The 72,089-nt window shown below is 42.7% G+C and overlaps 1 protein-coding gene and 1 pseudogene across 1 annotated transcript; both read left to right on the top strand.

Annotated features, from left to right (window-relative positions):
- Positions 1-44,063: 44,063 nt before the first annotated feature.
- On the top strand, positions 44,064-45,258 carry LOC133914341 (transcription factor WRKY45-2-like). Its single transcript, XM_062357461.1, has 3 exons — positions 44,064-44,257; positions 44,355-44,459; positions 44,728-45,258. The coding sequence occupies exons 1-3, from the start codon at positions 44,214-44,216 to the stop codon at positions 45,206-45,208; spliced, it is 630 nt and encodes a 209-aa protein (XP_062213445.1). The 5' UTR covers positions 44,064-44,213; the 3' UTR covers positions 45,209-45,258.
- Positions 45,259-57,113: 11,855 nt separating this feature from the next.
- Positions 57,114-61,993, top strand: LOC133914741 (carboxylesterase 15-like; annotated as a pseudogene).
- Positions 61,994-72,089: the final 10,096 nt, after the last annotated feature.

Raw genomic sequence — 72,089 nt, 5'->3', positions numbered from 1 at the left:
GAAATGATAGCCATTGGGCATTCATATGAGTTGGTGGTCAGACTGCAGCTAGGCTCGGTCAAACCGCGGCTTGATTAGGCTGAGAGCACGAGGGTTAAACAGGAATCTATACAAATAGTTTTGGGATCTAGCGATCGGTCAGATCGTCGACCAACGGTCAGACAGCGAGCCTAGGGTGGTCAGACTACCTGGGAATAGAGAGTTTTTGGTTTCTAAACGTCTCTGACGGTCAGACCGGTAGACCGACAGCGGTCAGACTGCCAGGAGTATGGTTCTTTTGGTTGGATAGTTTTTAAGTGCAATTCTTTTGGATAAACTCTCCATTCAACATGGTGATAACTATAGACATGCGAGATGCTCCAGTTATGTGGCTAATGATTTGTCACATTTGATAAAGGCTAATGTGGACAATGGAAGTATATCTCCTGTTTGTGTGCCGCAATGCGCCGGGTTTGTCTCATCTCCTGTTTGCAGATGATACTCTGTTATTCTTCAAAGCAAATGATTATTAATCTTAAATGTCAAAAGGATACTTAACCACTATGCGAGGGGCACATGACAATTAATCAATGTGGCCATATGTTCCATTTTGTTTGGTGATGCTTGTCCAGAAACCAATCAAGAATCAACCAAATCTATTCTTGGAGTTGAACAAGAATCTTTTGTGGATAAATATCTGGGGTTGCCAACGCCTGAGGGTACCATGAAAACAGGGAAATTTCAAAGCCTTCAAGTACAGTTAAGCAAAAGGTTCATTCAGTGGGGTGATAATTATCTATCCGGTGGGGGTAAGGAAATCATGATTAAGGTGGTGGCATAGGCTATTCTTGTATATGTCATATGGGTGTTCAAACTTCCTAAATCATTACTAGAAGATCTCACCAAGCTGACCCAGAATTTTTGGTGGGGTGTGAAGAATGGGAGATGAAAAACTCATTGATTGCTTGGAACAAATTAACTGACTCGAAGAGTAGAGGAGGGATGGGTTTTAGAGATATGAAGTTATTTAATCAAGCACTGCTAGCGCACTAAGTGCGTAGGCTCATCTAGAAGCCGATCAACCTTTGTGCAAGGGTGTTAAAGGCACACTACTATCCTAATAGCTGCCTAGGGGATACCATTTTTGCAGGTAATTTGTTGCCAAAATGGCGTGCGATTGAATATAGCCTAGAACTCCTAAATCAAGGGTTGATTTGGCATGTTGGGAATGGAAGTCTCATTAGAATATGGAGAGACCTTTGGATACCGAGAGACACCTCTAGTAGGGTCATCAACTTATAGGGTAATTGTATGATTAAGCGTGTTTTGGCTCTTCTGGATGCGCATGGTGCTTGGGACATTCGAAAATTAAATCATATGTTTTTTTTGTCGATTGATGTGGAAGATATTGTTAAAATCAAAACTTCAGGGTGGAATGATGAGGACCTATTGGCGTGGCATCCTGAGAAAAACTGTATTTTCACAGTGCAAAGCGCATACAAGTTGGTCGTGGATCTCTAGAAGTGTGTAGCTAGGAGTGAGGCTGCTAGCTCACACCTAGATGGATGCAATCCTCTGTGGAATCATCTTTGGAAATGCCCTATTCCGCAAAAGGTTCGTATTTTTGCGTGGAAAGCTACCATAAACATCTTGGCTACTCTAGATAATAAACGGTACACTAGCCTCTCACTAGATAATGTATGTTGTATTTGTCGAATGGCAAAAGAAGTTTTCCATGCATTGTGTCATTGCCCAAATGACAAAGCCCTTTGGAATGCTATGCAACAAGTTTAGCGCTTGCTGTCAAATGAGTAGCTACAAGTTGTAGGTACTCAATGGTTGTTAATTTTATTAGATAACATATATCATACATATCGTCTGATGATGCTTGTGTTGTTATTGCATGTTTGGCATGTGAGGAATGAGGTGGTACATCATAAGCCAGCACCCCCGGTGGAAGCCTCCCGGTGCTTCCTGAAGTGCTATGTCCAATCCTAACTATTGATCAAGCAACATCATAATCTGGACGTGACAAGAGGCAAGAAATCATTAGTGTTTCTTTAGAGGAGTTTTGGAAGCAACAACGTGTCACTATGTCATTACCCAAAGTGCCCAAATGTTAGTCACGTCCAGCTCATGAATGGCACAAATTAAGCATTGATGGTTCCTTTTCCTTACAGGATGGGAGGACGGGTATTGGTATGGTATTGCGGGACAGTCACGGGGAGGTGAGATGTTTTTTCACCGGACGAAGGGTATTAGAGACCCAAAAAGTAGACTGTAGCTAGAATATTGTTAGCCATGGCTTAGCGAAACATGCTTGTATCTATGGTACTACTGGGACCTAGATAGGGTAGGAAGCAAGTGTTGTAACTAGTATAATTCATGTCCACTGTATTTCTTCTTACTTCAATTAATATATTCACTTTTCCATGCAAAAAAATATGAACAGTTTCATAAAGCACTACTACATATTGTGTCATCCCATACGGCTCTAAAGAGTCATCTTAGACATTTTTGCTACCATCTCATAAAAAGTATCTGTGATATCCGCAAGGGATAAATTCATGATATGCTATTGTGAAGAACCATCCCAATAGTATTCTAATTCATCATTAAGTCGATTATTTAAACAATCTCGACTACAATGATTAACAAGAATACCATTTCGGTCATTCCAGTACGTGTTTTGTACCCAAGATTGAAACACAAGCCTTTCCAACAGGTAACATCACACCAAAGCTTAAAAAGGAGCGAGTAATTAAATTATATTACAAGCATTTAGAAGATTATCATTTACAACAATTTACAAAGATACTACGTAGCAGAAAGTAACATCTATGAACTACAACAACTAGGTGAAGCCATATGCCCTTAGGCTTTACCCAAAAGCACACCACTTGAGTAGACATCACTACTCTTGCCCTCCACCAGCGTCAGTGGATACGAAGTAGCCGGCAACTAACCTGTCCTCGCCTGTAAACCTGAAAGAGCAGCGTGAGTATGAAGGTACTCGCAATACTAAATCCATATTTGGTACATATAATAACCCGACTCCAAAGATTATGCAATTGAGCCATTAGCAAGGAGTAGGCCACAAAGTTAAGTAATTCGTATGTGTAAGCAACCTTAACACCTAGGTGTGAGCATCTATACTAAACCATAACTACCTTTCTACCCTGTAACCAACCACCTGCACATGAAACTAAGTGGAACCATCTCATGTAAATGCCTACCATCACCCATCATAACCAACATGCCATATAAAAACCCCAAAGTCGGAACTCTACGACTGGTGTAGATGGACAAAAGCTTGATCGATAACTAAGAGCGCAGCAATTAGAATTGATTTTACACCTTACAGGGGTACTCCTGGACCCATATGACATGAGACCACCACCCACACAGGCTGTCAGCTGCGAGTGATGATTCACGTACCAACCGTTCACGTACCCACCCCAAACCTTTGTTCCCACGCCCGATGTATGTGGAGGCCACAGAGACCCCGAACGTACTACGATTTACCGACGCTTCTCGGTGCCTCTACAAGACTTTGCTCACACCCCGGATGCATAGGTCAAATGAATGCGGTGACTTACAATACTTGGCTTACCCGTCCCATATCTAAGTATGTGGTAAGTACGGAAAAGTGCTAAAGCCAACAACACCAACGATTAGTGCTTAATCGATGCAAATGATCTATGGCATCTAGGCTCCTCTCTCGACCTACCCCTAGTGCCGCTCACATCTCGCCTCATACTCACATCTCATACCACACAATATCATAATCATAATCAATGTGAACATTAAGCGAGCCCTATGCTCACGAACAATGGCTGCACCGTCGCTTGACTCTTACCGAGGATCTAAGCATTGCTAAGCGTTTCGATTAACCTTTAAAGTTAGACATTAACAAAACCATACCTAGGTTACAAGGATAAGGAATCATCAATAATTCAAGGTAGAGGCAATACATCAACATAGGTTCTACCCATATCACCCGACATTGACTCACTAATCATGCAAACATACCTAATAAGTAACTCATCAATTTAGATTTCACTTGATTCAAATCAAAAGAGTGCAATATGCTTAGATACTTGCCTTACTACTCTAGGTACTTTGCTCACGTTCAGAACCAGTTCGGTGTCGATCTCGACCACAAAGAATGGCGGCGCATCACTCTCTAGACAAAATATGAATGCTTCAAATAAATAATCAAACGATGAAAACATGTTCATATGATCCATGCTTGAACAATAATAGAGTATAGTGTTTTGAAAACATTTGCAAAAGACCGCTAAAAGATTTGGGTTTCAAAGTTTGAAACCCCAGATAAGATAACCTAAGTACATACGACCTTAAATGGCTGGTGGTCAGATCGACGAGGAAGTGGCAGTCTGATTGGCAGCCAACAGAGAGCTTTGGCGCCTAGCGGTCTAACCAAAGGAACGATGGCAATCAGATCGCTGACCAATGGTCAGACTAGCCCTAGCGGTGGTCTGACTCTTGTATAGGGGTTTGAACTTGGATGTTTCGGTCCTAACTGACGGTCAGACCGGCTCTAGCGGCGATCAGACCGCCAAACCTTGCCGGCAGCGTCTTTAAGGGGTCATCAGTGAGGACTCCGGTGAAACCTTCGATGGCGAAGGACACTAAAGTACTCCATAAGACTAGGGGAACATTTTCTATGATTGTTCAGACGACATACATGGTCTAAACACGTAAAACTCCGAGAATGAGATCTAGATCTAGGTATACTCGTGAAGGGATCAGTGACGTCCTATCCGGTGGGTTGTTCCATTCTACCTTCTGGACAGAAACACTCCGGTGTTGCCATGCTTTGATCACCGGACTATCCGATGAGGCTTAGTCTTCATTTTTCAGCACGATACCCTTCTCTGGAAGAATTGCTCTGGTTAGCACACTTGCTAATCACCAGACCTTTTGGTGAGTCTTCAAGGTCTCTCTCCCCCTTTGTCAAATATGCTACGGCGCGATCAACACCCAGAGCACCGGACCATCCGGTGAGGCAAATCTTCCTGTGGCTTTTCCAGTTTAGTCCAACTTTGTTCTGACTACGGTGGGTTTTTCATGTATTGTATCCATGATACTTAATAATATATATTCTTGATAAACATGTTAGTATCATTGGCTATGTTGTTATTAATCACCAAAATCATAATCATGGCCTAATAGGGCTATTTTCGCTACAACTCGGGTTTCTTGGTTCAAATCCAATTGGCGGACGACTAGAGATGGGAAACGACGGAAAGATGGCATGAGAAGATTCACCTTGGTGTAGAGGATCTTTCTATTGGATTGGAATCTTCCGAGGGATCTCCGATCCACCGATTGGACTCCCTTAGAGGTTGAGGAGCTTGGGGAGGAAGAACGTGCCTCCGGTGAGTGAGAAAAAGGGAGAAGACCTCGGGAAAGTCTTCGGGAAGCACAGGGAAGGTTTCTCCGTCGATCTCCGGTCGTCGAAGCCTTCAAGGTGATCTCTTCTTCTCTCTCTAGGGCTTGAGTGAGGGAGAGAGTGAGAGAGCAAAAGAAAGAAAGATAGTGAGAGAGAGTGTGATCGGTCCCTAATACTCATGTGTACGTGGTTGGGGGAACGTGAAGGTTTAAAATGCATAACTTTTGAAATGTGCTTAAACTCAAATTGAAAATAAATTGCACAAAACATAATGCAATTCTGTTTATGAATGTCTAATTATGTAATTAACGTTTTGAGACCTGACAAACCTCTCCCTTAAAAAGAATCTCGACTCGAGATTTGTCGAATTCAGTGAAAAGTTGATGGTGATGAAGTGAAAGGGAATATCCTCAAACCTCACCAGATAGTCTGGTGATCTGCACTGGTTAACACCGGAACGTTTCCTGCAGAGAAGGTTATAGCTATTGAAAACTCAAGAGCAACCCACTGGATGGTTCATTTTGCTTGTGCACACCGGAGGATCACACCGGAGCATTTCTACCAGAGAGGCTGCAGCTGTTGAAGCAAATGGATGACCTCTCTGGATAGTCTGGTGATTTGCAAGAGTAAAGATCAACCCACCGAATGGTCCGGTGCTTGATTTGTGCACACCGGATTATAACACCAGAGCATTTCTTACAGAGACGATTGCAAGTGTTGAAGAATGAACATCCTACCGAAAGGTCCGGTGCTCTAAGGATGAATGCACCGGAGTATATTACATAGAGAGACTGCAAATGCTTGGATGACTCAAGATAACTCACCAAAAAGTCTGATGATAGATTTGAAGGTTCACAGGAATATCCGGTGTTCACAGAGGCATTGAGTGAAGTTTCAACGGCTCAGACATTTGAAGGTGTGACATACTGCTGGAGTCTAGAAAAACTCATATACACTTGAGAAGACATCCAAGCCACCAAAGTTCTTAAAGTGATCATTCAAGGAGATTAAGCACAATATTAGAGTGTTTAGTGCTTATATGCCTAGAATGAGTTGTAGCTAGGTGCAGCTTGAAGAATGTATCAGGGAGTGATCTTAACTTGTACCAAGAGGTACGCCGACATATTAGAGTCTTGGTGACTCACCGACAAACTTGTTGAACCTCTGACTTGGTTTGAGCGGCAGTAAGACACGTGTACGGGGACACAGAGACACTTGCCTTGGTGGCTCAAGTTTCGAAATGATCATGACGACAAGTAATCGGAAGAGAGGTTAGTGATAAGATCTTGTCTTAGTGGCTCATCCAGCTTGAGGCTTTGGCTTGGTAGCTCAAGAGTCATGATCGGGTGCCAATTGGCTGCATATCTTTGGTGTAGCTCTAACGTGGATTAGATGTGATATTAATTCCATCGATATTATAGGATAAAAATCCCTTATGTTAAATTTGTCTATCTACCTTATTTACATTTTCATATTTACTTTATTACAATTTAACTTATTAGAGTAGGTTATAATTCTCTTGAGCGGTAGAGTAGGCACTAGATAAATTTAGAGTACATTTAGATAAAAATTGAGATATATTTATCTCGTTAAGTTTTTAAAGTCAATTAGATTTTAAGTGTCCTAATTCATCCTCTTTTTAGGACGTCACCGTTCCTTGTAGCTAACCACCCTCTCAAAGGGCGGTAAGGGGAGGCGTTCAAGGGGCCTACCTGTTCTCTGAGTGGGCAGGTAGGGGCAATACGAGCTCTGCGTTCAGGGTGGGGCCTATCCACCCTTTGAGATTGTGGTAAAACCTAACCGCCCCTAAAAAAACGGTAAGAGATACCCATACTACGGTTGCACGTTAATTGCCCTTTAAAAAAGCTGCAGGAGTTTTTTACAAATCTTTCCGTAAAATCTATTTATTTAAATATTAATGTTAGAAAATATAAAAATAAAAAAGTCGGCTGGCGCACCGCCCGCGCGGACAAATCGGCCGCCGAAAGGGAATTCCGGACCGCGGCCCGGCCGGCGTACGGGGAAATTTGCGTCTTCGTTTCGATTGCCGTGCGAGATGTATATTTTGGGTTGTCCCGGGCTGGGAGGGCAGTGGCCTAGTTTTTTTTCCCGAGCCAGCAGCACTTGCATGGATCTGTGTGTGTTTGCGTTGTTGCACACGACGCGCATTCTTGTTGTTGGTGGGCTAGGAAGTGCCTCCGCGGATTGGGCTAGCCCGTTAGGCATTGGGCAGTGTAAAAGGATGGTTCATGGTCGTGCGAGTGACGTGTAGCAATTCTGTTTTCTTTTTTAAACGAAATGGAATGCAGCAGTAAAGTCTGTTTGCCACAGCTCTCTTTTTAAATTTTTGAAGCGGATTGGGCTAGCCTGTTATCTCGAGCTTAAAGAATTCATATAGTTAAAGCTACGGGTATACAATGAGTGTTTGAGTAAGACATATTGCTTTCATTTTAAGATTTTTTATGATCGTAAATGTAGATCGTTTTATCTCTTCAACTATTTTTTAAATATAAGTTATTCTTGAACTTCTATGCATTTTTTTCTCTTTATTCCCTTCTTGCTCTTATTCAATAAATGCTACCACTCACATAAATAAATGAGTTATCTTTTTCAATATAGAATTAATAAAGAGCAACAATATCATTTGATTTACTTTCTTAATCCTTGTGCACAAGTCTAAAACAACCTACATTTGCAATCGGAGGGAGTACTAGTTTTCTGCCCGTGCGTTGCAACGGGTGCTAAAAATTTGTTAAACAAAAATAGATTATTTAAACAAAAGTGATGTAATACACGTGGACCGCCCCCGACCTTGGGGAAGCCGGGTCTGGTGGGGCTGGAGACGAGCATTGCCGCGTGGACGTGAGCTAGCGCGCAAGGGGTGGCGCAGCAGTCAGCGAGGAGGGAAAGGTTCAGGCGGCGAGTTGCGCGGGCGGCAGCAGCAGGCATTTGGATTGGATTGGGTGCATGGGTTCGAGGTGTGCAGCTCGGGAGGGGGACGAACGGGTGTTGAGCCCATATGTCAGCGTGGGGAGCAGAATGGAGGCATACCGCAAGAAAGAAGCACTACGTACTTTTAAGTAGTAGAGATCAAGATTCAAGAGCATGTTTTATATCCTTACAAAGCATACATTCTGCTATATATATACTGGGAGCATGGGATTATTTCCATTAAACATAGAACTATTTTGAAGAGCAACTAAATCAACTTAAAGCATAAAATATTTCAGAAAGAAATTGTCTTATGCTGCTATAATTCTATTTTCATCAAAGGTTTCATACTCTTCTCGAATGAACAAAATATGAAATGGAGGCACTATATGTTAGTTGGTTACTCTTGATAGCAAACCACAGAGCATCTAAATGTTTGCTTAAATTGTTTTCTTGTTTTGCTTGAAAGATGTCAAATATTGATCAAGCTAGTTATATCTCTTGTTTGATTCTTGTTGATGACGAGTACATCATCATTGGGTCCGCAAACATCAACCAAAGGTCTATGGAGGATCTCATTGCAAATATCAAATCATGCTCAAAGTCAAACCTTTGATCGAGATTGATATAATTGGACGCGCCACCATCGAAGATCTCATTGCAATACCTGAACAGTGATCACTAAATATCAAGCATTCCAGCAAGCAATGAATTTAGCTACCAGTGTGGGATCGGACAAAATTATTCTCTTGCATACTACCAGCATCATGGCGAAGCTAAGCCTAATAGGAAATTGCTTCCTCTTGAATTGAAAATGGAACATTTCATCATCAGAGGGGCACATGGGGATCCGAGGCAGAAAAATTCTCTTTCCAGCATGTTGCCCTAGCACAATCTCTGCATCGATGGTATTTCTCTGGAATCCCTAGACCACCAGCCTCGTATCATTGCAAAGCCCGTTCGTAGGGTCAATGTTCCTGAGCAATATGACAAGACAGTTAATCTTGAGCTTCAATACGTGTGGAGGCAACCCGTTAGGGGTCAGCGAGTTACGGAACTCAGGGGGATAGTAGTTATGGGGATCGTCTTTTGCATGATAAAAACTATGATACACCATCTCATTCCCTCGGAAGCGACTCATCATCTTCATGTTAATCCTATCTGCACAATCATTCCGTGTGGACAAGATGGCTCTCGAGATGATGTAGTTAGGTAGTTAGGATCTGACATATTATAATTGAGCCTTGGAAAAATGTAGTCTATTAGTTTATCAAGGTCAGTGTCCTCCCATGTATACGACACGCATATCTCATCAGGAAGACGCACGTCGCCATCACCATTGGCATCCTCAGTGCCACCACCGATGCGCAGTAGGTATTCCGCAAACCACGGGTTGCTCTGTGCCCTCATGTTGCGTACAAACTTTAGGTGACGCATGCAATCCCATAGGTACGACCTACATAGCGACACTTCAATTATCTGAGCCCTTGCCCCTTTCGGACAACAGGGAGGACCTTCCTAAAATCTCCACCAAACACAACCGTCTTCCCACCGAACGACAGTTCTGGTTGGCTCATTATGTCACGCATGCTATTGTCCAGTGCCTCCACCTCCTCTCTCTTAGTCATGGAGGCTCTGTCCCAAATAATGAGTGAAGCCGTCCGCAGAAGCTTAGCAGTCCCACTCTGTTTTGTGAAGCTACATAACACACCATTGTCAATATTCAGTGGTATCTTGAACCACAAGTGCACAATTCTTCCTCTAGCCATTATGGAAGTTGCAACACTGGACGTAGCTGTTACCACAACAATCTTATTCTGCCCGTGTATCGTTGCGAGCAACGCCTTGTACAGAAAAGTCTTCCCGGTGTCTCCAGGTCCATCCACAAAGAACACACCGCCCTCATCGCTGTCAACAGCAGATAAAATCTCATCATAAGCGGCCCTCTGCTCGGTGTTGAGGGAGTCCAACAGAGTTGCGTCCTCAACATTGAGCTTAATGGTGGACTCCTTGAATATCTCCCTGGGCACACCGTTGGCTGTGTCATGTGCCTCATCAATCACGGGAAGAGGGAACGACCTTATGTCCTTCCCCATTGACTGTAGCATATTCCTGATATCTATCAAAACCATATGTTCTACAGCGACTGTGCATAGATTATTGTGGCGATAGTCCTTCGACATTGCCTCCAGGTGCTTTTGCCAGAGTCCTCGCACGTCGCGGGCTCACAGAATACTAATATTGTTGCAAAGAGCCATCGAAGCGATGGTGGCATCTGGAACAACTCAACTTCCGTAAGACACTCATCCAGTGTATTGTCTGCTTTGATCAAGTCCCTTCTCTCTGCAGCTTCACGAAAGGTCGATAGGATCTCACTTTCAACCATCCTTAGGTCATCGTAGGAGGTGGCACCAGGCACATGGTTTAGGAGAACCCAGAGATAGTAATGTTCCCCCTCGACTGGATGAGCTGACTCGATTCTACCAACCTGTCCACCTGTTTCTCATACCCTTCTTTGCCAGAATTTTTTTTCTTGCCTTTCTGCCAAGTATACCACTCGGAGAAATCTCGATACAAGATACCCGAGCATTCTCATGTAATCTGTTCGCCTCGAAGTACTCTGTCAGCATTGATTTCTCAGCACCTTCACGGTTTACCACCTGTCGTATATCTTGGCCCTCTTGAAATGAAACCATGTGCATGTTTGGGAGATGAAGGTATAGTTGCATCATAGGTGGCAAGTTCTTGCTCAATTCAAAGCCGTATATCCTCCACAAGGCTTCTAGAGGGGTCACCCACCTCGCGTCCCTATACTGCCTGATCTCATCGATGTTGCCATTGTTGTATGCCTTGTAAGCCTCACTCACAGTCACAAAGGCCTGGTTGTGGCCCTTGTATATGTACTTGAATAGATATTTAACAGCCTTTATGCTCGAGCATGCCTTAACATTGATGTGGTAGTTAAACAGTCGCAAAAGGTAAGGGTTGTAAGGGATGACACACCTGTTGTCCAGCAGGTGTTTTCGAACCATTGCACGGTGGCCATCTTCATGTCTCCTATACACCAAGTAGGAGTCCTTGCCCTATAAGGTAGTAGCATTGAAAGGACGCGGATAATGATTCTTGCATGACAGATGGTCCTTTGTACACGGGCAATCGTGATTTAGCACACTGCAAGGGCCATGCATCATATGCTTGACAACCATCTTGTACAGCTCTGGATACTTATGCTTGTCCAGGAGCTCGGCTGAGATGAGATAATCATATTGCTCGGGACACGTGAGCTTATATCGCCCCTGCATAATGAGCAGGAAGTGTGCATGTGGTAGGCCCCTCTTCTGGAACTCCACCACATAGACATAGACCCTCACCTTGCCTATAATGTCCTTTTCAAGCAACTGCTTTTTTAGTTCCTCTAGCTTTGCCCTGAAAACACGCACAACGATCCTGGGGTATCTGGCTAGGGTAGAGTTTGTGCATGATCTCATCCTAGTTTGGGTTGCATGTCATCGTGAGGAAGACATCTGGCTTTCCGTATTTCTGCACTAAAGCCATAGCATCCATGTACTGACGCCTCTTGTCTCAAGGTCCTCCAATAAATAACGTAGCCAACATAGTCCGTTTTCCAATAGCATATGCTCTTCCCTCACCGGCATGCAAGCTGTCCACCAAGCCTTGGTATAGGCCCGCCCTTAACTCCTTCTGATGAGCCCATATGTAGTCCAGCCGCGAGCTCTCGATCTTGATGTATGTGATGACCGCGAATTGCTGAAAAAGACGCTTGTCAAACAACATTGGGTTGAATATCCCTAGCCGAATTTGGAATTTGTAGCAGTAGTAATCCCGCACAGACACGCATAGCCTGCCACCAGAATCTACACAGAGCATATGAGGTTAGAAGTTAGTGTTGTACATAAAAGAGTACAGTGCCAGAATTTACAGTGCAAACACCATATGTTGAGAACACTAACCTGGGTTCTCATCACTATTACCACGAGCCTCACGAGCGGCTCGAGCCGTGTTCACCGCATCAATGGACACACCAACGTTTGGGATGTCGGTATGCTAGCCGAGTTTGCTTATAGGGAAGAAGAGAGGGTATGACAATGCATCGTAGCATCCATGATACGACTGAATGGTATATACTTCCTTGTTTTTCCCTTGCAAGATAATGCTATTCTCAAACTACCTTCAGCGTTCGCTCCCCTCAACCCAAACAGCGGCCACCTCTGAAGTGGCCGACGCGTTATATGTTCTCTGGTCCAACCTATGGTCAAGGTTCAGTGTCACACGATAGTCATCAAGATCCTCAACCTGTCCCATACTCTAGAGTTATTCAGAGTACGGGTTGCCATGCAATATGTCAACCAGCTTTCTGATGACATCGTTGTCTTACTGGTACTGTTCTTCACGGCAGTGGCGATACCGAAGCTCTAGATTGGGATCATCATAGAAGTAAAGCTCTACGTGCTTGGGTTCCAAACCATCTCTACTAAACGACCGTATGTTGTGGTACATTTGGTTGTGGGCACGAAACATGTAAATACCATGTTTCCTCATGTCAGTGATCTCACTGTCAAGGTGACAGTAAAGCGAGGTGAATGAGAAATGACCATTGAAAAATCTAATGTTGTCATGGAAGTGCCTAGCATCAGTGTCTGCACTCGACCAGAGCCTCATGAGCTCAGGTGGCATATCTGGGGGTGGATAGTTTAATCTTTCCATTATGGCAGCAGAACCCCTTTGTCTCGTGCTCGAACTTCTTCACATTGCAATATTGGCAGTTTTCAACAGGCTTCAACATGTGCTTGGCTGGGGGTATATTTCTATACACGTGGTCGTACGGATCAGGTATGCTAGAGATAAAAGCAGACGCGTCGTCAGCTTGATTGAATTCGACATCCTCGTCGTTGTCCCCATCTGAAGATATTTTTAGCATCGAGTAGTTAGATAAGGCTATACAAGATATGGACAGAAGGCGAAACAATGTCAAAAGTACCTTGACCATCGAACATGAGGTCCTCTTCATCTTCGGAGTCCTCCTCGAATATGACGTCATCATCATCACCTATCACGGTAATATCAATTTTTATGAGGGTCATGATTTCATTTGAAATATAAAATGAATACAATCAAGGAAATTACCATCATCGTTAACTGGTGGCCGTGTTGGAGGCGTGGCGGTGTTGTCAGTTTGAGGGGTTGGAGGGGTATTTTCTATCAATACAAAATGAGTACCGTACATCAGTACCTATATTGTATTGGGTTTTGAGGAAAGAACAACGCAGGTAAGAACATTACCATTATTAATGATGATTGATTGTGTTGGAGGTTCTAAACCATTGATGTCTTCCGCACTCACAATTGGACTTTCTTCTATCAAGGCAGACCATTTCTTGTCACGCCTTGTTGCAAAGTGCTCGTTACGACGGGCTAGCAATGATTGCCTTTCTCCAGGTGTTACACGTTTTCTACGTGATCTTAGATTGGTAGCAATATCAGGATCTCCATGTCTGGCATCTGCTCACAAGCTGACTGGATGTAAATAGGGGCACCTTCGACTGCAGGAATCGACCAATCACGTGTGACTATGGATCCATGTGGACTAGATGCATCCACAGTGAGTGGCACAACCTCAGGGACATACACTGGATTCTGCATGGCGATGGAATCCTGGCTTAGAGTGTTGCGGAGAAACTCTTTCCATGCTTTATCGCGATCTCTCTTTGCCTGTTTGTCTTCGGGTGTCATATTATGCACCCTTCGACGTTCGCGACTTGCTTCAATCTGCTCCTCACTAAGGGTGTTGCATCTCATTGCATAGGACACCTTTTGACGATCGAGTCTTGCTTGCCTACGTTCAGGTGTCATATTTGCATATCGTGCACAATCCCTCACTCATTTAGGTTCAACTTGCTTGTTTGTTAACTCTCCCATATGTGAATTATTAGCAGGTGGAGTATGGGTGCCACAATTATCAATGGTCATTGTCTGGATGATTTCAGGGGTACATTGTAGTGGTATTTGCTCTTCTAACATGGTACTATGTTGCTCTGCGATGCAAGCACGCTTCTTTCCTAAAATGGGATCAGGTGCCAACATCAGGAATGTAATAACGTGCATATGTGTGCGTCACAATTGTGGGATGCTTACACACTACAAATTACCATAAAACAAATGACAACAATTTCAATATAGTAGCATGCAAGAATAGGTCAATGTATATACCTGAGATATGGCAGTTTGTAGTCGTAGTGACGTCAATGATGCTTTCGTGTCCACCTGCTACTCCAGATGTATGTGTGTAGCCACCTACAACGTGTCCCACTTTTAATAGTCATGCAATTAACACTAAAGCAGATAGTATGTTGAAATTTATAACATGAGCATATAAATATTCACGGTACCTAGCAATTGACCAAAGTTGGTATTTGTTGTCTTCACACTGTCGACGATGTTTTCTTAGCCCTTATACGATGTACAAACTTGCTGCCAATTTGTACTTTCGCCAGGAGCCACATTTTCCTTGTTGATAATGTTGAGGTCAACTAAGAAAATACAACATGTATTTAGTTGCTTCAACTAATAAATACAATCTTCCATAACAATAACTACCGTTGATTACTTTTCAAAGTACCTGGCAAATGGATAGAGGTATTTGTTGTAGCATTTTGATGCTCTTGGGCATTTATAAGGGCCGCTTCAGCTTTCTTTCGATGGTATGCTTCACATTGCTTCTTTAGTATTTCATCTTTTTTCTACGCATACCGTTCCCGCTCCCGTTGCCTTTTACATTCTTTAGGATCTACGAGGGCCGCCTGTGAACTGGCTGTGATTGGTCCACCAACATTGATATTGTTAATAGTACCTATAAAGGCACAACATGTATTTAGTTGTGAAGTATCAAACGATACATAATGCACTTGAAGTAGACATAAGTTGTTTTGCAATACTTGTGCTAGTTGTGTTGGATATGTCTTTGAACGGTGTACGACACCCGGACTTCTTCGAAGACGACATAGGCGAGGAAGAACACCTGTGGTAACATCATCTCCGCTGATTAGATTAATATAAAACTAAGAAGCCGATCAAAGTTTCGTATCCAGAGGTGCTCAGAGTCAATTTCATTTGTTAGAGGTAAAATCTATTCAATATGGCACATGAAGTAAAATTGCATAATCATAGAATCACAATCATAGTATCAGATAGAGCCTTGTGCATATATTAAGATCTCTATTGTTCATTGCAGCAACATTGGCTTGTAAGCTACATGAGTACTTGACACAAGCAGCTGCACTGAAAATTTAGAAAGAATCTGGTGGTATTTTACATGAGTTCTAACATGGAGGTAGCTAAGGTTGCGAGTCTCGGCCTAACACGCACACATATATCATGTATTCGCAGCACTTATTAAAAAAGAAAGACACGCGTACATATAACAAATATAATGAAAAGTGGGTAAATATTCATGTGCAGTGTTTTACCTAATTGTTATATTCAATGTGCAAATTTGCAAATATCTCTAGGAGCAAATATCCATAGTGAAAGTACATGAATAAGAAAAGTGGGTTATGCATGCATAAGACTCCAATACGATAAATGGTGTGCACAATTTAATGCAAAATTTCTTGTTTGTGCTACAAATCTGCAAACAAGGTTAACCTTTTTTTTTTCCAAATGTTGTATGCTGTTGTCATCCATGATTATTCTTTTTTTGCAATAAATACTTAACTTAAAAAAAATCCTTTCTACACTGTTTTCACAGCCAACACAAAAGCAGCTTCTAAACCAGAAGATGATTCCGATTAGGTTGAAATAAAAAAGGTTTTAACTGGGAAAAGAGTTAATCAAATTTAGAAATCACAACAAAATAAACATCCATTTAAACAAATACAAATATCATGTCCGACTTCAAATTATAAATCATTAACATTATCTAGCATCATCTACTAAGAACTGCCTTCGAGTGGAACTTGTAGGAATTAGTCTCCAACATTAGCTCACACCACCGTTGCCAGGTACGCCCACCTTTTTTCTAAAAATTTGTTCACGAAACTGAGGTTGATGTTGCCCGTGACTAATGACGACCGAAAGGCTGCATTATCCAATCAGAGATGTTTCAATTAATATATTTGGTTTGGAATAAGTTTCTTAGTTTGTACTTGGGTTCATGTACAAATTTTTATAAATGGTGTTGGAACTACTAACCCTGTAGTTCACGGGTTGCAAAAATTGTGTGATCTGAAGTCTCCAAACACCCTGTTATAAAGTGAAATTTTTAATTACTAAGCAATTATATGTATAGAAATTTTATTAATTAGAGAGAATGGTGGAGATTCACTTATTGAATATCTTTTTCTTTTTTGGCATAGTTCCATAATGTGTTTATTATCAGCAACAATTGGCAAGCTTACCGCCTATCGCACCAAAAGATCACACCATATGCCAACAACTATAAGGTTGAACCTACACTTTTAAAATCGAAAACATATATTTTTAGATAAAATACTTAAATGGCATGAGATGCTTCGGATATAGTGGAAATTGAATAGCCACTATATACGGCTCAACTATAGTGTGATGGTTGAAGTAACACTCATAAGGGTGGGCAATATTACCAAATTCAATTTCCTCATAATTAGGTTTGAATTTCACTTCATGCATGGTATAACTACACCCTTCTGTGAGTAACTCAATGAATTTTTTGATGTTTCTGTACCACACAATCGCTTCAATTTTTGACCCCTTAAAATTAGTAGCAAACAATATCAGCTTGTTATGAAACTTGCTTGTACATATTGTTACCACTTCTATTATGCACAATGACTTACAATGATATCCCTAAGGATAAATTGTTGCATATCACCATGATCTATGACTGGGAATTTTACATCCACCTTAACAACAATATTGAATGCTCTATCTAAGTCCCAAAATTCTAGCTCGTCGAACTTCCTGAATCTGTAGTAAATAGCAGGTATTACATATATTTCTTTATGTTTTTTTTAATTTCATATTGCTAGGTGAATGTTAACGCACCTAGGCACCACCAGTCTATGAGAGAAGTATGCATATGCTCTCTTTCGACTAAGGTTAATTGGCACTATCTGTTCAAGTAGGAAGAATCATGCTCTAGGATATAATATCGTGTAATCTTTGCACTCTTTTTTCATACGACCAACAAAAAAAAGTCACCACTAAAAAAAATTCTACAAAAATTTGTAAGGGAAATTCATAAAAAAAAAATAACAACACAAAACCACTTATTATAGCAACCAAGCAAAAATTAATGCATCCAAGTCAAACTATCTCAAAAAGCAAGAAAACTCAAAGGCTACATGCAAAATATAAACTGTAGCAATCACATTTAACAATTCACAATATTTGGATTAAATTATACAAGTCTTTCCTAATAATTCTACAACAGTTTTCTCGATTGGTGCCAATGGTTTCAAGGAATTGCAGATTGCCTCCGTAAAAAATATCCACAACAAGCAGAGTGGGGCAAAGTTGTTCAAAGCCAGCTACCCTTTAGTTAGAGGAGCCAAAGTTGTTACCAACAGGCTCACTGGACGTTCTACATGATATTTTTTTGTGCATTTTGGAGATCTAAATGAGCAGACACATGCTATGATCGAGATCTACAAGGCAAATGATTACAAAGAAGAATATATATGGATGCTCAATGGGCATATAACAGGTTTGGGATGTACAATCTCAGTTCACTTGTACCAAAGCATGATCAAATATGTAACATTACCATCATCAATACAGGACATAAGCATACTATTTATAGTAGTTTTGTTATTGACAAAAGGATGAGTCACATATGATATCACCTTCCTAATTTCTCTGTCTCAAGACAAGCACCACACATGAGAGGGTGTAGGATGAAAACACACCTAAAACAAATCAGACCTCTAGAATATGCCAAATCCACTTATCCTTCCAAATTCCTTCTGCCAAATTACAATGAATTTAGCTGCTTCTGACAGGTCAATTAGACATTCAAAAATCTAGCAAATCATTTGTCTACAACAATTCCAAGCATATCCAAAGTTAAGGATGTACTAAGAAATGTCATAACAGCTTTTGCATGCGCTAATTACCAAGTCAAGAATAAACTTGCAAAATGAAATAACACAAGTTCAGCAAAAAGAGCTACAGAGCATGTAAGAAGGCAAGTTATTAATGCAATGGTAACTCAAGGCCATGGATAGTATGATCTCATGATCAAATAACCAAGCAAATATCTTGTGATAACGTTTTTGGATCCCAAAGTACACTGCAAACTGATACGTAGCCTCAAATTTATTGTATTCATGGGTATTTTTTTAATGAACTTGGGTAACTATTTTCACTCATAATAAAGAAATAGAGAGATATATTACTGTGCAATCTCTAAGTCACAATGGGTTAATCTAATCCTTTTAAGAAAATTACAGAACATTGAAGATTGTCATGAAAGTAATAAATGGAGTATGCATATGCTATCTTTGGACTAAGATTTATTGGCACTATCTGTTCAAGTAGGAAGAATCATGCTCTATAATATAATACCGTGTAATCTTTGCACTCTTTTTTCATACGACCAACAAAAAAAAAATTCTACAAAAATTCATAAGGGAAATTCAAAAAAAAATAACAACATTGCAGATTATCATGAAAGCAATAAACAGAGCATCAAGACATAATGCAGGTACAAAAAATGCATGCCACGGAGGAAAAAACACAAAGATGTAGTGATAAAAGTTAGATATTTCACAAGAATCTAGCTTAGGCTACTTAAACAAACTGTTTTGGTCCAAACCCAATGCCATGCCTTAAACAAGCATCTAGCTTAGAATGTTAATTTAATTTCAGAAGTCTAAATTGGAAGCTTGTCCAATTTGATTAATCAATTCCAAACTGGTCATGTGTGATCATAAACAAATATAATTACCCCTTATGAACAGCACATGTATATGGCATATTGATAAAAATGTGGTATGTATCAGCCTAGCTATCAACAATCTGCATAATTTTCTGCAAGCGACAATTCAAAATGTTGTATACACAGAGGTCGAAAATCCTTTTTAACTTGATGTTGTATACACACAAACAAAATTTTATTGTTGGTCTCCTATTTTAATCTCACAGGGAAGCACATAACTTATCTTCATACCATATGATGTTTTGAATAATTTAGCTGTTATGTTTTTCCTGCAAAATTTGAACTTCTATCTAGAATTGTATAAATCTTGGAAACAAGGAATTACATTAAAACAAAAACTGAACTGCAACTTGAAGTCATGGGCCCTCAGTTTAGTTTTAGTGTGTTCTATTGTTATTCTTTCAGGAAAAACCCTACATAGAGGATGGCTATGCTCTCACATGTTCTTTTTGGTTCTTGTAGATGCCCTGAATGCAATTTAAGCAGCATACATTCATCTAAGAATTTAAGAATCATATTTATCTTTTAGCTTAATGAATCATCATTTCAGCTGAAGTTATTCTTAAATTGAGTGTTATGCTAAAACAATGAAGTTGGCCAGAAAAAGAAGAAAATAATCATGTATATGCAAAAACTAAGTAAAGCTACCCAATGCAAGATTTGTTTTCCACTCTAAAAATTAGATATTTCACAAGCATCTAGCTTAGGCTACTTAAACAAACTGTTTTGATCCAAACCCAATGCCATACCTTAAACAAGCATCTAGCTTAGAATGTTACTTTAATTTCAGAAGTCCAAATTAGCAGCTTATCCAGTTTGATTAATCAATTCCAAACTGGTCATGTGTGATCATAAATAAATACAATTACCCCTTATGAACAACACATGTATATAGCGTATTGCTAAAAACGTGGTATCTATCAGCCTAGCTATCAACAACATGCATAATTTTCTACAAGCGACAATTGAAAATGTTGTATACACAAAGGTTGAAAATCCTTTTTAACTTGATGTTGTATACACACAAACAAAATCTTAACCTTGTTGGTCTCCTATTTTAATCTCACAGGGAAGCATGTAACTTATCTTCATACCATCTGATGTTTTGAATAATTTAGCTGCTATGTTTTTCCTGCAAAATTTGAACTTTTATCTAGAATTGTATAAATCTTGGAAACAAGGAATTGCATTAAAAAAATTGAACTACAACTTGAAGTCATGGGCCCTCAGTTTAGTTTTAGTGTGTTCTATTGTGATTCTTTCAGGGAAAACCCTACATGAGGATGGCCGACAATGGACAACTCGTGACATTGGTCTTGCTCACAGATCTTATCCACAGCATAACTTAGTATGCATATTTAGCACCTAAAATTAGGCATCCATACTTTCGTTTGTAGGCCCTGCTAAAGTCATATGGTCTAATAAGATTATTACATCCTACAATATCCTAAGGGCAGCCGAGAACCAAGTGAGAAATGTAATAAGCTAAGCAGTTTATCGAGAAATAAGATAGTGATTGGGAGTAAACACATTTCAAGGGACGACGGGCCAAAGCCACAATACAAGGATTGAATACTAAAATTAATGCAATATTATTCTGACCCCAATGTAATTTGCAGACAACGTGAAACTGAGAAATGGTTATGGTCCCACATGTTCTTCTTGGTTCTTGTAGGTGCCCTGAATGCAATTTAAGCAGCATACATTCATCTAAGAATTTAAGAATAATATTTATCTTTTAGCTCAATGAATCATCATTTCAGCTGAAGTTATTATTAAATTGAGTGTTATGCTAAAACAAGGAAGTTGGCCAGAAAAAGAAGAAAATAATCAAGTATATGCAAAAACTAAGTAAAGCTATCCAATGCAAGATTTGTTTTGCAATCATGTGTAATTGACTGAATTGAAGTTGTGCATTCTATTTTTTTGGTGTTGAGGGGGGGGGGGGTAAGCTTATGTGTGTTTTTTGAGATAAGGTTCTGTTTTGGCATCTCACGAATGTGCTACTAAATTAATTCTAGTTAAGCAACAATACAAATCTGAAAAAAATAACTCAGCTTGTTCACATAAAGTTAACTAAAGTGCACGATAACATCTGGAAAGATGCTTCAATATGCAGCAAAAAAATGTTTTGGCCACATCTTGTTTACCTTACAAATTCCTATTACATGATAACTAAAGTGCATGCTTCAATGTAATAAAATGCTTGGGGTGCACAAACAGACAAAAAAATATTGATATATCTATTATACTCAATTAACACAAAAATGCTGATATGAAAAAGTCCAGCCGTAGTGTTTGTATTCATGTGCATTTCTATTTATTTTTGTAATGGCACAAAAACAAGAGGTCAGTTGGCCAATCTCAATTGTTAAACTGTTGGCAAAGTGAAGGGAGAAAAAAAAAATCACAAATTTACGATTTAAATATATGTGCAGACATGCCCAAGCTAACTACAAAGGGAAAAAAGATAGAAATACTTCCATATCTAGCGAACAAGAGGAGCAACACTATGTAAAAAATGACTAAATTAACACTTAGCTTGGGATTAAACAACAGAGGCTTGGTGTTTAAGTTACCTCGTATAAATCACCTAAATGAATGAATACTTCAGTTAGCTACAGTGCTACACCAATACACTTAGCTTTTGTCCTGCATCAAATACACTTCATCACGAATCGTGTATCAACTATATAAGACTGAACAGTTAGATGGTACATAATTGACAATTCTTTATAGACATATGAAAACATGCACCATTGAAACAACTCAGCTTGTTCACATAAAATCGTTGAACCCATAAGAATGATTTTTTTTTTATCAAAATAACTCAGCTTGTTCACCGATAAGAATGATTTTTTTTAATCAAAATAACTCAGCTTGTTCACATAAAGTTAACTAAAGTATACGATGTCATCTGGAAAGATGCTTCAATATGCAGCAAAAAAATGTTTTTGCTGCATCTTATTTACCTTACAAATTCCTAATACATGATAACTAAAGTGCATGCTTCAATGTAATAAAATGCTTCAATCTGAAAGAAAAAAAATGCTTGGGATGAACAAACAGACACCAAAAATTGATGTATCTATTATACTTAATTAACACAGAAATGCTGACCTGAATAAGTTCAGCCATTTTACACTCTAAAAACCAAAACTGAAAAGTGACAATTACTGAACCTACATGAACATAACCCCCCTTATGCAACTCATTTGAGCATCTGATCAAAGAAAATGCTGCAGGCAGAACATCCTAACGGGATTGACATGAACAAACTTGGTTCTCCCAGAAAAATAGTAATTCTTATTTGCAAGAGAATGGGAAAGATTGCAAAAAACCTGAATGTAATCTACATCATGGAAACACTAATTTTGGCACATGAAAAATAAGAATGTCGTATTATAATGCTCAAATGAGATGCTAACTGCAGCATCAGATAAACCTGACATATCATTTTAATGTTTTCTAGCTCAACAACAAAGATTCAGACAAAAGAACAGCAGCATTAGCAATAGCACCACACTAATGAACCCTGAAATACCAGTCAGCCTCATAGATGCTATATTAGAAAATTTGAGCCCTCCCACATGTCTAAAATCCTAAAGTTTACATCTGTATGAAGATTCTATAACCTAAATGCTTATGCATGTGAGCACTACGTAATACTCTCCTACTTTCGGTACCAGAATTTACAAGTAAAGGCAATCCTAAAACTCACAATATACTCTTGCAGTGCACATAGACAAACTAAATACAAGCACTCAGCTTAAACTAAAATACATACTGTGGATCAGCTCCAGATAATGGTATATGCACCCATCCAACTGGCTTTGCAAGCTCCACAGCTCTATGATTCCTGGAATCATGAGAAAAATTATGGTACAATAATTAGATTAAGGAAATAATTTCATTCCGTAAACTCAAAATGCAGAAGCATAGAGGAATAGATCAGGTTTCCCTAAGAAAACCCCAGGTCCTATTAGCGTTTCTATCCCCAAGTCTGAAAACAATTTATTTACAATATAACATCAATTCCAATTAACATGAGATGAACTACAAATGAACGGAAGGCAAAAATGATCCTCGTGCAGGCTTTTCAAAGCAATCACTGTCACATGTGACGTGGTTTATCTTTACATTCACCCCCTTTCGGAATGCTCTCACCAGATATGAGAAATATGTATTCTCAGACACTCAGTTCTATGATCTAGAGGCGACAAGCTTCTTTGCATTTTTGAAACGAAGGAAGTTGGCCAGGAAAAGAAGAAATTAATTATGTATATGCAAAAACTAAGTAAAACTACCCAATGCAAGACTCACAATATGCCATATTGGATTGATGCAAGAAAGACAAGTGACACGAATTAGAAGGCAAATGGACTAATGTGGATTGCCAACGAGAGAGGACGGCGAGCTCACCTGAGCAGGACCTGGAAGGACTGGCGGTGCAGGTGCTCCGTCGGGGAGAAAAGGAGCTGTATGGATAAAGGAAGAGAATGAAAATTGTTGGCTTCTTTGAGAACATAAATTCAAGAACTAAGAAAACTAAGAAAAGCACCAGAAAATCGATCGAGACCACCTCGCGATTCTAGTGCGGAGAGCAAAGGAAAATGGATTCTAGTGCTACTCACCTCGCAAGGCGGCCAGAGGATGAGTACTCACCGAGGCCGCCGTGGTGCTGCCCTCGACGCAAGGGTACTTATAGGGGGGCGCAGAGAAGCTGGAGGGCAGAGCTGACGGCTGCGATTGGGGCGATATGTCATGCGGTGTTTCCGACAGTGATGGCGGCGGGGAAACCTCCATGGGCCCACGACGGTTCACCCAGGGGGGTGGCGAAGAAGGCAGTGGGCAGGACCGTGGAGAAGGCGGGGCTGACGGCAGCGGACTCTCATCCTTGGGACCACACGATAGCGGGGAAGCCGGCGTGGTGGGTTCGGATGGGGCAGGGGCGATGAGGATGGGATGGAGCGGCGATTTCGGGAGCGTGGCGCACTGTGCATCGCAATGGGCGCGGGCGGAAATGCCGGGGGTGGAGAATCAAGGAGAGAGGGATGGGACGGCCATGCGGCCGTGCAGAGCGTGGGCACGGATGTGTGGAGCCGAGGCCGGAGAAGCCGGGGTGGTCGCGCGGGCGAAGTGCTGACGACGGCAGAGGAATCGAAGGAGACAAAGGAATATTCAGCAGACGGAACATGTCTTTCTTTCTTTTTAGGTAGGAGAGATAAACAGATGTTTAATCCACTTTATATTGGCCAAAAAAAAAACCCTCAAGATTTGAAGTGGAGCCATCACTCCAAGTACACATTAAGAGTTTATTTTCCATTTCCGGGTACTATCACCTTTTTAAGACTAGCTGCTTTTCCAAGGGAAAATGTTGAAGGGTTCATGAGATCAATGTTCTTTTCAAAGGAACTAAACTCCAAACGTGGTGACGACTTGAGAATACAGCTGCTATTACTGACCGCCGGTCACGTAATTACGGGTAACTAATCCACTAACTGCAAAGCTACTATCAGCTGCCCGGTACACGTTTCCGGCTGATGAGCGGACTTCTATGGGCGCCCACAGGAACGGCATAGCGGTATTTCCATGTGTTCCAGTACAGTAGGCGGCAAATCTGTAGGAACCATTCAATTAAGTACTTCATAGCGGTACTTAGCACGATGTTATGTACTCCACCCATATAAATATATGCCGTTTTAAAAAAGATTTAATTAAATTTTAAAACTTTTACTGATAATAGTTTTCAAAATATTTAATTTGAAAATCTTAAAATCATATATATATATATATATTTGCCTCAATTTTTTTAATATCATAAATTTGATTGATTTTATAAATATATTTTAATAAAAATTAATGGTTAAAATTATGTATTGAAGAACATATCTTTCTAAAACAATACATATTTCTAATCAGATTATGGCTTTTTTCTAATACGGTGAGTTTTTCCTGGCTGATGGCCGTGTTAAGCTAAGATTGTGCCTAACTAGTATAGGGTCGAGTTCTGATTGGTGATCGGCCTAGGATGTCAAGGGACATCCGATTTTCGATTTTTCATGGAAATTTCCTTTATTAGTGGACGGGATAGGGAGATTCTGTCTATCATAAATTTATATGGTGATGAAGATGGGAATACGTTTTTTGTCCTCTCTCCTCATTATATCCCTAATATCATATATATATATATTATATTATATTATATGGAGTAAATAATAAATTACTCTTATTTTTTATCTAACATACTATATTTAATCAATCTTGTATTAATTACTCTTGTATATACTAATAAATTACTTATTTATACTATGTGTATATTATTAATATATAAAAATAATTAAATATAATTTAATTTTACATCCTATTAGGACTCGGTCCATACAAAATTCTATACGAAGATAAAGATAAGAGAAATCTTCTTTCGATAACTAAATAAGAACAAAGATAAAAAAAAACATATCCCTCAATAGGAATTAGCCCTATTACCATCCCTACATCGGCCTGACTCCGGTTCTCCCCACCTAATAACGTAGTGTATTCTGAGCGCAACAAGCCATCGTCGAGGTCAGTTTTAACAAAGACTAATGAATGGAAAGGTGCTTTTCAATCTTCTTTCAGATAAGTATTATTAAAACTGACTGAACCAACAAATGCGACTGAACCAACAAATGCGATATATTATTTTATGCTATGCTACAAAATCAAAAGTGGTTACGGCTCTAAAAACCATATTTTTCCACAGGCTATATTCCATCTGTAGGTTGGCGCTATCGTACGTACATCCAAATTTCGCCGTCTAAGTCATAGTTTGGCGTTTGGCTCTACCTAGCTAATGCTGGCGTCTCACATTATTTTTCCAGGAGTATTATTACTGGCACGCATAGGAAGTTCCCCCACTTCGTCTCTCGGGAGGCAACGACACGGGGGCATCACCGCCGTCACCACTTAGAGGGTATCAGTTGTTTAGTTAGCTAAGTACGTGAGTTGAGTTGAGCTGATCATGTTTGTTGTCAGGTTTGTGTTACTGATGTAAATTTCGCTTGCAGAGTTAGGATCATATTATTATCTCAAGGTTATCTACCGATTTTCTTTAAAACCACATAGTTATGCGATTTTTAGATCTAATTCTCTTCTTCTTTGAAAAGTTCCACAATACCCCCCATCCTTTCGAACATAACTTACTGGCACGCATACAAAGGCAACAAACTTTCATTATTTTTTCTGATGGGAGAGATAAAGAGCACTGGACATGAAATGTTTATTCCAGACTTTCTTTATGGATTCTAGAAATGTTAGGTTTCAGTGCCTCTCATGCCAGCGTAAAAAAAATTAGTCCCTACTTGCAGTTCTTCTTTCCCCCATTTCTCTCTACTAACCATTTCCATGAGCAGAAATATATTTATATCAGCAATTTTATTATGAAATTTGGTGAGATTTTCGTGTTTGAACAGGCAACGCCGGCAGCAGCTGTATGTTTATGTAAGCCGATGGCCCGGATCGCTCGTGAAGCCACGATTATACACTTTCCTATCCCTCGGTCTCTTGGCTCCCCGTTGTTAATCGTGTAGGTTCATTGTGGCCAGTGGCCACACTTATATGCTTATTTCCCCCTATTTTATCAGAACCGTGACAGCATATTTTAGTTGATGACTAACCAAATTAGACCGGCATGTACTAATGCATGTATGTGTGGAAGTCAATGAACAAGCCAAGATCTGGATTGATGCATCATACATCCATGCATCCAGCCCCTCTCTTTCCCTCCCCACTGATGATCAGCCAATCACGAGATGATAACTGCCCTCCTTCTAGAAAGGCCCATTATAAAACTGCACTAGTGTGGCCCAGTCTTCATGTAGTGTTTGTAAGTATAAAATTTATATTTCTATAAAATACATGAGTTATGATAGAAATATACGATCTATTATATATTAAGTTGATTAAATAATCACTATGTAAAGATTCTTTCTATTTCTCATTTAAAAATAAATTTAATCTCCTATTATTTATCTTTCATACCTAGATATTCAATATTTACCTTCCATAATTCATTATCGGGTTTATCCAAAGGGTACGCTACCTCCCGTACTTCACCTATAATACTGTTTTTTTGAGAGGGTGCGTCTACAGAGTTTATATAAATCTCTCTTTTGTTATGCTATATTATTTTACTATCTTCATTTTCGTTTATTTATCACCAACTTTTTATTGTAGCAATTTTAACTTTGCATTTTTTCTACGAAAAGTTTATAAATACCTAAAACTTGCGTATCATTAGATTCGTCATGAAATGTATTTTATTAGTATTGTATACTTGTAAGTATTCGTAAATTTTTTGAAAAAAATGCAAGATTAAAATTACTATAAAAAAAGCTGGTGAAAAGTAAAAAAAAAAATCGAGGTAGTACTTTTAGATTGCATAAGGGTGAAACACATATTCAGTTGCTATCTCTAGAAAGAGAAGAGTAGGACTAGCTACCGCTGATATTCAAATGCAGAGTTGTAGACTAGCATGTCTAAGATTTTCAGTAGCTTCTCTAAAACTTATCTCCTCACTACTTAAAAAACCTGTTTTATATATCAACCCATCACTATTAGTTTCTAATATGCCGGTAGTGATGGGTAGCACTATCGGTTCATATGTCAGTGGAAAGAATTAGTCATCATAGTTTATGAACCGGCAGTGATAAAGATCATCACTGCTGGCTGAAGACACCGACCGACAGTGATATAAGAGCATCACTGCTGGTTGGTGATTTGAGCAGGCAGTGATGTCTCAGCTATATAAAAGTGGTCATCTTCTTTCCTAAGTCTGAGCACAACAAAAAGGAGCTATGTTTTCTTGCTCGGTGGCAGCAATTTTTGCTCACCTAGTTCTTAGGGGTTTCAAAATTTTGAGGAATCATCATACCCTAGGTGTTCCAAGGTATGTAACTTCATTTCCAATCTATATATAGTTGAATTTTATTTGCTAAATTATTCTAGATTTTGAAATGATGGAAATGAACCTATGACCATGATGTTTGAAGACAATGTAGATGCAATTATACCTCATTTATGATATGTAAGTTTCAATTAGTAGCTTATGGTGGAAAGTGTCTTTACTATATATTAACTTATATTAGCTATATGTAGGAGCATTTTTTTAATGAATTAGAAAAGTTGGCCATAAAATTAAGGTATATATCAAACTTCAATTATATTTTTTATATTTTAATTAATTAGCAAGCTTCAATATAGAAACTTTAGACATGAACATATTTATTTTTGATTTTCAATGATTCATGATATTAAGGTATATAGCAAGCTCCAATTATATTTTTTATATTTTAATTAATTAGCAAGTCTAATATATAAACTTTAGGTATGAGCATATGTATGGTAGATTTTTAATGAATTAGAAAAATTAGCCATGATATTTAGGTATGTAGAAAACTCAAATTATATTTTTTATATTTTAATTAATTAGCATGCTCCAATATGAAAACTTAAGGTATGAGCGTGTTTATTTTGTTTTTTTAATGAATTAGAAAATTTCACCATGATATTTAGGTATGTAGCAAGATACAATTATATTTTTATATTTTATTTAATTAGCAAGCTTTAACATAGAAACTTTATGTACGGATATATTTATTTTTTATTCTTTCTTAATTAATCCTACATAAGGGTTGAATAATAATGAAATTTTTTAGGGATAACACCAACAAACACTCATCAGAAACAGACACGAAAGCATACAAAAGGCGTCTCCTCTAACCCGGGCCAATTGCCTGTAGGAGATGGCGAGGTAATTTATTTGTTGGTGATTGCAAAATCTTCTAGATGTTATGATTTTGATCTACATTAATGATATAATTGTAGATGGACATAAGATGGATGTACAATGCGAGCCGTGTGAGCGCAGAGTACAAAAATGGCGTGAAGTATTTTCTGGTAGCAGCCGCAACGCACAAGTCAAATACACAGTGTTAATACATATGTTGATCATGCGTCGATTGCGAGAATAAGAAGAAGTTTCCCACCACCCAAGAGATACATTCTCACTTGATGCCAAAGGGCTTTATGCTAGCTGTACCCGTTAGACTGAGCACCGTGAAGCTGAAATCATATAGGAAGCGCAATACATTGACAGAGAAGATGAAAACTTGTGCACCGATATGTCGGCTGACGAATACACTGATATACCACCTGCTAGAGATACGTTAGTCAATAATGATCTAGAGATGTTGGCCGACACCGACACCGATGATCTGGAGCAGATGTTGCGTGATTGGGAGGGAAACATCACCAATGAAGGTGGGTTTCAAAAGTTTCAGCATATGGTAGAGGACTCTAAAATACCGTTGTTCTTAGGCTGCGAGAAGGAGCACACAAAGTTATGTACTGTGCTTTCATTGCTACAATTGAAGGCAAGCAACGGGTGGTCTGATAAAGGCTTCACATAGTTGTTATTATTCTTGACAAAATTGCTTCCAAAGGGAAATGTGCTGCTAGAAAACACGTAACAGATGAAGAAGGTTGAGTGTCCATTGGGGTTGGAAGTGCAAAAAATACATGCATGTCCAAACGATTGCATATTGTATTGCAGAGAGCATGCAAACTTGGAAGCGTGTCTCGTCTGTGGTGCAAAACAGTATAAGCTTGACAATGATGATATCGATGGTGAAGGAAAGAAGAAAAGGTGTCCCGTTAAGGTGATGTTGTATTTTCCTATAGTCCCCCGTTTGGAGCGTTTATTCATGAACAAAAGACATACCAAACTGATGCGATGGCACGCCGAGGAGCACAAGGATGATGGAATGCTGAGACACCCCGCTGATTCTATGCAGTGGAGAAACATCGATAGGAAATACAAGGATCCCTTTGCGGAAGATATGAGGAATATAAGATTTGGGTTGATTACGGATGAGATGAATCCATTCAGTGACATGAGTAGTAGTCATAGCACTTGGCTTATGACTCTATGTATCTACAACCTTTCTCCTTGGTTGTGTATAAAACAGAAGTATATTATGATGCCGGTGCTAATACCAGGGTCAAGGCAATCTGGCAACGATATCGATGTCTACCTGAAACTATTAATGGAAGATCTTGTAATACTGTGGAACGATGGTGTGCAGGTTTGAGATGCATACAAAAGAGAGAACTTCACTCTATGTGTAATGCTATTCGTGACAATCTAGGATTAGCTAACCCTTGGCAACCTATCGCGCCAGACTGTCAAAGGCTACTGTGCATGTGTTCATTGCTTGGGTGAAACAAAGATCTTGTGGCTGAAGAACAGCCAAAAAATGGTGTACCTAAGTCATCATAAATTCTTCACAAGGATCACCCGTACTGTAACAATAGGAGACTCGATCATCTCCTGAGCATCACATTGGAAGATAGGTATATGAGATGGTAAAGGGACTTAGGATTATCCTTGGAAAGGGATGTGGGAGTATACTGGTTTTGAAATCTAATCTTAGAGCTCCTATGTTCAAAAAGAAATATGTTTTTATAACTTAGCTTATTGGCCGGATTTTGTGGTTCGACATGCAATCGATGTCATGCACATTGAGAAGAACATGCATGATAGCTTGATTGGTACGTTACTAGACATACCTGCCAAAACAAAGGATATGCTCCAAGCACGGAAGGACCTAAAACATTTGAAACTCAGACATGATCTACAACCTGAAGATATGCGGGAAGGTGACAAATATCTTGGTCCCGCTAGCTATAGTCTGAGCAAGACAGAGAAAATTGCAATGTGCAAGTGCTTGCGTGGAATCAAAGTTTCATCCGGTTATTCTGCCAGCATAAAGAGAATAGTAAATATGAAAGATTTGAAATTAACTGGCATGAAGTCTTATGATTGTCATGTTATGATGACACAGATACTTCCAATTGCAATTAGGGGTATTCTGTCATGGAATGTCTAAAACCCAATTATAAAGTTGTGTTCATTCTTCAACGCGATATCACAAAAGGTCAACAATCCGACCATGCCATATAAGCTGTAAGAAGATGTGGTCACGGTTTGAGGTATGTTTCTCTCCATCATTTTTTGATATCATGGTGCATCTCATTGTTCACATTATGAAAGAGATATGGATTCTTGGTCCCGTATTTCTGCATTAGATGTACCTTTTTGAGAAGTTCATGGGAGTTCTAAAGAAATATATTAATAACTGAAATCGGTTGGAAGGGTGCATAGTTGAATCCTAGGGAACCAATGAGGCCATTGATTTATGCGTCAACTACATGAATCTCAAATCGATTGGTGTGCATATATCTTGCCATGAGGGGAGGCTACAGGGGAAAGAGACAATAAGTGCAAAGTCATCCCACACTAATGACCCTGTTTCATTCACGCAAGCATATTTCGCAGTTCTGCAATAATCAGTTGCAGTGGACCCATATATCAAAGAACACCTGAAGATGCTACGCACCAAAAACCCATAGAAGTCCGATGTTTGGATCACACGAAAGCACTGAGATCATTTTAGCACCTGGTTACATGGATATGTGATGGATAAGCAGAGAGAGTGTGCTCAATTGAATGTGTTGCCTCACGGACCGTCAACTACAACCTTCACATTATAAGAATATGACATAAATGGCTATACATTTTGTACGAGAGCTCAGGATAATAAGAGTGCTAACCAAAATAGTGGCGTCTGTATAGATGTCTATAACTGCAATAAGAATAGGGAGACCTACTACGAATTCATATAGGAGATCTCGGAGCTTGACTATGGAGTGTTAAATGTTCCTCTTTTTTGGTGCCAATGGGTTAGAATCCAAGGGCATGAAGATTGACAAGTACGGTATGACTACAGTGGACTAAAAACTCCTTGGATACAACGAAGAACCATTCGTACTTGTGAATGATGTTATGCAAGTCTTCTATGTAAAGGACCTAGACCCGACTAACAAGGAGGAGCGCTACGTGGTTCTTCAAGGAAAAAAAGGATTGTCAGAGTAGAGAATATCGTTGATGAGGAATACTACAATCAATTCAACGCGCTACCTCCTTTCGGAGAGGACGTCAGCCTAGGTCCTATGGAAGATACCGATGAATCACCCTATGTACATTGTGATCATAATGAAGGATGAATCGTTAAGACAAAGTAGCTAAATTATATTAACTGTTATGTATTACTATGTATTAATAAATATGTCTTTACTATTGATTTACTTTAGCTATAGTTATGAGCATATTTCTTTTCAATTTTTAATGATTTAGAATATTTATCTATGAAATTAAGATATATAAGAAGTTCCAATTATATATTTAATTAATTAGCAAGCTCCAACAATATTTATTTTCCATTTTTATTGAATTACAAAAGTTAACCATGAAATTTAGGTATATAGAAAACTTAATTTTGATATATAGCAAGTTCAAATTAAAATAAATATATATTAGGATTGAAGGTCAAAAGAATGTTAATAAATGTAGATAGTACAATAACAATCTAATACACTTCAGTAGCGTAGTGGTTAGTTTGTTCATCCCAGCCGGGGCCAGACGTTGTAGGTTCAATGTTAGTGCTCAAAACCATTTTTTTTTTGCCTCGCAGCGCAGCCGGAGGGGGGTTCAAGGCCCGGTAGTGAATCCCCCCTTCACTGTCGGCACACATTTTGAACCGGCAGTGAAGGTGAGCCAGCAATGAAGGTGGTATTCACTACCAACTCAAATGTGTGCCGGCAATGAATGTGGACATTTCACTATTGGCTAATGTTGTGGGTCGGCAGTGAATCCCCCCTTCACTGCCGGCACACAGGGTATGCCGACAGTGAAGAGAACCCCTATATAACCGATGCACCGTGTTCTCCCTCCGGACTTAGAAATTTTTTTCCCTTCCGCTGAATTGTCTCCCACACCATCCTCAACCGCCGCCGCCTCTGCCTTGTCCTCGCCCATGCCACCGGAGGACCACGAGCCCACATCGATGACCCCGAGCCCATCGTCCCCACCCTTCTTGACATCATCGCCATCCTCCTCTCTGGTGCCATTCCTGTCCTCCTCCCTGTCTACATTCCCATCCTCCTCCCTGTCGTCGGCCCCATCCTCGTTCCCAACACAGTCGCCGTCCAACTCCCCAACATCGTTCCCGTCCTCCTCCCTATGTTGCCCCCATCCTCCTCCCCTCCGCTGCCCCTGTGCTCCACCCCGATGCCATCCCCATCCCTCTCCCCGAGGCCTTTGCTGAGGAGCAGCACCTAGTCACCGCCGTCTCCTCAACCTCCATCGTTGTCACCCGAGTCGACAACCCTACCATCCCGTCCCCCTCCATCTCCTCCCCCTTGACACTGGTATGCCACCATATCCTCCTAATCTGAGCTCGGGAATATATGCTATGCAAATTCATAAGAACAGATGCCGTGGGAGTACATAGATGCTATGTAAATTGATTTGATTTGATTTGATTTTCAAGTAAATCGAGAATTCTCGATGGTGAACTGATAGTTTGAGATGCTGGATGATGAACTGATAGTTTGATACACACTAAGATTAGGCATATTTTCTGATTGGTGTGTTGGTTCTCTAGTGGGCTGCTAGTCTTTTTGATCCTTGGTATATGTTAGTTTGAAATTGGACATATTTTGTGATTGTCAGTACTTGTTTTTACATCCTTCTATTTAGGACTTGTGCACTCTAATTTGGTATGGTAGTATTGTCCATGATGATGCTTTTAGAACTCTATTAGGTTCTAATTACTAGCTAAGAGCTTAGAAATTTGCCCAATCAATGATGTATCCAATAGAATAATTAAGGGGTAGGACTACTTTTATCTTGGAACCAATTGTTATACAATTTCTAAGTGCACTATTGCACATGTTTTGTTTATGTTGTCTACTTCTTGAAATACACATGATGCCAGGATCTATTTTTGATGTTTTGTCGTTGTTTTGTTCCAAGGTCATGTGTAATGAATTCTTATTTCGAGATGCTCGATGATAAACTGTTAGTTTGAGATGCTCGATGATGAACGATTAATTTGAGATGCTTGATGATGAACCGTTAGTTTGAGATGCTCGATGATGAACTACTAATTTGAGATGCTCGATGATGAACGATTAATTTGAGATGCTTGATGATGAACCGTTAGTTTGAGATGCTCGATGATGAACTACTAATTTGAGATGCTCGATGATGAACTATTAGTTTAAACCAGGCTCTGAGCTAGAAATGCAACAAAGATTGCACTATCTGCAGCCTTTGTCCGACCCATATGTTGTCTAAGATTTTACTATCTGCCTCTTTAGAGATGGCGTACATGCTATGAGCTAGTAACAAAGATCGCAAAGTAGTTCTTATATGTCTCCTCTATTGTTCTGCTTCCTTTACCGCACATTTGTCCTCTTCCCTATTGTATCGTGCTGTGCTCTCTATCCACTCGACTGCTTCTCCGGCCACTCCCTCTATTCTGATCTCCTCTATTATTCTGCTCCCTCTCTCTCATGTTTGCCCTCTTCCTTGTTGTACTGTGTTGTGCTATCTACCCACTCGGCTGCTTCTCCCTCTCCATCTGTTCAGATCTGTGTTGCTCCCTTGTGCCACCTCTCTGCTCCCCCTCTCCTACGTTACCTTAGCCAGGATCTACCAGTATCTGTGTATTTTTTTTCATAAGGCTCTACCAGTCTTTGAGGAAGTGATATATTGCGATCTTAGTTGAGAATTAATTCCATTGAAAACACGATGTTGGACAATATATAGGCTAGTTAGGTGACAGAGCGCACCCTAATTGTTGAATTTTATGCCTTTATCCGGTTAATGGTAATTTGAGCATATCCAGTTATGGTGCATGCCATAGTTTAGCCCTAGAGCCAACTAGATTTTCGGTTCTGAGGCTGTATTTCTTTTTTACTCATATTATATGTTGTATTAAAAATTACAATGTTTTCATACTTATTTTTCTTTTTGTAAATGATAAAATTAGAGATCATACGTATGATTGCAAAACTCGACTGGGATGGTTATTACACATGCATCTTTCTTATCTTTTCACTATCCTAATCGATCTTGTAGTCGTATATACTTATCTCCATAATTTGATGCTAATGCTATTTTTATACATGTTTTACTTTTTGCAAGAAATTTGAATAGTTTTGTATTATTTAATTCTGTACTATGAGTGTTGAATTATTTTTTATGTACTATGAGTTATAATTATGTAATCACAATAGTGTCCTCTTTTTTGGGCAAAGGGGTTGCATTATTTAATTATGTGCCTTTATCCGGTTAATGATAATTTGAATAGTTTTGTATTACAATTATGTATTACGAGTCATGTACATACACAAATGAATCACAATAATGTACTTTTTTTTATCAAATGTGGTCATATTGTATCTCTCTCTATTCTATCTATCGACTCTCTCCCAGTTAGTTACTATATTTTGGCAGCCTCTTTCCCTCCCTCGTCGGCTTTGTCTCTATCTCCTTCCTTCCTCAGCTCTCTATCCGTATAATACTCAACCACTTGTCGCCATCATATGCAGAACTTTCAGTAAGGGATGGCATCACCAATCGCTCGTTGTGATCATATGGAAAACACTTAGGAAGGTGGCTCCTCTGATCCGACCTAGGTGTAGGAAAGAGATGTGCCGTTGTCAAACATTAAAGAAGGTAGCCTGAGTATCTACCTCAACTTAGACCAAACAGACGCCAGTGGAGGCGATGAGGTATTTCATAAGTAGATAAATACATCTGTTGTACATATGATTGTATAGGTTCTCAATACTTTTTTTCGCTAATTTGTAGATGCCGAGAAATCGCAGGAGTGACATCGTGTCCGAGGTCTCTCAAAGATGCCTACGTGATGATTTGTGATCACATAGGTCTCACCATGAGGGGAGCCAACTGCACCAGAGAGAGTTCTTGGACCATACAAGTCAGTCTAAGGGATTGCTATTAAGGATCAGGTGCCCATCAGCTACAGATTGTGGACTGGCGAACGAGGTGATTCGCACATAGTTCTTGATTCGATCAAGAACAACATCTTGTGGCCCAAGATATTAGAGAAGTTCGACTTTTCTGAAGAGACAGATAAGGAAGTAGTAAAGTGTAAGATGCTAATTATCATGGACCTTTCATTTAAGAATCAGAAGAGCACACTGAACAGAACGTATGTGCAGAAAGGTACAACGCCAGATTTTTGCAAATGGCCGCAACTGGAAGATCATTTGCAAGCCTTTGCGGAGTACAAGTTGTCGGAAGAAACACAGAGATTGGGTGAGGTGAACAAAGTAAACTCAAAGAAGAATATCTACCCCCATAAAGTTGGCAGTTGTGGGTATGTGTGGAAAGAATGGCAGTGGCAATAACAACTAGATGAACTGCAAGAGAGAGATGTCACGTCTGAGATGGAAGGATAGAGCGAACGATTGATGTACTTCCTTGTTGGGAGGGGTGCTTCTTACTCATATGATGGAAGTTTATACTTTACGACCTCTAAAGACTAAAAAGTGACACAAACTTTTGCAAAAAAGCTCACGGAAGCCCATAAGAAGTCTGCATAAGGCTCTTTCAAGCTAGACAGGGATAGGGACGAGCTCACTTGACACTAGAAAACAAGGAGCACGATGGTCGCACAAGAGGTGTTGGGGTGATGGGTTGGAAATATGGATTCCTAGGTGATTTTGATAGTTACAAGAGTCAAATGAGATCCCAAGTAGAGCGAGATGTAGAACGAGAGGCAGAATGGATGATGAAAATTTTTGAACAAGCGCTACAAAAGGAGAGGGAATATATAGATGAAAAGATAGCACAAGCAGTACAAACAAGACCTCATGCATGAACGGGGCACCACTGTAACTGAAAGGAATGGCCAGTAGTGTCTCCTAATGTTGCACGCTCCAGCCCTGGTGGTCGTCGGAGTAGCTATTCGTCCATGAGAGTTCTGGGAGCTGACCCCATCACTTATCCTATATACCTCATCACATCACAAACACCGTGTGAATTACACATTTGTGCTAGGAATATTACCATCAAGGTTACTTCCGGTGTGGCTTATTCCTGTGGCTCCTATAAACATTTGCACGGATGTCAAATACTGGAGGGCTACGCTGTGGTTGAAGTAGACAAGGAAGTTGACCAATATCGTCATGTTGAGGTGGACTACCCCGTAGAGGAGGAGGTAAACACTATAGGGGAGAACGAGCACACATTCATCACGTGGGAGAAGGCCTACATAGTGTTTCCATCAGGGACAACTCTTGAAAACCTATACTCTCCGTGACACCCCGGGCCGCCATCGCCTCATAGATCTCCCTCTTGTTAGCCATCTCCTAGAAGAAGTCCACCTCCTCAGCCATTGCCTTGAAGAAGTTCATCGCTTAAGAAGTCAGCACCATCAAGAAGCCAACTATCAGCTTGAAAAACATGATCTGGTTCCGTAGCATCCAAACAGACGACATCATCTAAGAAGTCAGTGCTATCTAAGGTGGTAAAACCCAAGGATGTATATTCATTCACTTTTGAGAAAAACAAAAAGATTATGGATGCCAGTATCACTGCTCATTTTCATCCTCCACCGCCTCTATCGAATCTTGTTGTGCCTGAAGATACCATAAAAATTTTCATGAATATAGCCAAGCTAAATAGACAGGGGCAGCTTCAAGTAAGCCACCGACTGATTATGAACGTATCAGTAAGAAGCAGGTCAGGAGCAAATAAGATCCAATCATTCATGATGCTCCAAGCATTGGGGACTTCATGGCTTCTTCTAGATTAACAACAGAACAACTAGCACGGCTTATTGTGAGAGTGGATATGTCAAAGTCGGATGTTATATGGCCGTTTGAGTTGGGAAAACTTTTGGTCAAATCAGATATAGAAAGAAACCTTATAACTCAAATACACTGATTACATCAGTGATACTTGGAGCAGTCCAGGCATAGTATATAGGTGTTCTCTGTAAGGTATAGAGATGAATATTTTTTTCAACGAAGACAACTGCTTCTGGGCTAAGTTCAAGTGCTGGCATGAAATGTACAGGGAAGATGTCATCGACGTGGCCATAATCAGAGCATAGACTATGTAAGTGACTTATGCATATAATTCACATTATATGATCTTGTACATTGAAATCACATTGATAACTTCTCTCTTTCATAGAATGGAGATTCAAGCGTTCAGACAAGAATTAGATAATGAAGTAGGATTCATTGATCCTAAGCTTGTCAACTAGAAAATTATATAGTCGAATCTAGATTTCACCAAGGAATACTTATTGAAGTGTCTGCTTAACCACCAACACAAGACCATTATACTCTTACTCTACAGCTTTGAGTACATGTTTGCGTGCCAGGGTGTTATCTTTTTATGGGCAACTTGATTATAGTACTAATTTGCTATGGTGACATATTCCTATAGTTTTCATTGGATCCTCCTTATCATCCACCCAAGCTTGAGCAAGATCGCTATCTTGGACTCACAAAAGAGAGATAAGACAACTTACCAAGACCTTATTGATATGCTAAATAGGTAAACTCGATCATTTAATCTTCGCATCAATTGCCTCTAAGTTTAATTGGTATTCATATTCACGTACAGGGCGTACACAAGATACTGCAAAAAGAGTGTTATGTACCGTCCATACAGGAAGCAGTATGATGTAAAAACTAACTTTCCGGTATGCAAGGAATATTCATGACTTGCATTTCCTACTGAATAAAAAGGTTCAATTCATTCCATTGACGAATCCTTTCCTCTTGAAGTGTATGAGATAGCTACCCGACAACAATCTCTGCGGATTCTATGTTCTTACTTTCATTCATAGATTCAACCATGACGGAGACGCTGTCATGTTCAATGATCTTGAGGTCTAAAATTATATATCGATACCTTCTTTTCAATTTTTATATATGTTTAAGAACTCATTCTTTCGATTATTCAAACACGGTGCTCCAAACAACTCACAAGTGTGTTACAACCTACATAAATACATGTCATTCAAGAACAGGTTATCAGGTTCTTCATGGAACATGTTATCAACCTAGTCGGCGAGTTTCATGAACTGATCGTGCTGTCGATGCTTAAGAGATCTTCAAATGATTATGTACCTTCTCGTAGAGAGTATATGACAAGGAGGAAGGCTACCAGGGGGTCAGACGACTTATATATCGCCAAATCATACCATTTTAATGAAGGATATTAATTACTATATATTAATAAAGGATATAAATTAATATGAATTAATGAAGGTGTATTTATTATTGATTTACACTAAATATGTGTCTCATTGTATGCATGTTAGTGCACTTGGTCCGGATGATCCTATTGTGGCCTTTGACCTGCTTTCAGAGTTAGTACCGTCGGATGACTCTTCAATAGAATGGCCTTGAAATGATGATGCGAAGGAGGAGCTAAAAGTAGTGGCCTGTAAGTGTGCCCAGAAGGAAGAGGATGAGAGACTGACCCGTCAGCTATGTGCTGCAAAAGAGCAAGAAGCAGTGTCTCGTAAGCGTTCCCAAGAGGAGAAGGACGAGAGGGTGACTTGTCAACGCACTGTGGATAAGCACGAGAGGGTGGCTCGTCAGTGCGCTGCAAAGGAGGCCTAACATTCAAACCATAGTAGCATTCAGGCATCAGACTTCGATGCCTTTGACACACCGGCGAACCTAGAGCATAGGCGATGTTGCGGTCAATCAGGCACGGCCAGGTCCTCCACTCCACCACCATCTGTCCCCCTGTGTCCTCGGACATACACAGGCCAGCAATTGTCTGTGCGGAGACGCGATCCTCATCGTGGGAGAGATAAAGGGATACTGGACTGGCTCAACTCGACCGACTTTTCCGAGGTGACATGTGAGAACTATTATGTATATATGTGTGTTTGTCGATGCCTATGACTTATAATATGTGTTCACTCAAATATGACATGAATTACTATATATTAATGAAGGTGTATTTATTATTAATTTATATTAAATATATGTCTCATTGTATGCATGTATTGAGAGGGAGAGAGACGGAGAGATCGAGGAGATAGAGAGAAGACAGAGAGAGGGAGCACAGGGAGGGAGGAGAAGCAAAACACTACCTTCTAAAGCATTTAGCCGGTAGTGATGCCTTGGGAATCATTACCGGTTGAAACCACCAATCGGCAATGATTCCTAAGGCATCACTGTCGATTGAAACTACGAACCGACAGTGATTCCTAAGGTATCATAGTCGGTTGAAGCCTTCAGCCGGCAGTGATAACTCCTTCACTGTTGGTCCCCCAGCCTCGACCATCATTGCCTGTTACCCACTGTTAGGTCCAAAACTGGCAGTGAAGAGGTTTTAGAGCCAACATTGATGTGATGTTCTATAGTAGTGCCTATATCTCTCATATAGGTGTTCTCACTGAAAGATTCCTCCTCTATATCTCTTCGCTCTCCAACATATCCCATAAATCTCACCCCTATATCTCTATCTCCTATATTTTATTCATATCCTAAGGTACTTGGCTAACTTGGCCTGGCATGGTGTGCACCCGGTGTTGCGCCGCTCTGGCCATCGACGGGAGCGGGGAGACGGCAGCGAGGCTCCGATGAGTGAGTAGGCGGGCGTCAAGGTGTTCCCTGAGGTAGGGGGAAGCGAGTGGAAGAGGCTGGCGGCGAGCGCACGGCCAGGCTCCAACGGTGTGGCTTTACGCTAGCGATGGGATGTCAGAGACGGCGTGAGTGAGCCCAAGCAGATGACGCGTAGCTAGTTGGCTCAAGTAGCAGGGGTGGGAGGAGGCAAGGAGTGAGATCGGGGGGAAAGGTGATGGCTGATGGTGGTGCAAGCTCTGGGTGGCTACTCCTAGGCGCTGAGGCAATGCAACGCGTCAGCCCTTTGCTCCAGGCCACAGTAGCATCATGCAACTGTTCCTAGTCACGGCGGCTGCTCCTGGGCGTTGAGGCGATGCAGCGCGCCGACCGTCTGCTCTGGGGGTTGATGACCATCTACACACGGAAGGGTGTGAGCCAGAGGGGGTAGCCGGATAGGAGATGGCTTCGGTCCCCTAGATTTGGGGGATGAGGTGTTTTATTTAAGGGGCCTCTAAAGATATGGGATTGGATAGGGCACATGCTCGTGAGCAGTTTTTCTAGATTTTTCAAAATTTAGCTATAAAGGTGTAAATAGTGGATTTGATGGAGATGCTCTAAGAGCATCTCCAACCAAGCCCTCTTCTCACCCCCTATCCTATATTTGAGGAAAAAACGATAAAAATTGATCTCCAACCGACCCCTATCCGACCCCCTTTATTTGAGGAGCCCTCAAATCTCCTCCCTCACTCCCTACATTTAGGGGCTCCTCATCCAACCCCTCATTTGGGAGAGAGGGGAGAGAGAGAGAGAGGAAGAGAGGGGAGAGAGAGTTGCCGGATATTAATAAAATAGAGGTGATTCGAATATAGGGGGTTAAATATGAGGGGTCGGTTGGAGCACGTTGAGAAATAGGGGATGAAATCTGGATGAGGAGCCCCTAAATAAGAGGAATAGGGGGTCAAATGTGAGGGATTGGTTGGAGATGCTCTAACTCCACCTCAGCGCTTTTTAAGGTAAAAGTCAGACCCCTGCTAATCAGGTCTTATCCAATGATGCTGCAACAAACTAAGTGATCTGAGACATGTCCCTCTCCGATCCATTTTTCTTCTCTGACTTCGCTGGCCTCCGAGTTATGGCTCACCCAGGCTCATGTGCCCTATGATATAGCTCTTTATATATCTAGTTAAGGTAAAAAAATTAGTAATAGATGATGTATAAGTTAACAGCGAGATGTTTACAATAATTTTTTCAAACTTTAAGCTTTGTATCTTTAACCTTTAGTAGACATTGTATTTGAGTGTATTTACAAATTGTGCTAGTGTTTCTAAGAAAATTAACACATACACAGACAGATGGAGTATTTATTTTACTACTTCTTCCTCTGCATTTTTACCTCGCCGGAACAATTTTCCAACTAAATCTACTGGCCTAGCGAGATGCGTGCTTATCGTCGTGATGCACAATTACTCGTTTAAACTAGTGTGCATAATGGTCTAGTGACCGGACGCCCATCCAATCGCCGGAAGCCGGTTAGGTTTTAACTAAGACCCAGTGGGGGGCGGCTTAACATCAGGGATGAGCTCATTTCCCCGGGTCCTAGTTAAATTAGGCGAAAAGAAAAGAAAAGGAAGAGAAGAGGAGAGATTCCTTCCGTCCTCAAACTTGTGTGTCAGGCATGCGCCGGGTCTTTAAAAAAAACACCCTCGGGACGCGGCAAGTATCAGACTGTCAGCAGCCGCTAGCTGGTCACCCTCCTTCCCAAGCAACGAAACGATTCCTTGCCCTCCCTCCTCTGGCCTCGAATCAGGTGCCTTTCTTTTCTTTTATTTAGGCTGTGCTTGATTTGTTTAAGAAAATTGAATGAGATGAAATCACCTTGGATGGAAGATTGGTCTGAGATGATATAAGTAGATTGGTTTGTTAAATTATGCTAATTAGTATTAATTATTATTAATTATAATTAATTATAATTTAAATTATCAATAATTATCCTTAATACCGATAATAATTAGTTATGGTTAATAAAATCTAATTATAAATAATATTTAACTAAAATTTTTAATAATCACTAATAACCACTAATCATCATTAATCGTAATTGATAGCGGAGTTGATAGGATCTGTACATGATTGTTCAACCGATTTTATCACACGGCTCTGTACAACATTTTTTTATATTCAAAGAATTCAAATCATCTTATCTTAAATGAAATGGTGTAATTCAATGAACTAAACAGTAGACATGATCACATCCCATACCAACTCGTATATGCATCGACTCTCTGAACCAATCAAACACTTTCTTAGTATCATGGCCACCCGATTGACTGCTTGAGCTTCCATTTTGGACAAGTTTTTATTATACTACTACTATACTGCTAGCCCGAGTTCCAATCGCCGGGAAATTTTTATTAGCCCAAGTTGCGAGATCGATGACAGTGCTTATGCCATAAACAAATACGGGTGACACATCGTTTGAGGCCACTTGTTTGCAGCTCCGGGTGCGTTGAGTTGGGAAGTGCTGTGGGGTTCCCGGACTCTGAAGAAGGTGAAGCGAAATTTCTCGGGGTCGCCCCGGCCGCGTCGGTGAGCGGCGGCACGTGACAGCGATACGCCGGGAGGCCAAGATAATCTTTGCATTGTTCTTGGTCTCGTTTCTGGGGTTTTTTATATGGACGCGAGGGCTCAATTATGTGTTTCTCTCCTCTTAGATACTGTTTGTATCGGATCGGAAAAGCTGAATTATAATTAAAATTTAAAAGTTGAAATAAACAGTTGGATTGTGATCACGATCTAAAGGCTGAAACAAGCAGTTGGTTGTAAAAACTAGATTGTTACGATCCAACATCCAGATTATAATAATCCAGCGATATGTTTTTCACCGGATTGTAACAATCCACAATTCAACTTTTACAATCCATAATCTACAAACTGTTTTTCAAAATCTCATGCTGAAACAAACATGCCTTTATGTGATGTGTTAATCTGTTTAGGTAAGGCCCTATTTATTTCGGACTGTAAAAACTAGATTATGATCAAAATATAAAAGCTAAAATAATAACTGAATTATAAAAATTGAATTGTGGTCATAATCTAAAAGCTAAAATAAACAGCTGATGGTAAAAATTAGATTGTTACAATTTAATATCTGATTGTAACAATGCAATAATATACCTTCCAAATTATAATAATTCACCATCAAACTTTTACGATCTAATTTTTTATAATTTATAATATACAAGTTATATTTCACCATCTCCTGCGGACACAATCAGACTAAAAAGAGGGTTCTGCATTCTGCTCTGGTGTCTGGTCAAGTACGCTTCCGAATTAGTAGTAAAAGCGTTTGGTTTCCACCTCCGGCCGGCCGGGTCCTCTCTCTCTTCTCCCTGCATTTCTTGGTTTCTTGGTTTCCTCCCCCGGAAAGAAGCAATGCCTCCTGCGCCCAGCTCGCATCAGTCGCAAATGAATTCGAGGTAACTGCTACTGGTCTTTCGCTTGCGATCTTTGTTATTGTGCGGTTCAATTTGGAGCCGCACCTGATTTGTTTGCGGGGGAACAAATTCTTTGCAGGAAGGAGAAGCGGATGAGCAAGGTGGACACCTTGGCGCCGCACAACGACGGCCACCAATGGAGGAAGTACGGCGAGAAGAAGATCAACAACACCAACTTCCCCAGGTTTGGACGGACGAACATCTATCTTCTTTGGTTTCTTCCCCATTTGTTACTTAAATCTGCAGCTGTCTGAGTTCTGGGAAATCAATTTTGAGCGGCAAGGAAGAAAAAATCTTCACCTTTTGCCAACTTTCTTGACTTTCCTCTTATCTCCCCCACCCAAATCGACCGTAATAGAAACATATTGCAACAAACATTTTGGGCCAAAACTGGATCCTTTGATGTTCATTGCACTCAAAAGTTTGTAACTTATGTTTCCATCTCACTGCAGGTATTACTACAGATGCACCTACAAGGACAACATGAACTGCCCGGCCACGAAGCAGGTGCAGCAGAAGGACCACAGCGACCCGCCATTATACGCGGTCACCTACTACAACGAGCACTCGTGCAACAGCGCCTTCCTCCCGCTGTCCCCCTCGGAGTTCCAGCTGCAGACCTCGTCCGGGAAGGCGGTCTCCATCTGCTTCGACTCGTTCGCGCCTCAAGAACCGGCGGCGGCGGCCAATGCCAGCGGCTCGCCTTCTTCCAACGCAGCGGTGGCGCGGCGCGGCACGCCTCCGGAGAGCAGGAACCCGCCCGTGCTGCAGCATTCTGAGACGTATTCCTGGGGCGCAGGGGCCGTGGAGCAGAAGCCGGCGTCCTGCAGCACCGAGTGCCATGACGCGTTTCCAGGTGGTGCCGGTGCGGTTCCTGAAGAGGTGGTAGACGCAGGCAGATTTGGGTCTATCAGGTTCTTTCATTTTTTGTAAATTGGTCAGTGTAAGGAAGACAGTTGATTTTACTTCAAGAAACTAATATGACACAAATGTTTTTATAATCATCTCTCTACATGCCAAAGAGTATGATCTGCATGTTACTGTGATTTTGTTAGCTAAATTGAAGGAAATACCGCTGCTAATTTCAATCCCAGAGTTCATCTCTGCAATTGTCGCACGCACTTCTGCTGGGGTGATGTAGTGGATCGAAAAGTGTTACTACCTCTGTTTTTTATTTGTCATTCCAATAAACACTTTGCTCATTATTCTTGACAATTACCTCTTGATAAAAATTAGATGATGTCAAATTATTTTTTAGACAAATTCATTACTATTATTTTTATGTGTCAAATTCTAATAGTGATAAATTTTTTTAAAGTTTGACTATATGTATTCTAGGAACAGAGGTAGTAGATTAAAAAAGAAGCAGCAGCAGCAGCAGCATTAGACAGATCAGCGCTTAAATTGTCACACCCTCAGTTCTGAGGCCTGAACCTGAGGCTGATGACCAGGTGGCTGGAGCACATCAGGGGATGAAATCACTGGAAGGCGTCGGGTGGCACCCGTGTGAGGAAGCCCAACTCACGCCATCTGCCAGAGATGTGGGCTGTGTAGGCGTGTGTGTGCGCCAGCCTAGCTTGGCCCTGCGCGTGCGTGCGTGGCGTTTATAAGGGAGAGATCAACTTGAGAAGGGGGTAAGCTCTGTTGTAGAACTCTGAACCTATCTAACTACCTGAAGGACACCGAGTTCTACCTCCCTAATACCCTTGCTGCCTTCCCGATTCTTCCAACCTAATCTCAGTTCGTGTATGATTGGATCGGAACGGTAACATTTGGTACGCCGGAGTACTTGAGGAAGCCGCATTACTCACCAGAGAGCCAAAGAAGGCCATGGAGAACGAGAAGCAACTGGGCGAGATCGCTGCTTCTCTGGTGGCGTCGCAGGAGTCAAACAAGGCTATCATGGAAGCGATGGCGGAGTTGACGAGTTCGAAGCCCAAGGTCGAAGCAACTGTGGATGGAGTGGAGGAGCTGGGGGCGCTACATTCCCAGGTGGATCTCGTCAGGCGGAATCCAGTTCTGACGGAGAGGCCGTCAGATCTGCCTCCGCTCATCGCGAAGCCGCCGACGTTGCCATCGGTGTCGCAGCCATCTCCACCACCATTTGGCTGGAAGAAGGAAGGAGATCCACCCGTATGGAGGCCAATTTCGGTGCTTGGGCCAGCGTGCCACCGTATGCGCTCGAATGCGGGAAATCATTTTGTGACACCACCACCACGGATGGATTTTCCAGTGTTTGAGGGGGGCAATCCTAAGTCGTGGCAACTCAAGTGCGAAGCGTATTTTCGAGTATTCCATGTTCATGAGGAATCCTGGGTGAGCATTGCTAGTCTGCACGTGAGGGGGGCGAGCTGCTATGTGGTTACAGACCGATCCTAGCATACAGTTGGTTTCATGGGGGAGATTCATACACTTGGTGAATGAGAAGTTTGGTAAGAGGGAGTTCCAAAGCAGTTTGCGGCAATTCACTCGCCTTAGGCAAACTGAGAGCATTCATCAGTATGCAGAAAATTTTAGTGAACTCATGCACAACTTACTTGCTCATCACCACACTTGGGAGCCTCGGTTTTTTGTCACCCGGTTTCTAGATGGTCTTAAGGAGGAGATTAGAGCACCTGTTGTCTTACATTGCCCGATCAATCTCGATAGTTCTGTATCCTTATCATGTTTGCAGGAGGAAGTCTTGGAGACAACAAGACATCGAGATTATCGGAGACAAGAAGCGCCGGTGCTGAGAGCTGGTGGGCGCACGGGGTTACCCTTGCCTCCACCTCCCAACAGACTACGACCACCTACAGGGGGAACTGCTAAAGAACGCAGAACAGGAGATGATGTCAGAGCACCGTGACTGAAGACCGCTTGTCAGCGTTGTGCACCTATTGTAGATCACAAGGACTGTGTTTGAAATGTGGTGCGAAATGGTCTATAGATCATAGGTGTGCACCCACAGTTCATCTGCATGTAGTAGAAGAGATGTTGGAGTTTCTGGAGGGGCAAGAACATATCAGAGTGGTGCCTGTTGGGGAACAGTGTCAACAGATAGATGAAATGCTGATGTCTGTTTCTGAAGCAGCTGTCAGTGAGAAGGATGGACCAAGGACAATTCGCATCAAGGGGATGATCAAGAAGGATGAAGTGCTGATGTTAATTGACTCAGGTAGTACCCACAACTTTGTGAGCAGTAGATGTGCAAGGTTGCTTTCAGGAAGCTGCAGATTTCAGGAAGTTGCAGATTCAGAACCCCATTCTCAGTAAAAATTGCAGATACTGGTGAGCTCTATTGCAATCAGGAGATGGTTGGCTGTGAGTGGTGGGCACAAGGCATATCTTTGGAGACCAATGTGAAGGTTTTACCTCTGGGATGCTATGATGTTGTGCTTGGGATGGATTGGTTGGAGGAACACAGTCCCAAGACTGTGCATTGGCGCCATCAAATTCTCTCTTTTGAACAGCAAGGGAAATGGGTGACTTTACATGGAGAAAGGAATGAAAAATCATCTTTCAAGGCAATTTCATCCATTGAGCTACAGCAGCTAATGCACAGGGAGGCACTAACTAATGTCATTCATCTCTATAGAGTAGAGGTTGAGGAGAATGAGCAGCCATATTGTCCAGAACTGGAAGAGATGCTAAAGGAGTTTAGTGAAATGTTCAATGAACCAACAGAACTGCCTCCAGTTAGAACCTATGACCATGATATACCCTTAATACCTAGGGCAAGTCAGTGAATCTTAGGCCATATAGGTATAATCCTGCATAGAAAACTTACATAGAGAGACAAGTAACCAAAATACTTGGGCAAGGGATTATCCAACTAAGCAACAACCCCTTTACTTCACCAGTACTTCTAGAGGAGAAGAAGGATGGTGAGTGGAGATTTTGTGTGGATTATTGTCAGTTGAATGAGATAACTGTCAAGAATAGGTTCCCTCTTCCAGTGATTGATGAGCTGGCTGGAGTTCAAGTTTTCTCTAGTTTGAATATTGTCATGTCCCGATTTTTAGATTTCTCAAATTTCTAAAATTTTCTAAGATTACATTATAGATTAAATAACTAGAACAGGAAAAGCTCTATTTTCTAAATTCAAATTCAAATTTGAATTAGGATTATTATTTGTTTGAATGCATTCATGCTGGAAAATAGGCATTTAGGTTTTATTGTGAGCTGTTGGTTTTCTCTGGATTTTATTGGATTTTATTTGAGCCTATTTGGAGTTTACTTGATTTTAATTGTGCTAAATTTAATTTCTAAAAGAATCAAAATGTTTTCTTAAGCTCAAAATATTTTTACTTGGCTTCTAAATGCTTTCAAAGCTGGTTGGAATTTTCTAAAAAATTTAGGCTTCATTTGGTATTTTAATTGGATTTTATTTGCCATTCTTCTTTTCTAGAAATTCCTAAAAAAAAGAAAACCTAATCCTATTCCCTCTGGGCTGACTGAAGCCAGCCTAGACCATCTGCAGGCCGTTTCCTCCCGGCCTCCCCTGCCTCTCTCTCACCTGGGCCCAACCGCCCCAGCCTGTTCCCGCTACCGCCAACTGCCCTCTGGGCCACTCGCACCAGCCCACGATCGCTCGCCCTTCTGCCCCGCTATCGAACACGCGCCCGTCTTTGCCGCCTTTGCCATCTCGTTGACGTGTGGGGTCGCCCTATCGTCGTCCCTGACCCGGACTCCAGCCGAGTCTGAGTCAGAGCCACTGTTGCCGCTCCTTTCCCGATCGCCCACGCCTCCTCCTCCGCCAATATATAGCACCCGAGCACGCCCCTACCCGTTTCCACCATTAGCTATCGCCTCCCGTGCCCAATTCATCAATACACCTAAAACCTAGCATGTCGCAACCGCCATTGGAGCCCCTCGGCCGAGCTCACCGATCCGTTGCCCAAGCACCGCATTTCCATCGCCAAGCTACTCAGAAGCATCACCGTCGACTGTTGAGTACCCCTGTGCCCTCTCCTTTGTTTCGTGGCCGCTGCAGACCCCACCTCAATGAGATCCAACCGCCGTCACATCTCCTCACCGTCGCCCAACAAATCCATCGTCTCCCTGACTTGGCCATTGCCTAGGTGAGTTCGTTGCTGCCTCCTCTTGCTCCTCCGTCACTCGCCGTCGAAAACCGACGCTGACGACGAGGTCTCCGCCCAACGCCGACGAGCGCATCATGCGGATGCTCGGCCGCCGCCATGTTCTCTCTGCCATCGGCTGCCTGGTCCCTTCACCATCTCCCCCATCCATCTGATCCAAATCCAACCACCCAGGTAGATCCAAACTTACCCCTACATCCACCAATCTCGTGTTGCTGTATGTCCACATCATCCAGTCAGCCCAGACTTGCCACATCATCCTTCCACGTCAACACCTTCGCTAATGTGTCAGCCTTGTCATCTTGTCACGTCATCAAATCTAACCTAGTCAATTGTCCGGTCAATAATTCCTCTTTTTCAGTAAAAAATAATTCTAAAATTTTTAGAAAATTAGGAAATTTTTTAATTAGATCCTAGAACTTTAGAACCTCATATCTTTTTCGTTTTAGCCATGACCTATACCAGCGGCTCCCGGCCCACGACTCAGCCCAACCAACTAGACAGTTAGAATTGCCCACTCCACACATACGTTGTCAGAGTTTTTTTATTTTTATATTTTTTGAGTTAAAATTTAAATAAATAGATTCCCGGCGAAAATATTTGCAAAACTAGACGCCTGCAGCCCTCTTAGGGGGCTGCAGTCCTCTGAGAGGACGGTTACGGGTCCGAACCTCCCCCTGAGAGGGCGGTAGGCCTAACCGCCCCCTCAGAGGGTGGGTGGGGCCTTCCCGCCCGGCCCACAGGCTTACCGCCCCCCTGAGGGGGCGGGTAGAGCTCCTTACCGCCCTCTCAGGGGGCGGTAAGGGCTCTCCCCGCCCGCCGCGCCGCACCGCCCGCCCGCGCCCTGCAGGCTATAAAAAGGCCAAAAAATGACCAAAAAACCATAAAAATCGGAAAAAAGGAAAAGTTGAGAAGAGAGGGGAGAAGAGAGGAGAGGAGAGGGGAGGAAGAGAGGTCGGCGAAGCCCTGCTGCATTTGGGCCACGGATTTGAAGAAAAAATTTGGGTAAATCTTTTTTTCCTTTTTATTGTTGTTAATTAGTGCAGTAATAGTATATGACATAGATTTTAGACATTTATGACCTAGGGTTTAGAAAATTATCAAATTTAGTTAGAAAATGGTACGATAGCAGTTCAATATAGAATATTATTTTTAGTATATTATTTTCAGTATTTTATCTATAGTATATTATTTTTAGTATATTATTTTGAGTATGTTATTTGTAGTATATAATTTTTAGTATATTATTTGTACATGCGGACGTAGGAGGCAACAGTAGATGATAATTTGCGAACCTAGGGTAGTATTTAAAAACTATTTTATCCGATAATCAGAAATATAGTTTGTTGTCTTAACATGGGTTATGTTTGCGGGTGTTTCCAGGGATGGCAGATAAATTATTTTTTCAGATATATTATGGTGAGGGTGAAATTAGGTACGGTCCCAACGGTGTAGATCTGTCTGAATTTCGTCATGTCATGAAGGGGCTTAGTAAAGCTAATGAGAGGACTATTGTGGGTGTGTGCAAATGGCTCATGCGGTTTTTCCAACTGGATCCGCAGCAATATGAGCTGAAGTTGAAAGCTGTCCTGAGCCGTGTTAGTCATGGATACTTTGGTGAGCTTGTTCCCATTGAAGCCACATCAACTTGGAGGCAGTATGTAGATATATGCTGTGAACGTGGTCTGCCGCTTGTTTTGTTAGCTGAGGCGTACCTGAAAGATCAAAATGAGGTGAACTCTGCAGAAGCAGTAGCAGGACCAAGTGAGGCAGTGGAAGATGAGTCAGAGACTGCTAATGTAGGGTCCAGGGAGGAGGTTGGTGATGTTCCAGAGCTGCAGCCGATGGGTGTAGCTGATGAAGGGGAGCACATCCCTAGCATCATTGAAGATATGGATTTGGAGGATGAAGAGTTGGAGGAAGGCCTTACCGATGGGGATTCTTCTGATGAGGAGGGTAATGCTCCAGTTACTGCAGAGTGGCGGGATCAAGAATTTTCGAAGTTGGTGGTTAGCGAGGCTGACCAGACACCGTGGCAGTACCGTGAGAATGAGGTGTCACAGGGTGCTATGTACCCCACAAAAGAGGTAGTTATTGATGCAGTGAAATTCTGGTCGTTGTCTCTTCGTAGGCAATTCAAGGTTGTTAAATCAATTAAAAGAGAGTATGATGTGAAGTGCTTGGTGCCTCAGTGCCCTTGGCGGGTGCACGCATTCAGAGGGAAATAGGCAGACTACTGGTAATGCTCAATAGTTAAGGAACATAATTGTCACATTGAGGAAATAGAGTTCGTCCACCGGAACCTGTCTTCTGCTTTCATTGCAAATGTTATGTACGGAGAGATTGTGGAGAACCTAAGGTATGAGCCATGATCAATAATCCGTGCTATTGACCAAAGGTTCCAGTACACAATAAACTATGTGAAGGCATGGAGGGCGAAACAAAAGGCTATTGAGATGAGGTTCGGTACATATGAAGATTCGTATCACAATCTACCTCATCAATTAGCCACAATTTGTGCAAGAAATTCAGGCAGCTACTATGATATCAAGCATTACCTCTCTACTGATGTGGAGTACAGCGGAAAAAGAGTGTTGCAGCGTGCTTTCTTTGCATTCACTGCAACTATCAAGTCCTGCCACTAGGGTTTGCGTTCGTGGAGAGTGAGAACGGGGACAGCTGGTATTGGTTCCTAGAGCGGATTAAGCATGCAATTATTCTTGACCGACCAGATGTGTGTCTCATTCATGATAGACATGCAGGATTGTTGCAGGTTTTGCTGGATATGCAACATGGTAGCGTGCGATGGGGTGTACCAGTACAGTGGCCAGATCTCAAAAGCAGGTGGTGCATGCGCCATATGGGTGCGAACTTCTACAGACAGTTTAAAAACAAAGAGTTAATGAAGTTTTTCAAGAAGTAGTGCAGTCAGAACCAGCAACGTAAGTTCAATGCATTATGGGCAAGACTTGATGAACTGACTCTTAAACAAACTGCGGAGGCTGCACCTAACGGTGAGGAACCAATAGCTCTCGGTCCTCTCCCAACCGATACTCCATAAATTGTAAGGAGATCGGGCTCATCTATTAGGAGCTTTTCACAGTGGATACGCAATGAGCCGAATGAAAAATGGGCTCTGCTGTACGACAGTGGTGGTGCCAGGTATGGAGTAATGACTACAAACCTTGCAGAGGTTTATAACTGGGTCATGCGAGGAATGAGATCCCTACCACTAGTTGGAATTGTAGAAGGCATTTTGCATGGGACCTGCAAGTACTTCATTGATCGGTATGCAGCTGCTAAGGTTGTAATGGAGGACAATTTGCATTCAAAGTATATTGTTGTTGTATTTATTTATCAATGTATTAATGTATATGTCTTTCAAATGCAGAGATGGCTCACCCTTCGACTCCCGAGCTTTTGGACCTGGCCGTGGACAAGAAGCATCGCAGCTTCTTATCCTCCGAGCACTAGACGGAGCTAGCAGTGTTTCGCCCACGAGGCCCTGGAGAGCTGCTGATGATAGACGAGCGATGGAGCCACAGGTACTTAGAAAATTTGATACGAAATTGTCATATCACTGCTGTTGTTACATATTATTGATATACTGCAATACTTATAGGTTGGCAGCGGCCGGACTCCTACCGCTTTGCCGGTTGGTCGAGGCCCGATCGACGGAGAACCCCGAGGTTGCGGCCCGTCGTTTCTACTTCGATCGGTCGCTGATAGCAGCACTAGTCAACGAAGAAGTGGATCCTACAGTTCCAGGTACGGTAACATACAACCTATCGAATACTAACAAAGTATGCCGTAATGATCCTTTCTGACACCAGTCATATGTGCAGCCGGCGTACATACACCCACACGCCAACGCATACGCAGTCTCGAGACATTTGGAGGCCTTCCTGCTTTGGTTGTTTGGGTGGGTGATGTTCACTAGTGGCCAAGGCCACCTGGTTACGAGGACGCTTGTGTCGTACGCCCGGGCAATAGCGGATGCTGATGCGGAGGACGTACCGCAGTTCAGCTGGGCATCCGCTGTTCTTGCTGGGACGTATCGGGCGCTCTGCGACGCATGCACGAAGAAGGAGGCACTAGCCACTTTCGTCGGGTGTCCACTTCTTCTTCAGCTATGGTCGTACGAGCATTTCGCCATAGGCAGGCCAGTGGTGGACCGCTCCCCGTACCCAGAGGAATGGTACGGCGAGACGGACGAGGACGCGCCTACAATGGCCTCGCTGTGGTGTCATCGACGGGTACATATTTTACATGAACAGTTCCTTCGTATTGTGTTAGTCTCTGAATATTTGTATTGATGTTTGTCACTCAGCCACACTGGGCCCACGAGCAGTCTCGCAGCGCGTACGAGCATTTTCGTACCCAGTTTGACAGGCTACGTCCTAACGATGTGGTATGGGAGCCATACAGCGTTCGGTCCGTGCAGACACGTGCAGGGTTGGGTTTGTCACCCTTGTGCACCCGCGACGAGGAGTACTGGCTCACCAAGGCGCCCCTTGTCTTCGACATCTACGTCGAAGAGTACTCACCGCACCGCGTCATTCGGCAGTTTGGCCGTCACCAGGAATTCCCGCTCGTTCCCATCCGTACCGTCCCCGTGCAAGTCCACAGGTACACGCGAAAAGGCCAGCCAGCTGACAACCTCTGGGCGGAGCGCTTGGCCCCTTACGTGGCAACATGGGCCCAAGCGCTACAGGACGTCGTTGATGAGGCGCGTCCCCACAGCGAGGGGAACTTCAGGGAGTACCTACGGTGGTATGTACCACGTACGCGGACCCGTGTCACCTACACCCCTGAGGATGTCCGGCCCCACACCGCATCGACAACGGAGACATACCCGGTGCATTGGGACGAGGACGCCGCTTTAGCAGTAAGTAACTTTTTGAAGTCCGTACTTTATATTGAATGAACATAATCGTATACTTTAATTGTTCACTTTTGTTCATATCCGCAGACAGATATCATTTATGACGTAAATAGGGATGCAGCTGCTGCCATGGACCGCGTCCGGCAAGGGCATCACCTAAGTGCGTCGGATGTTGCGAGCTTCATTAGACGGGTTTTCGACAAGACGATGCGCGCCTTGAAGCTCACCTCCCGCCGATCTACCACAGATGTAGCAGGACCGCCTCCCAGGACGAGTGGTGTACACGCCGAGTCGTCTCGGCCGTCTGACGTGCACCGATGTTTCTTCAGTGTCGGCACCCACACGACCCCTTCTACCACGTCATGGAGGGTCGGAGCAACATAGTACGAATTATACTTTTGAATAATGTTGAACAATATCATTTACTTATTATTATTAAACAATCATTAGGTCCGTCTGCACAAGTCTCGACGCAGCCTCGTAGATCGAGCCCTGTGCGTCCACAGTCAGGTACTCCGGGAACCCTTCTTCCTAGTTTCTAATACTTTCAGCAAAATAAGTTAGTATTGTGCTCAGGTTACTTCGGTGACGAGGCCGGTCCATCTTCGGCGGCCCCACGCCCTACCCCGCCCGCAACGTACTACAGCACGTCAGCATGGCCTTCTTCTACTGCACCGTCGTACCACGCAGGTACAATTATACATTTTTTACTACTACTTTCAATACCATATTATTCGTATCTAACGTGATTATTTGTTCATAGGCCCCTCCAGCCAGTACACATGGATGCCTGCCGAGCCTTCACAGTCCTCCTACCCTAGTGAGGAGGATAAGGCTGGCACTGACACCGCATACGACATCGTCCGTGACTTCTTCGGGGGCACACCTGACTACGACGTCCTTCAGCGGTCCCAGGTTTCCAGTGCACCACTTCGGACACAGCCCACGCACGACGAGCCCTCGACACCGGTGGTCCCTACTAGGCCTACCAGACACGTCGGCCCACCCGACCCCCTCACCTACTCCAGGGGTCATGTGAGGGTTAACCAGCGGCATCGGGACCACGATGGGGCGCACGGGCGACGGCAACGAGGGAGACATGAGTAGCATTTTACATTTTATGTAACTAACATATGCATATTCGCTTCGTGATGTACTCCTATGTATTAAGACACGTTTACTTTGTATGGTCGACTTAGCATTTTGTAAATGCATTTCATATTCAGACACGTTAAATGAAGAAGTGACCACAGCACTAAACTTTAACCATGACTTGACAACACATGCCTTCTGCCGCAGGCTTTAAACAAGATGTGACAACACTACCCAGCTTTTTCAAATCAGTAAATGACAACATGGGTACCAATAAACGTGGAATCTCTGACCATGGGCAATGACAAAATTTTCCCATTCTTCAAGATGAAATCCGATGCTCTTCCCACCATCTACGCCCATGCCCTCACTCCTTTCTTCAAGAGCGAATCCAATGCTCCTGCCTCCCCCAACTATAAATAGCCGAACCTCCTTACGGTGAAGCATCGCTCATTTCTCATATCTCTCAAGTGCAATGTCTTCCTCAGCTCTATCGAGCCTACCAAAGAAACATTGGGGGACTACCATACCTGAAGGTCTCGAACCACCAATGTGCTTCTGTGGTGACCTTTGTAAGCTCCGCGAGTCGCAGGACATCTCATACACCTATGGACTGCGCTTCTTCATGTGTGCCAACTACGAGTATGACAAGCCTCGCCATACAACAACTGGTTATCGACCGGTACGGTAACAGATATCCGCCTCATCTCTTCCGATTACGCACCCTCTTTTACTAACCGCTCATCTTGTTCCATTTGTTCAGTCCCCTCCATCGCTCTGTGATTTTATTCAGTGGCTCGACAATGAGCAAAATGACTCACAAAAGCTGTGGGTCGACATGAACATGAGGTGGAGAAGGGAAGCGTACGCACGTCGGGAGTACGAGCAACAGCAAGAGGAACTTCGCCTCAAGCGGGAGGAAGAAGAGCGCATGAGGAAGGCGGCGCACGACCGTACCGTGGCTCAGGCTCGAGAGGCTGAGAGGGAAAGGAAGCGAGAGAGAGCCCGCCGTGCTAAGACGGCAGTTCCCGATGCCCTCCGAAAGGGAAAGTATCCTAGATGCACGCAGTAGAGAGTATCTAATGTAACCCGACATACTTTTCCTCCCTAAGGCATATTATGATTAGGATCGGCGCACTAATAAGTAGGTCTTAGTGCGAATCGTACATGCCACCTTTGTTTCCTCATCGTGTCGTCGCGGTTACAGTGTATTGTAATGTTTTCACCCTATGTTTAATATTATGTTTGTCCTTGTTCGCACCTCATACCCACGTAAAATGCTGCAACTACTAATTACTGATTTTTTTCTCCTGTTATTACATAACCTACTCCAAATTTAATTTCTTAATTTCCTTACATCCCTTCCTTTTTTATTTGTTCAATTGCAAAAATAATACATTTTTAGAGGATAAAATGGAAAAAAAAATATTTTTAGAGGAAAAAATGCCCCTAACCGCCCTCTGAGAGGGCAAACCACTCTCTCAGGGGGCGGTTAGGCCCTGAGGGGGCGGTTAGCCCCTCTTGCCGCCCTCTGAGGGGGCGATTAGGCCTACCGCCCTCCCGAGGGCGGTTAGGAGCCGTAACCACCCTCTCAGAAGACTGTAGGCGCTTAGTTTTGCAAATATCTTCACCGGGAATCTATTTATTTAAATTTTAACTAAAAAAATATAAAAATAAAAAACTCTACGTTGTCACTAGTCACCACTTGAAATTGCCACCGCCGCCAAGTGTCCGGCCGAAGCACACTGCTTGCTACATTTGTGCTTTGTCCTACATCACTATGTCATCCACCACCTCCCCGGCGTCCGGTGTCTCCGGCGCAGCACCGCCGCACATTGTGGAGGACTTCCTCGGCGTCCTCCAGCTCATGAGCGACGGTGCTGTCAAGCGCGCCCCGGCGACCCTGGTCCTCACTGAAGCGTCGTTGCCCTCCGCCACGGCGCCGGTCCAATGGAAGGACGTTGTCTATGACGACGCCAACAATCTGAGCCTCCGCATGTACCTGCCGTGTGGTACCGGCACCGAGAAGCTCCCGGTCATCGTACTTCCACTGCGGTGCCTTCTTGGTCGGCAGCTTCGCCATGCCCGACACCCACGACGCCTGCCTACGCCTCGCCACCGAGGTTCCCTCTGTGGTGCTCTCCGCCGACCACCGCCTGGCCGGCTGGCCCCCGAGCACCGCCTACTCGCGGCGCGGATCAGTGGCTTACCGAGTCGGCTGACTTCGGCCGCGTGTTCGTCTCCGGCGAGCCGTCCGGCGCGAACATGGCGCACCAACTGGCCATCCGCATTGGCACGGGGAAACTCGCCATTGATCCGGTGCGTGTCGCCGGTTACATGCCGCTCTTCCCGTACTTCCGCTGCGAGCAGAGGACGGCGTCCGAGGCGACCTGCCCCGCCGATGTGTTCCTGACGCTCCCGCTGTACGACCAGGTCTGGCGGCTGGCGCTGCCGGTGGGGGCGACAAGGGACCACCCGGTGGCGAACCCGTTGGGGCCGGACAGCCCCTCCCTGGAGTCGGTCGAGCTCCTGTCGGTGCTCGTCGCGGTCGGCGACCGCGACATGCTGCTCGACCGGATCAACGACTACGTGTCTACGTCGCGAGGGTGAAGGCGACGGGGACACGCGTTGATCTCGTTGAGCTCGCGGGGCAGGGCCACATGGTCAGCAGAGAGGCCATGCACGAGGTGGTCCGTGCCGTCCATCGGTTCGTGCACGGCGGCACGCCGGAGCCAGGCATCGGAGTTCTCACTTCTCAGGACCCGGTTTCCTTGTCTCTTTGTCTTAACGCGTCGCGTGACGCTGCTGGTCAGTCAATAAAAAGGCTGTTTGCCGCTACATGTGCCCATTGCATGGTGCATGCTAAAGCGGCAAATAAGGTCGTAACAATAAATCTACCGTGTGCTTGATTTGTGATAAACACGTTCGAATTTAAGCACTTTAATTTGCCGCCTTTCCCATCGATCAATCGACTGAAATATGAGAAACGTACAGTTGTTGGCTCACCGGCTTCGTTCTTTGTGTTCGGCCGCTGTCGCTTAGGGTACGGAGAGAGGGTTGCAGGTCTGGGAGGTGTCTCTGAGCTTAGAGGGATGTGAAGGAGACATATCAGCCCGATGGTGGCAACGGGCGGTGAGTCGTAAGGTGAGGCAACGTGTCTGCTGCGGAGGATCGTCGTCAGTGTGTAGGGTTGGAGCGGGGGTGAATGTTGAACAGAGACAGCTCGACACAGCTGGGTTAGTGAGCGGGAGGCCGTTGGTGATGGAACCCGTGGCGGGAGCGTCATTGGAGACAGGAGGAGTAAAGCAAGGTAGGAGGAGCGAGGTTCGACGGCATTCGGAGTTAGCTGGAGATCGGGAGGTTGAAAAGTTAACGAGGGCCCTCAGATCGTCTGTTAGACGGTCGGGATTTGTCTACTGTAATTTTTCAGTGGATTGCAAATTAGCATCTTCCTTAATTTGCCGGGTGCAGTTTATTCGCGTGATGTGTTTTAATATTTGTTATTTGTACTTTCGCTTCGCAAATAGCTGCTCTTGATATCCGATCCGATCCAAATAAAGTCGTTGCAGATACCTATAGTTGCATTTTGGCTGGTCAGTGGTCACAGAGTATTGGTTTGTCCAGGATTTGGGTAACCCAAAAGCCTGATCTGTAGCATTGGATTAATGAAATGCACAACTAATTGGAACATGGTCACATGGAAGATCCATTGAATCCAAAGCTGTATCTACTGCTGTAAGACTCGATTGTAAGACTTGATTCCGTTGTTTTGTAATGCAAATGGGTTTTCCCGTGTTAAAAAAAAATTCGAATCCAGAGCTGCAAATGTACACAAGCACATGATCAAGAAAGCTAGAAGCATGTGAACGGCCCGCCTATCATTCACAAGCCCATGCATCATTACCGTTTAAAAGAGCATCCTTCACCACATGTAAATGTAACTCTACAAAAATAGTTGATGGTGCTTTCTCTCCTTTTTTGCCGGAGGATTGACAAAGTGATCGTTATCAATATTTTTAAATGCCATAATAATGAAGTTCTAACCATCTTGGACTGCTAGGAATAGGTAAAAATGTAATCTAGTTACTTACTCGACTTCGCCGACATGACCAGGCGCATCAGAACCATTGGACATAGAACACGGAATATCGTGTGAGAAACTAATCATCCGTTCATCCAAGGAACGATCAATGGCTGACGATGTGAATGAAAAGGAGCTCCTGCTGCGGATGGGATGTTTCCTCATTACTTGATGCACCGCGCCGGCTTCTTCTTGATCTGAATGACCGTGCACCAGGAGATTGGGAAGCATCACTGGCGCCCACCTTCATCCACTTTGTTCTCATTTCTGGCATCATTTACTGGTGCTGCTTTTGCCATTCCCGGCATTGCTTGTGAATGAGCGGAATGGGAAGAATCTTCTTATCTTCCAAAATGTTTAACACTCTGTTGCATGAAGAAAATCTCAGGTTCAAGAAAAAATATATATTGAAAGCCGAAGCACAAATTTGATTAAAAAAATACAGTAAATCTTGGATCCGTAGCTGTTTGAACTTAGCGAGTGGTAACCCCTAAATTTTTGAAAATTACCTGCGCCGCACCTTTGATCCTGAGTCCTATGGCATTAACTTATGCCATCTCTAGCAGATAATATAAAAATATATTTTCTATAATATTATTATAGCATCTCTAATATTATTATAGTACTATCTATTTTTCATATCCAGCAGCTACTCTATTTACTACCTTATATTATTTTACATATCTCTTTAGGCCCAAAATCATCTTATATGAACAGTGTTGCCATAGCTCCATCTCATTCACAAATATGTTGTTCCTCTGTCCCTGTCGATTCGATCCCGCATCACTGTAGCACCAGAAACGACATCTGCTGGAGGTCGGATGCGGGGCGAGATCAATCGGCAAAATCATTATAGCACCGGAAAGTGACTCCGCTGGAGTTGGCCTTAGATTGATCTCATGTGCCTCACGCATGATGAAGAAGAACTAGAGCCTAATTGAACCCGACTAGAATGATGGATGAATGAATGAGATTACTACTCCACCACGCAGCAAATAAATCCGGTACTAACCAATCGAGACTCTTAGAGAGAAAGAAATTGTCAAAGATTTGTTTCTAACAATATGTCCGTAATTAGACGGGGGTACCTTTGATATCAAGGATCGAGAATAAAACAAGACGCACGATGTAGACAGGTTCGGGCTCTGGCTAGAGTAATATCCTACGTCATATATGGAGGTTGATATATATGTATTCTCTCGAGTACAAGTAACGTGGCTAGATCTATTATAATGAGTAGATCGGATCTAAACTAAATTAGAGTTGAAGTCACCGAGTATCTCCTATGATCTTGGTGCTTACGTCGAGTTGAGTTGTGTAGAAATGCTCTAGGTCGTTGAAGTTGTGGGGTTTTGTAGAAGTTCTCCTTTCAAGGGTCTGGGTCCTCGCATTATATAGGCCCTGACACTGCCCTGAATTCTGCCGTAAGCGATGATGAGTCCTTCATCTTATCGATCAAAGCAAGATAGCCGAATCCAGCTCGGATATAAGTCATACTCGAGTTAGTTAACCTGATCGAGACCTTCCTAGTATGGGCTTTTGTGATCTTCGAGTATACCGGTCCTGCAGATCGGGTCCACAATATCTAGAGTCGTTAAAGATGCGAACAAGGTATCCTATCCATTTATGATGTACTCCTTATGTGTATATACCATATAGTTAGATATTCAATAGTAGCCCCTTAACTCTGCTCAGCAAAGAGGATTTCCACAAGCATCTACTCGAGTACTACCAAATCCGATCTTGGTCGAGTAAGATAGATCCAGCCTACAATTGAAAGAATCAAGCAAGGCAAAGCTCTGTTCTGGGTATCGAGTGGAAACACTATTTGGTTGAGCACCATGTCGTTGTCCGCACTCGAGACTTGAGAAAGGTTTGAGAACTCGACTTCCTAACATCCGTCTCTGAGTAGAGTTAAAAAGAACATCTCCAAAATTTGAAACGTTGGGTATAGGCTCATTTAATGCATCCAGATGAGCGTGCAGAGATTCGTACAATGTCATCATCCCATTTTTCACGTCGAACGAGGCGCCTCGGTGATGCCTCAAAATATCTTCGAGATGGGAACAATTTCTAGAATCCACCTCGGAAAAGGGGATGTTTTCCGAAATTCATCATGGGATGAGGCCTATTTATTCTTTTGATGAGAGTTTCGCCATCCAACCTTTTAAACCTCCATAGCTTGATTGCCTTAGAATTTTTCCACCGCCATCTATTTCTCTAGCACTGTCGCTTTTACTCAGAAACTCATCCTTTAGCTTGAATCCAATGTAGGGACCTCCGACTGGGTGGCCTTGCCGTTAGGGGTGCTGGATGTCATCTCTAACAAGTTATCGCATCTGGAAGACTTCGACTTCTTCCTCTATGTCTGCACCACTTGGCATGAAGTGCACAGAGTAGCGAAATTTATGCCCTGGATCTTAAAAGGTCCTTTCATGCACGGGGATGGTGTGGTAGAGATACACTACCTGGGGAGCGATGCAGTTTTCTACCTTCCTCTTCAGGATTTGACCGGCGACAGTTGGGAGATGATTGGTGCATCGAACGGGCTTTTGATCATTGTCGAACAGGAGCATTAGATCAAGGCCAAGGTAGTAAATCCAGTGACCGAATGGTTCTTTGACCTGCCTCCGCTCTCCTATGATGCGTTCTGGGTGAACATGGAAGGATGTGTGGTGCGAAGGGATGGGAAACTATTCATCATTGTCACTCTGAGGATGCCATATTTTCATCTCCACATGACAAAGGGAGTGTAGGTTTGTATTATAGATGGACCACCATAATGGTTTTAGATTTCCAATAGCAATTTCTGGTGGAATATCCCAGGTTTTCTGGATGGAATTGCTTCTGAGAATCCATCAGGAGCCATAATGGCATCAGAATAGTCGATGCCTGAGTTCAAGTCTTGGCAGCTTGGACTAGAGGGAGGTTGACTCATCTTGGTCAGAACCCGTGCATTCTTCCTGAAGATCGATGACCAAATTGACAATCAGGTTGAGCACAACGCTCTAATGCTAGTATCTCTTCATGCCTCCAATGATGACATTTGGGAACCGCTAAGATGGGAATCCGTTCCTTTGGTAACAGAAAGAACAATCGTGCTGGGTATGATGTCCGAGGCCACGCCACCAATTCCTAGAATCACCACGTAGGGCTGAATTCTTAGCTTCCACTGAGCAAACCTGGCTCATGACCAGGATGGATGTACGATGCTCGAAAGTCCATACCATTGCGGAGCCTCTAGAACAATCAAATCTCTCATGGGGAATAAGTGGCATTTTTGTAGATGGTTGTCACCTAAGCTTTCACCCTAGAAACGTAATAAATTTTCTAGTAGGTTTTTGCTTCATGGTTGTGATGAAAACTTGGTTTTTGCTTGATGGTTGTCATGAAAACTTTACTTTTACTTTTCTTGTCCACCATACATTTACCCTTTTTTACTTGTCGGTGAAATAATGTTAACATGAATAGATGCCAAAAATGATTAGCACATGTCATGTCCATCCTCGAGATTTGCTGACTAAGTATCTGTTGATGCCTGTACCATTAAAAATATATGGCATAGCCCCCGACTCTCTGCTCGATGACTGAATTGAGTGGAGAGTAAATTTGTAGCATCAAAATTATGCGATGTAGCCCCTGACTCTATGTTTGATGTGATAATCAAGATAGAGAGTAGAGCTGTAGCATCAAAAGATACCCAACGTGGCCCCTAACTCTTCGCTCAATAGCTAAATTCGAGTAGAAAAAGTAGAGCATAACACTGTCATTAAACAATGTAATTCCCTACTCTCTGATTAACATGATAGTTAAATAGAGAGTGAAGTATAAGCATAAAAATATACGATGTAGCCCCTGACTCTTCGCTTGATGACAGAATTGAGCAAAGACTAGAGCTAAGCATCGACACCTTCTCGACCACATGCTCAAAGGTGTCAGCCCACGAGCATATGGCTACAATTTTATCGCAATCATCGAATGAATCCAATTAATTGGGTAGGTGAGTATAAAAAACTCACTCCCACTTGTGCTCATTTTCACCGCAACCTTTGATTTGATGCGTCATAATGACGCCGCACCCCTCTTTGCAGAGATTAGACAAGTCATAATGCCTCAGTGACACCTCGACTTAACGTGCCATGCGACCTAGGCGACCTTGTCATCATGCCCAACGCTATCGGATCTTGACGATGCCATTTTCACATTATGACTCGTTTCCATAGCTATAAATAAGGAAAACCAAAGCCGTCTGTTCTCACCCCATTTCCTTCCATTCTCCCTACATACTGCTCAGTAGAAACTTGTAGAGCTTGAAACCATGGCGTCCACTCCACTGTCGTCTCCTGAGCCATGTCCAGAAATCAGAGGAGTAGGACCTCTTGCCCCAAGGCCTCTCGCCATGATTCCACCCGACGTTATCATCATTTCCTCTAATGAGGAGGAATCGAGTGAAAGACCTAGGAGGAGGGGGAACAAAATGTCTATTGGAGGTCATCGACCTTTCACCCACCACCACCGGTGTTTCCTTGACATCGACACCACAGAACAAGTGGCACAAGAATCGGTGACACGAGCCGCATAGGAGGGAGATGACAATGGTGGTGATCTTGATGAGATCATCGACTAGGTCGCCAACAAGGTCTTCGGCAATGGAGCCACCGAGCCTCCGGCGATGAAGAAAGCACAATCGTCTTCTCTTTCGACAACCGCCAGATAGTTTATGCGCCTTGCAGAGGACCACTCGGTATCATTGGTGCTGGTCAGCAGCTCTAGCATGGCCTTTGCCTCAGCCACTTTCCCCAGCCCTTATGTTGGTCAGTGATCCATCCCTAGGGCAATAAGATGCCGCCCCAAAGAGGAGCAAAGAAGGTTCCTCAACTCGTTCGAGGAACAATAGGGGTCCACATACTTCTGAACTCTTGGAACTGGTGGATCTTCACTATTTACAAGAGCTAGGCAGATCCTTTCTATCAACTTCGTGCTAGCCACGTAGGTTAGAAAGAGAAAATTAAACAATAGGATAGTGGGTCTAATCAAAATGTAATCAACCTACCTTCGAGTTACCTAAACTATGAATAAAGTTGTCAAAGTTGGTCAATGTTCCACGAGTGTTCGAGTATCTTGCCATTTGGAGTAGAAAATTGTATTGATCTAGGTCGAGTAACTTTTACAAATATGTAAGATCCTTCCCACTTATGTGATAACTTATGGTGCCTAGCTTGTTTCTTCACCTTTCGTAGAACAAGGTCCCCAACAGTGAGTTTCTTGGGTCTGGATTTCCTGACTATGATATTTATGCAACACTTGTTGATAGTTGACTGCTCAAATGGGTACTCGATCATGGTACTCCTCGAGTAGATTGATATTGTCCTCTCGTAACTGCTCTTGCCATTCTTCTGAGTAACTTACCACTCACAGCGATCCAAACAACAATTCAGTTGAAAGCACTGCATCTGATCTTATACGCTTGGAAATAGTATCGTAGCTTCCGGGAAGTCATTAGGATGGCACGTAGTAACTTCTGCACTTGGGGGTATCATAGGTATCATAGTTTAGCATCATATAGGACTTCGCTCATATAGTAAACCGGCTTTTGAATCTTAGCCTTCTTCTTGAGGAATTCCCGTTCGACCACCAGGACCATACTTACAACGTGTGGTGTAGCTACAATGTACAAAAAGAGTTCCTTTTTTTTGTTAGGTGGGGTTAGAATCAACAGAGAAAATAATACATTTTTAAGTCTTGAAACGCCTTATCTGCCTCTTCCATCCACTCGAACCGGTCATTCTTCTTTAGAAGAAGAAAGGCATCCCTCGCTCGCCCATCTGAGAGATGAATCGACTAAGGGCTACTATGCATCATGTAATTTTTGAACTTCCTTCAATGTTCGAGGTAACCGTATCTTGTCGAGAGCCTCGATTTTGCCCGAATTGGCCTTAATGCAACGACTTGACACCAAGAAGCCAAGAAGCATGCCGGACGGAACGCCAAACGTGCACTTCTCGGAGTTAAGCATTATACGGTATTTCCTGAGGTTGTCGAATATTTCCTTGAGGTCGACATTCAATGCATCTTTGGTTCTAAACTTGATACAAAATTATCGACATAAACTTCAACCTTCCACCCGATTCGGGGCTATAAACCAAATGGCATCTTTGCATAGCAAAATATACCAAAATGAGTAATAAAAGCAGTTTTCTCTTCATCCTCTATCCCCATGCTAATTTGGTGATACCCCAAATAAGCATCTAGGAAACACAGCAATTCACAACTCACCATAGAGTCAACAATCTGGTCGAATCGAGAAAGAGAAAAAGGATCCTTAGGACAAGCTTTGTTGAGGTCGGTGAAATTGATGCACATTCTCCACTTGTCGTTGGCTTTCTTTACAAGGACTGAGTTCGCGAGCCATGTAGGATGAAGAACTTCTTGAATGAAACCCACTTTTAGGAGTTTGCTGACCTCCTCCTGGATGGCTTGCTTTCCCTCTTCCGTATCTTTGCTGCTTCTGCACCACAGGTTTGGCATTGCGTTTCACAGCTAGTCGATGCTCGATTACGTCCCTAGTGACTCCGGGCATATCGGACGATTGCCACGCAAACATATCTTGGTTTCCCCGGAGGAAAGTGATGGGCTCAAGTTCCTTTTGAGAATCAAGGTTGACCCCTATCTTAACCGTCTTAGCTGGTTCAAATGGGTTGAGGGAAACTGCCTTAGCACCGTCAGTGTTCTCTCCTTTGGTGGTGTAGTCGAACTAGGAGGCCTCGATGAGGCTCACAAGTTTGATGTCCTTGATCTTGGCGGTGGCTTGATGCTTCTAGCGCTTGGACTTCATGTCTTTCAAAGTGGTTGCCACTCAGTAGAAGTGTTTGACCATATCCAGGCTCTACTTATCACATTTGACGGTTGTACGTTGATCTCACTTAGTGGTTATGACCCCTTTGGGGCCTGGGATCTTGAGTGTCTGGTATGCGTAGTGTAATGTAGTCATGAACCTGCTGAGCATTGGGCAACCTAGGATCATAGTGTAAGCCGTATTGAAGTTCGTGACATCAAAAGTTCACTTTTCTATGCGAAAGTTGTTGGGCTCGCCAAACGTGAACAACAACTTGATCTGGCCAAGGGGCATGATCAATGAGTTTGGAGTTATACCATGAAAGGTTTAAGCTCCTTTCTTGACCTCCGACCTTTCAATCCTCATATTGTCTAAGGTCTTGGCGAAGATGAGGTTAAGCAAACTACCCCTGTTGATCAAGGTCCGAGAAACTTTGATGTGAGGATAGTTAGTTGTACCACAACTGGATACCGACTCGGGTGTGGCATTATGGCTGGATTGTCAGCTTGATCGAAGGTGATATTGGCTTATGACCACTTGAGGTACCGAGGAGGCCCGGTCGATGCTAGATTGACCTCCCTTTTGATAGCCTTGTACTGTCTTTTGGACTCATACGAGGCAGATCGTTCGAAGATGTGCGTCAAGCTCTAATCGGCCTTGTGGAATTTGGGCTCATCATCTTTAGCATCTGGCTTGGCCTGTTTGCTATGATACTCAGCAACGACAGCCTTGAGCTTATCATTGACCTTGTTTTTAATGACATTGCATTCATCAAAGTCATGCTGGTCCGATGGATGGGACACCACTTCCCGCCACCTCGACTTAGGCCTTTGTTATCTTCAGTGTTGCGCGACTTGCTCCTATTGACTGTGGCTACAGTCGTGTTTAGACCCTTGCGCTTCTCACCAGTTTATTCTTCTTCTTCCCCTCATTCTTTGAGGACTTAGGCTTGTCCTTATCAAACTGAGGATTCTTGTCGTGTACCTAGGCTTCGGCACGCTTTGCATACTTATTGACTAACACGAAGAGCTCCTTAACCGTATGAATCTTCTGGGTAGCCAACTTCCTGATCGGATCCATGTCTTTGACGCCTCACTTATAGGCGATGATGATTGACTCGTTAAAGATGTCCGGGATTGTATTACACTTGTCACTGAACCTGCAAAAGAAACCTCAAAAGGATTCTTCTTTACCCTGATATAGCTAATGAAGATCTTCTTCAGTTCCTGGGTGCTCGAATGTACCCAGAAGTTTGCGATGAACTGAGCCTTCAGCTTGACCCATGATCGTATTGAGTTAGGCGGCAAATTTAGTAACCAGGACCTCGTAGGTCCATCAAGGGTGATTAATAGATAATTGTCCATCACCATGTTGTCACCGCTAGCTGCTCGAATAACAGTGTTATAGATCTGCAACCACTTGTTGGGGTTGAGCTTCCCGTCGTACTTCTGAATCAAAGCCGCTTTGAACTTCTTGGGCCATCGTATCGACCGAAGCTCATGCATGAAAGCTTCACAGCCTCCGTCGAATTCCTCTGGAGGAGATGGCAGAGAACTATCACGCATGTTCCTTCAACCAGGGGAGCCACGTCGACCATCTCATCTCGGAGATCTAGGGTCGTTGTACTGATGATGATCCTCATGGTGTTCCTCACGACGGTTGTCTATCACTCTCCATAGATTGTGCCGATCATGAGAAATATGGTTCCTTAAGTATTCTTGATTTTTGTGCTTATGGATAGAGTAGTTACAATTTGGCCCATAGGGTTGTGCTCGAGTTTGACCACCTGAGCTTCCCGTCTGTGATCCCATGATTTGAGGATGTCTGCGTTCGTTGCTCCTTGAACTGGCACCTTGTCGACTAGGATGCCAAGAGCCACTAGGGTTATTTGCTCGAGCTGCCTGGACTTGAGCCGCATCGAGCAGGGTCTTAAATTGGTTGACCATCGGGGTCAGCAGATTTGTCAAATCCAACTCGGGGAAAGATCTTAGAATCATATGGGCGCCATGGACATTGGCCTCCGGGTTACTGAAAACACCGCTGCCCAGGCTGATCTATGGTCGGGCCGATGTTGTCATGTGATTGCTATTTTGAGGGAGTTCGTTTCTTGATCTCTGGGGCACTGCTGGTGGAGGTGTGTCCACACCAAGTCATTGTTGAAGAGCAGGATGAACTTGACCTCCTGTGATTCGTCGATGAAGAGTTGTATCATGGATAACCCTCGATGATGGCACCTCCATGGCGCTGGTTCCTACATCAGCGGTCGCAGTTGCTGGGTCTTCAAGGATTTCCTCATCATCGTTCATCACAATATCCTGATCTCCAACGTTCTGCTCGATGGGTGTTCCGATGGCTTCGGCCATAAACACAAATCAATCTGTTTGACTGCTCTAGCTATCGATGGAGCTACCATTGTCACTTTCCTAACTTCTGCCATCGCTGTCGGTGTCCATGAACTGGAGAATGTTAGGCTCATAGGGATTTCAATCGAGGTTCCCCACCTCACGGTATGTGTCCAATGGGCTAGATTTGATAATACCGGCGTGGATCAGTCCACCCTAATTATCCCAGCGGTAAACCATAATTCTGAAGGTGATCTAAGAGCTAGCGAGAGGTGATTCGAAGATGACTGTCGCCGACTCAAAGTGGTTGTAGAAACCAGTGTGGGAGAATCCGACGCGGATGTGCACTTGAGACATAATCAATCCTGAAAAATAGAAGAAAGATCCTGCATGGCACACCAACTGTCGAAGATTTATTCCTAACAATGTGTCCGTAATTGGACCGGGGTACCTTCGAGATCAGGAATCGAGCAAAAAACAAGACGCACGATGTAGACAGGTTCGAGCCGCCGGCTTGAGTAATACCTACATCATGTTTGGAGGTTGATGTATATATATTCTCTCAAATACAAGCAAGGTGGTTGGACCTATTATATGGAGTAGATCAGGTCTAAACTAAACTAGAGTTGAAGTCACCGAGTATCTCCTATGGTCTTGGTGCTTGCATCGAGTTGAGTTGTGTAGAACTGCTCTAGGTCGTCAGAGTTGTGGGGTTTTGTAGAAGTTCTCCTTTCAAGGGTCTGAGTCCTCTTCTTATATAGGCCCTTGCACTGTTGTAGGATCAAGTATACTGGCTAGAGGGAGGTGAATAAGCGGTTTTAAAACTAATTGCTAAACAATCAAGAAAACTTATGAAAACAAACTAAAGATCACTAAAACAATATGAAACAACTAAGAGCTATGTCAAGGTTTGTAATTCTAGAGTGACATGTAACAATTTATATTATAGGAAGCTAAATTGCATGAGGTAAATTACATGAAAGTAAATAGGTCAACAATAAAGTAAATAGCTCAAGAGATGACACTCAAAGTTTGTCCCATGGTATCGGTGATTTACCGATCACCCCTAATCCACATTGAGGTGAGTTCAAGCTTCTAACCGCTTCTCTATCAAGTATCCAATTCTCACATCGAGAAAGGGTTCACATCGAGCAACTTGATCTTAAGCTGGAATAGAATAATGAATTGCTCAATACCTTAATTTCACTAAAATAGCACTTTATCGCTCCAGCAAGGCATGCTTAAAGACTTTCACAATCACCACCGTGGCTCCTTCACAAGCTTCTGTGAAGGGCTCAACGGCGCATCCACCTCCAAGCTGTCTAGGAGGCGACAACCTCCAAATGTAACAAGTCGATGACACTTGCTTGAAGAATCGCTAGTGCATCAATGCTCAAACTTTTCAAAGTTACGCACTAGATGCTCTCACACCCTCAAATATGCAACCACTAAGCCAAGAGAGCGAAAAAAGGAGGGAAAGTGCTCAAATGTATTGTAGTGAAGTGCTATATAGCCCCCCTTGAACTAGCAAATCATCTATTTATAGCCTATTATGCGAAATGTGGCTGTTACACATGATTTGACAGCTCTACGCTTCTGGCGGTCAGACCACAATTCATTTGGCGGTCAGACCACCGGTGGTACAACGGCTATAAAAGTGTAATGATGACTCTATCATCAATCTGACGGTCAGACTGCCACAAGTCATGGTCAGATCGCGAGCCTGAAACAAAGCACCAAAACTCTTTATTCTTGGGTGGTCAGACCGACCAAGCCCTGTGGTCAGACCGCCGGCCAGAGCAGAGGGTCCGAACCCCTCTGTTCCTTGGCGGTCAGATCGAGACTTAAGAATTGGGAAACCTTGAGATTGTTTATACAGCGGTGAGACCGCCACTGTTGAAATTTAAAACTAAACTATCATGTCTATACAGCGGTCAGACCGATCACTGCTGGCAGTCAAACTGCCACAGCAGAGAACTCCCAAAAGTAGTTTTATTTGGTTCTTCTCAAACTAAATATCTCATCCTATAAGAAATGCAAGTTTGAGCACTTGTGGCACTTTTGATATCTCAAGTAGACGCACATCAAACCCCTATTAATAGTACAACACTTATCCTATCAATCCGGTCAATTTTCTTCTCTAATTACCTTTGATTGGTAAAATAAAATGCCATATATTTTATATTTTTATCTTGAGCTAGTCATTTGCATATCTTCCACACATGCTTCTTCTAGCTTCATAATATCTTTATGACTAACCTTTTTATAACTCAAATAAATATGATAGTCTAAAATTTTAATTTTGTTATTAATTATCAAAAGACAAATTAGGGGTATAGATGCTTCAACTGCACTGAATCCTACCCTAATCGATGAGGAGTCCTTCGTCTTGTCGATCAAAGCAAGACAACTGAATTTAGCTTGGATACTATTCGTACTCGAGTCGGTTAACCAGATCGAGACCTTTCTAGTATAGGATTTCATGATCTTCGGATATACCAGGTCCCGTAGATTCGGGTCCGCAATATCTGGAGTCATTAAAGATGCGAACAAGATATCTTATCCATATATGATGTACTCCTTATACGTATATACCATATATTTAGATATTCGATAGAAATAATTGCATTTCGTGGCTCGCAGCAGTTAATAAATCTGCGAGTACAAAACCCCTCTTAGAACAAACCAATCCAAGAAAGTTATGGCTCCTTACTAACAAAAGAAATGAATCACAATTCCGAACTTCAGCTGACAGGGGCGGGCCCACATGAGGGCAAAGGTGTACATATGTACACCCAATTTTTTTAAAAAAATTAAGTATATATCATGTTTGTATGAGGAATAATCACCGAGTGTATTAACTATTGATGAGAGTTGTGCATGTATTTATATGCTACAGTCAAACATAGCGACAAACCCGGTCTGTTAGTGATCCATTGCATGCAACAACTATGACACAACTTGCGATAGAAGTGAACATCTGGAGACTCGGTGAAGTGGTGAACATGATCACATAGTCAGTTGAGGACATGCATGATGAGTCGGTGAAGCACATGCAATAGTTGAGGACATGTCGAATGACACAGTGAGGCATGCAGTAGTTGAGACGTGTTGAAGGATTTGGACAACACTAGTTGGTATTGAGTCAGTTACGCTAACAATATTTTCCTTAGTCTCCAAGTATCTTGGGCCTTTGCCTTTTTCTCACTACAACAGGCACAGCTCCTAGTAGCCCAAACGGCCAAGCCCAATGTGACAACATGCAACGACCCAAGCCCAATGTGACAAGTCGTCAACACCCAACCCCGATGGATGGCCAACGCCCAATCGGTCAATCCCCAATTGCTCAAATGTGCAACGACATCTTTATGGCCCAATGCCCAAACTCACTCACGAGATGGAGAGCGATGGCACAAGCGCAACATGGAGGGATGACGTGAGCGCGATAAGGTGCTACCGTGTCGGCATAAGCACAAGCGCAGTGGGGAGAGGATGTAC

This window comes from Phragmites australis, chromosome 4 (assembly GCF_958298935.1).
Source record: "Phragmites australis chromosome 4, lpPhrAust1.1, whole genome shotgun sequence".
NCBI lineage: Eukaryota > Viridiplantae > Streptophyta > Magnoliopsida > Poales > Poaceae > Phragmites > Phragmites australis.
The sequence above is the reverse complement of the archived record's forward strand: the minus strand, read 5'-3'. Positions and strand labels throughout refer to the sequence as shown.

What these genes read in the sequence shown, in the direction of transcription:
- LOC133914341 (XM_062357461.1), top strand. Translation starts at nt 44,214, where the DNA reads ATGCCTCCTGCGCCCAGCTCGCATCAGTCGCAAATGAATTCGAG. An exon ending in CAGTCGCAAATGAATTCGAG is followed by an intron (nt 44,258 to 44,354) that starts GTAACTGCTACT and finishes AATTCTTTGCAG; the next exon opens with GAAGGAGAAGCGGATGAGCA. An exon ending in AACAACACCAACTTCCCCAG is followed by an intron (nt 44,460 to 44,727) that starts GTTTGGACGGAC and finishes ATCTCACTGCAG; the next exon opens with GTATTACTACAGATGCACCT.